Source organism: Zophobas morio, unplaced genomic scaffold (genome assembly GCF_036711695.1).
Source record: "Zophobas morio isolate AGI-343-1 ecotype UQ-CSIRO unplaced genomic scaffold, CSIRO_AGI_Zmor_V1 ptg000457l, whole genome shotgun sequence".
Lineage (NCBI taxonomy): Eukaryota > Metazoa > Arthropoda > Insecta > Coleoptera > Tenebrionidae > Zophobas > Zophobas morio.
The window spans coordinates 86485-158573 of NW_026972560.1; positions in this window are offsets into that span (position 1 = coordinate 86485).

Here is a 72089-nt window from a genome sequence, read left to right on the forward strand (position 1 = left end):
CATGCAGAATCGACTCAGAATAGGAAAAGGAGACGTTTAGGTCAATTTTATGCATTCTGGCGTTCGTAGATACAAGAAAACTGTTAAAATTCTTTAGAAACGTCACTTTTGAAGTGTTTTCTTGTACTTTTAAGCCACTCAGATACCCAACGGGCTCGGAAAATGCAACGAAACCATCAAATTTTAGCTAGAAACTGTATTTTTGTCGATTTTTATTGAATTTGAACTATATTTCAACGTTTTTTGATGGTTCCGAGCCACCAAACACACTTAAAGCATGCAGAATCGACTCAGAATAGGAAAAGGAGACGTTTAGGTCAATTTTATGCATTCTGGCGTTCGTAGATACAAGAAAACTGTTAAAATTCTTCAGAAACGTCACTTTTGAAGTGTTTTCTTGTACTTTTAAGCCACTCAGATACCCTACGGGCTCGGAAAGTGCAACGAAACCATCAAATTTTAGCTAGAAACTGTATTTTTGTCGATTTTTATTGAATTTGAACTATATTTCAACGTTTTTTGATGGTTCTGAGCCACCAAACACACTTAAAGCATGCAGAATCGACTCAGAATAGGAAAAGGAGACGTTTAGGTCAATTTTATGCATTCTGGCGTTCGTAGATACAAGAAAACTGTTAAAATTCTTCAGAAACGTCACTTTTGAAGTGTTTTCTTGTACTTTTAAGCCACTCAGATACCCTACGGGCTCGGAAAGTGCAACGAAACCATCAAATTTTAGCTAGAAACTGTATTTTTGTCGATTTTTATTGAATTTGAACTATATTTCAACGTTTTTTGATGGTTCTGAGCCACCAAACACACTTAAAGCATGCAGAATCGACTCAGAGTAGGAAAAGGAGACGTTTAGGTCAATTTTATGCATTCTGGCGTTCGTAGATACAAGAAAACTGTTAAAATTCTTCAGAAACGTCACTTTTGAAGTGTTTTCTTGTACTTTTAAGCCACTCAGATACCCTACGGGCTCGGAAAGTGCAACGAAACCATCAAATTTTAGCTAGAAACTGTATTTTTGTCGATTTTTATTGAATTTGAACTATATTTCAACGTTTTTTGATGGTTCTGAGCCACCAAACACACTTAAAGCATGCAGAATCGACTCAGAATAGGAAAAGGAGACGTTTAGGTCAATTTTATGCATTCTGGCGTTCGTAGATACAAGAAAACTGTTAAAATTCTTCAGAAACGTCACTTTTGAAGTGTTTTCTTGTACTTTTAAGCCACTCAGATACCCTACGGGCTCGGAAAGTGCAACGAAACCATCAAATTTTAGCTAGAAACTGTATTTTTGTCGATTTTTATTGAATCTGAACTATATTTCAACGTTTTTTGATGGTTCTGAGCCACCAAACACACTTAAAGCATGCAGAATCGACTCAGAATAGGAAAAGGAGACGTTTAGGTCAATTTTATGCATTCTGGCGTTCGTAGATACAAGAAAACTGTTAAAATTCTTCAGAAACGTCACTTTTGAAGTGTTTTCTTGTACTTTTAAGCCACTCTGATACCCTACGGGCTCGGAAAGTGCAACGAAACCATCAAATTTTAGCTAGAAACTGTATTTTTGTCGATTTTTATTGAATTTGAACTATATTTCAACGTTTTTTGATGGTTCTGAGCCACCAAACACACTTAAAGCATGCAGAATCGACTCAGAATAGGAAAAGGAGACGTTTAGGTCAATTTTATGCATTCTGGCGTTCGTAGATACAAGAAAACTGTTAAAATTCTTCAGAAACGTCACTTTTGAAGTGTTTTCTTGTACTTTTAAGCCACTCAGATACCCTACGGGCTCGGAAAGTGCAACGAAACCATCAAATTTTAGCTAGAAACTGTATTTTTGTCGATTTTTATTGAATTTGAACTATATTTCAACGTTTTTTGATGGTTCTGAGCCACCAAACACACTTAAAGCATGCAGAATCGACTCAGAATAGGAAAAGGAGACGTTTAGGTCAATTTTATGCATTCTGGCGTTCGTAGATACAAGAAAACTGTTAAAATTCTTCAGAAACGTCACTTTTGAAGTGTTTTCTTGTACTTTTAAGCCACTCAGATACCCTACGGGCTCGGAAAGTGCAACGAAACCATCAAATTTTAGCTAGAAACTGTATTTTTGTCGATTTTTATTGAATTTGAACTATTTTTCAACGTTTTTTGATGGTTCTGAGCCACCAAACACACTTAAAGCATGCAGAATCGACTCAGAATAGGAAAAGGAGACGTTTAGGTCAATTTTATGCATTCTGGCGTTCGTAGATACAAGAAAACTGTTAAAATTCTTCAGAAACGTCACTTTTGAAGTGTTTTCTTGTACTTTTAAGCCACTCAGATACCCTACGGGCTCGGAAAGTGCAACGAAACCATCAAATTTTAGCTAGAAACTGTATTTTTGTCGATTTTTATTGAATTTGAACTATATTTCAACGTTTTTTGATGGTTCTGAGCCACCAAACACACTTAAAGCATGCAGAATCGACTCAGAATAGGAAAAGGAGACGTTTAGGTCAATTTTATGCATTCTGGCGTTCGTAGATACAAGAAAACTGTTAAAATTCTTCAGAAACGTCACTTTTGAAGTGTTTTCTTGTACTTTTAAGCCACTCAGATACCCTACGGGCTCGGAAAGTGCAACGAAACCATCAAATTTTAGCTAGAAACTGTATTTTTGTCGATTTTTATTGAATTTGAACTATATTTCAACGTTTTTTGATGGTTCTGAGCCACCAAACACACTTAAAGCATGCAGAATCAACTCAGAATAGGAAAAGGAGACGTTTAGGTCAATTTTATGCATTCTGGCGTTCGTAGATACAAGAAAACTGTTAAAATTCTTCAGAAACGTCACTTTTGAAGTGTTTTCTTGTACTTTTAAGCCACTCAGATACCCTACGGGCTCGGAAAGTGCAACGAAACCATCAAATTTTAGCTAGAAACTGCATTTTTGTCGATTTTTATTGAATTTGAACTATATTTCAACGTTTTTTGATGGTTCTGAGCCACCAAACACACTTAAAGCATGCAGAATCGACTCAGAATAGGAAAAGGAGACGTTTAGGTCAATTTTATGCATTCTGGCGTTCGTAGATACAAGAAAACTGTTAAAATTCTTCAGAAACGTCACTTTTGAAGTGTTTTCTTGTACTTTTAACCCACTCAGATACCCTACGGGCTCGGAAAGTGCAACGAAACCATCAAATTTTAGCTAGAAACTGTATTTTTGTCGATTTTTATTGAATTTGAATTATATTTCAACGTTTTTTGATGGTTCTGAGCCACCAAACACACTTAAAGCATGCAGAATCGTCTCAGAATAGGAAAAGGAGACGTTTAGGTCAATTTTATGCATTCTGGCGTTCGTAGATACAAGAAAACTGTTAAACTTCTTCAGAAACGTCACTTTTGAAGTGTTTTCTTGTACTTTTAAGCCACTCAGATACCCTACGGGCTCGGAAAGTGCAACGAAACCATCAAATTTTAGCTAGAAACTGTATTTTTGTCGATTTTTATTGAATTTGAACTAAATTTCAACGTTTTTTGATGGTTCTGAGCCACCAAACACACTTAAAGCATGCAGAATCGACTCAGAATAGGAAAAGGAGACGTTTAGGTCAATTTTATGCATTCTGGCGTTCGTAGATACAAGAAAACTGTCAAAATTCTTCAGAAACGTCACTTTTGAAGTGTTTTCTTGTACTTTTAAGCCACTCAGATACCCTACGGGCTCGGAAAGTGCAACGAAACCATCAAATTTTAGCTAGAAACTGTATTTTTGTCGATTTTTATTGAATTTGAACTGTATTTCAACGTTTTTTGATGGTTCTGAGCCACCAAACACACTTAAAGCATGCAGAATCGACTCAGAATAGGAAAAGGAGACGTTTAGGTCAATTTTATGCATTCTGGCGTTCGTAGATACAAGAAAACTGTTAAAATTCTTCAGAAACGTCACTTTTGAAGTGTTTTCTTGTACTTTTAAGCCACTCAGATACCCTACGCGCTCGGAAAGTGCAACGAAACCATCAAATTTTAGCTAGAAACTGTATTTTTGTCGATTTTTATTGAATTTGAACTATATTTCAACGTTTTTTGATGGTTCTGTGCCACCAAACACACTTAAAGCATGCAGAATCGACTCAGAATAGGAAAAGGAGACGTTTAGGTCAATTTTATGCATTCTGGCGTTCGTAGATACAAGAAAACTGTTAAAATTTTTCAGAAACGTCACTTTTGAAGTGTTTTCTTGTACTTTTAAGCCACTCAGAGACCCTACGGGCTCGGAAAGTGCAACGAAACCATCAAATTTTAGCTAGAAACTGTATTTTTGTCGATTTTTATTGAATTTGAACTATATTTCAACGTTTTTTTATGGTTCTGAGCCACCAAACACACTTAAAGCATGCAGAATCGACTCAGAATAGGAAAAGTAGACGTTTAGGTCAATTTTATGCATTCTGGCGTTCGTAGATACAAGAAAACTGTTAAAATTCTTCAGAAACGTCACTTTTGAAGTGTTTTCTTGTACTTTTAACCCACTCAGATACCCTACGGGCTCGGAAAGTGCAACGAAACCATCAAATTTTAGCTAGAAACTGTATTTTTGTCGATTTTTATTGAATTTGAACTATATTTCAACGTTTTTTGATGGTTCTGAGCCACCAAACACACTTAAAGCATGCAGAATCGACTCAGAATAGGAAAAGGAGACGTTTAGGTCAATTTTATGCATTCTGGCGTTCGTAGATACAAGAAAACTGTTAAAATTCTTCAGAAACGTCACTTTTGAAGTGTTTTCTTGTACTTTTAAGCCACTCAGATACCCTACGGGCTCGGAAAGTGCAACGAAACCATTAAATTTTAGCTAGAAACTGTATTTTTGTCGATTTTTATTGAATTTGAACTATATTTCAACGTTTTTTGATGGTTCTGAGCCACCAAACACACTTAAAGCATGCAGAATCGACTCAGAATAGGAAAAGGAGACGTTTAGGTCAATTTTATGCATTCTGGCGTTCGTAGATACAGGAAAACTGTTAAAATTCTTCAGAAACGTCACTTTTGAAGTGTTTTCTTGTACTTTTAAGCCACTCAGATACCCTGCGGGCTCGGAAAGTGCAACGAAACCATCAAATTTTAGCTAGAAACTGTATTTTTGTCGATTTTTATTGAATTTGAACTATATTTCAACGTTTTTTGATGGTTCTGAGCCACCAAACACACTTAAAGCATGCAGAATCGACTCAGAATAGGAAAAGGAGACGTTTAGGTCAATTTTATGCATTCTGGCGTTCGTAGATACAAGAAAACTGTTAAAATTCTTCAGAAACGTCACTTTTGGAGTGTTTTCTTGTACTTTTAAGCCACTCAGATACCCTACGGGCTCGGAAAGTGCAACGAAACCATCAAATTTTAGCTTGAAGCTGTATTTTTGTCGATTTTTATTGAATTTGAACTATATTTCAACGTTTTTTGATGGTTCTGACCCACCAAACACACTTAAAGCATACAGAATCGACTCAGAATAGGAAAAGGAGATGTTTAGGTCAATTTTATGCATTCTGGCGTTCGTAGATACAAGAAAACTGTTAAAATTCTTCAGAAACGTCACTTTTGAAGTGTTTTCTTGTACTTTTAAGCCACTCAGATACCCTACGGGCTCGGAAAGTGCAACGAAACTATCAAATTTTAGCTAGAAACTGTATTTTTGTCGATTTTTATTGAATTTGAACTATATTTCAACGTTTTTTGATGGTTCTGAGCCACCAAACACACTTAAAGCATGCAGAATCGACTCAGAATAGGAAAAGGAGACGTTTAGGTCAATTTTATGCATTCTGGCGTTCGTAGATACAAGAAAACTTTTAAAATTCTTCAGAAACGTCACTTTTGAAGTGTTTTCTTGTACTTTTAAGCCACTCAGATACCCTACGGGCTCGGAAAGTGCAACGAAACCATCAAATTATAGCTAGAAACTGTATTTTTGTCGATTTTTATTGAATTTGAACTATATTTCAACGTTTTTTGATGGTTCTGAGCCACCAAACACACTTAAAGCATGCAGAATCGACTCAGAATAGGAAAAGGAGACGTTTAGGTCAATTTTATGCATTCTGGCGTTCGTAGATACAAGAAAACTGTTAAAATTCTTCAGAAACGTCACTTTTGAAGTGTTTTCTTGTACTTTTAAGCCACTCAGATACCCTACGGGCTCGGAAAGTGCAACGAAACCATCAAATTTTAGCTAGAAACTGTATTTTTGTCGATTTTTATTGAATTTGAACTATATTTCAACGTTTTTTGATGGTTCTGAGCCACCAAACACACTTAAAGCATGCAGAATCGACTCAGAATAGGAAAAGGAGACGTTTAGGTCAATTTTATGCATTCTGGCGTTCGTAGATACAAGAAAACTGTTAAAATTCTTCAGAAACGTCACTTTTGAAGTATTTTCTTGTACTTTTAAGCCACTCAGATACCCTACGGGCTCGGAAAGTGCAACGAAACCATCAAATTTTAGCTAGAAACTGTATTTTTGTCGATTTTTATTGAATTTGAACTATATTTCAACGTTTTTTGATGGTTCTGAGCCACCAAACACACTTAAAGCATGCAGAATCGACTCAGAATAGGAAAAGGAGACGTTTAGGTCAATTTTATGCATTCTGGCGTTCGTAGATACAAGAAAACTGTTAAAATTCTTCAGAAACGTCACTTTTGAAGTGTTTTCTTGTACTTTTAAGCCACTCAGATACCCTATGGGCTCGGAAAGTGCAACGAAACCATCAAATTTTAGCTAGAAACTGTATTTTTGTCGATTTTTATTGAATTTGAACTATATTTCAACGTTTTTTGATGGTTCTGAGCCACCAAACACACTTAAAGCATGCAGAATCGACTCAGAATAGGAAAAGGAGACGTTTAGGTCAATTTTATGCATTCTGGCGTTCGTAGATACAAGAAAACTGTTAAAATTCTTCAGAAACGTCACTTTTGAAGTGTTTTCTTGTACTTTTAAGCCACTCAGATACCCTACGGGCTCGGAAAGTGCAACGAAACCATCAAATTTTAGCTAGAAACTGTATTTTTGTCGATTTTTATTGAATTTGAACTATATTTCAACGTTTTTTGATGGTTCTGAGCCACCAAACACACTTAAAGCATGCAGAATCGACTCAGAATAGGAAAAGGAGACGTTTAGGTCAATTTTATGCATTCTGGCGTTCGTAGATACAAGAAAACTGTTAAAATTCTTCAGAAACGTCACTTTTGAAGTGTTTTCTTGTACTTTTAAGCCACTCAGATACCCTACGGGCTCGGAAAGTGGAACGAAACCATCAAATTTTAGCTAGAAACTGTATTTTTGTCGATTTTTATTGAATTTGAACTATATTTCAACGTTTTTTGATGGTTCTGAGCCACCAAACACACTTAAAGCATGCAGAATCGACTCAGAATAGGAAAAGGAGACGTTTAGGTCAATTTTATGCATTCTGGCGTTCGTAGATACAAGAAAACTGTTAAAATTCTTCAGAAACGTCACTTTTGAAGTGTTTTCTTGTACTTTTAAGCCACTCAGATACCCTACGGGCTCGGAAAGTGCAACGAAACCATCAAATTTTAGCTAGAAACTGTATTTTTGTCGATTTTTATTGAATTTGAACTATATTTCAACGTTTTTTGATGGTTCTGAGCCACCAAACACACTTAAAGCATGCAGAATCGACTCAGAATAGGAAAAGGAGACGTTTAGGTCAATTTTATGCCTTCTGGCGTTCGTAGATACAAGAAAACTGTTAAAATTCTTCAGAAACGTCACTTTTGAAGTGTTTTCTTGTACTTTTAAGCCACTCAGATAACCTACGGGCTCGGAAAGTGCAACGAAACCATCAAATTTTAGCTAGAAACTGTATTTTTGTCGATTTTTATTGAATTTGAACTATATTTCAACGTTTTTTGATGGTTCTGAGCCACCAAACACACTTAAAGCATGCAGAATCGACTCAGAATAGGAAAAGGAGACGTTTAGGTCAATTTTATGTATTCTGGCGTTCGTAGATACAAGAAAACTGTTAAAATTCTTCAGAAACGTCACTTTTGAAGTGTTTTCTTGTACTTTTAAGCCACTCAGATACCCTACGGGCTCGGAAAGTGCAACGAAACCATCAAATTTTAGCTAGAAACTGTATTTTTGTCGATTTTTATTGAATTTGAACTATATTTCAACGTTTTTTGATGGTTCTGAGCCACCAAACACACTTAAAGCATGCAGAATCGACTCAGAATAGGAAAAGGAGACGTTTAGGTCAATTTTATGCATTCTGGCGTTCGTAGATACAAGAAAACTGTTAAAATTCTTCAGAAACGTCACTTTTGAAGTGTTTTCTTGTACTTTTAAGCCACTCAGATACCCTACGGGCTCGGAAAGTGCAACGAAACCATCAAATTTTAGCTAGAAACTGTATTTTTGTCGATTTTTATTGAATTTGAACTATATTTCAACGTTTTTTGATGGTTCTGAGCCACCAAACACACTTAAAGCATGCAGAATCGACTCAGAATAGGAAAAGGAGACGTTTAGGTCAATTTTATGCATTCTGGCGTTCGTAGATACAAGAAAACTGTTAAAATTCTTCAGAAACGTCACTTTTGAAGTGTTTTCTTGTACTTTTAAGCCACTCAGATACCCTACGGGCTCGGAAAGTGCAACGAAACCATCAAATTTTAGCTAGAAACTGTATTTTTGTCGATTTTTATTGAATTTGAACTATATTTCAACGTTTTTTGATGGTTCTGAGCCACCAAACACACTTAAAGCATGCAGAATCGACTCAGAATAGGAAAAGGAGACGTTTAGGTCAATTTTATGCATTCTGGCGTTCGTAGATACAAGAAAACTGTTAAAATTCTTCAGAAACGTCACTTTTGAAGTGTTTTCTTGTACTTTTAAGCCACTCAGATACCCTACGGGCTCGGAAAGTGCAACGAAACCATCAAATTTTAGCTAGAAACTGTATTTTTGTCGATTTTTATTGAATTTGAACTATATTTCAACGTTTTTTGATGGTTCTGAGCCACCAAACACACTTAAAGCATGCAGAATCGACTCAGAATAGGAAAAGGAGACGTTTAGGTCAATTTTATGCATTCTGGCGTTCGTAGATACAAGAAAACTGTTAAAATTCTTCAGAAACGTCACTTTTGAAGTGTTTTCTTGTACTTTTAAGCCACTCAGATACCCTACGGGCTCGGAAAGTGCAACGAAACCATCAAATTTTAGCTAGAAACTGTATTTTTGTCGATTTTTATTGAATTTGAACTATATTTCAACGTTTTTTGATGGTTCTGAGCCACCAAACACACTTAAAGCATGCAGAATCGACTCAGAATAGGAAAAGGAGACGTTTAGGTCAATTTTATGCATTCTGGCGTTCGTAGATACAAGAAAACTGTTAAAATTCTTCAGAAACGTCACTTTTGAAGTGTTTTCTTGTACTTTTAAGCCACTCAGATACCCTAAGGGCTCGGAAAGTGCAACGAAACCATCAAATTTTAGCTAGAAACTGTATTTTTGTCGATTTTTATTGAATTTGAACTATATTTCAACGTTTTTTGATGGTTCTGAGCCACCAAACACACTTAAAGCATGCAGAATCGACTCAGAATAAGAAAAGGAGACGTTTAGGTCAATTTTATGCATTCTGGCGTTCGTAGATACAAGAAAACTCTTAAAATTCTTCAGAAACGTCACTTTTGAAGTGTTTTCTTGTACTTTTAAGCCACTCAGATACCCTACGGGCTCGGAAAGTGCAACGAAACCATCAAATTTTAGCTAGAAACTGTATTTTTGTCGATTTTTATTGAATTTGAACTATATTTCAACGTTTTTTGATGGTTCTGAGCCACCAAACACACTTAAAGCATGCAGAATCGACTCAGAATAGGAAAAGGAGACGTTTAGGTCAATTTTATGCATTCTGGCGTTCGTAGATACAAGAAAACTGTTAAAATTCTTCAGAAACGTCACTTTTGAAGTGTTTTCTTGTACTTTTAAGCCACTCAGATACCCTACGGGCTCGGAAAGTGCAACGAATCCATCAAATTTTAGCTAGAAACTGTATTTTTGTCGATTTTTATTGAATTTGAACTATATTTCAACGTTTTTTGATGGTTCTGAGCCACCAAACACACTTAAAGCATGCAGAATCGACTCAGAATAGGAAAAGGAGACGTTTAGGTCAATTTTATGCATTCTGGCGTTCGTGCATACAAGAAAACTGTTAAAATTCTTCAGAAACGTCACTTTTGAAGTGTTTTCTTGTACTTTTAAGCCACTCAGATACCCTACGGGCTCGGAAAGTGCAACGAAACCATCAAATTTTAGCTAGAAACTGTATTTTTGTCGATTTTTATTGAATTTGAACTATATTTCAACGTTTTTTGATGGTTCTGAGCCACCAAACACACTTAAAGCATGCAGAATCGACTCAGAATAGGAAAAGGAGACGTTTAGGTCAATTTTATGCATTCTGGCGTTAGTAGATACAAGAAAACTGTTAAAATTCTTCAGAAACGTCACTTTTGAAGTGTTTTCTTGTACTTTTAAGCCACTCAGATACCCTACGGGCTCGGAAAGTGCAACGAAACCATCAAATTTTAGCTAGAAACTGTATTTTTGTCGATTTTTATTGAATTTGAACTATATTTCAACGTTTTTTGATGGTTCTGAGCCACCAAACACACTTAAAGCATGCAGAATCGACTCAGAATAGGAAAAGGAGACGTTTAGGTCAATTTTATGCATTCTGGCGTTCGTAGATACAAGAAAACTGTTAAAATTCTTCAGAAACGTCACTTTTGAAGTGTTTTCTTGTACTTTTAAGCCACTCAGATACCCTACGGTCTCGGAAAGTGCAACGAAACCATAAAATTTTAGCTAGAAACTGTATTTTTGTCGATTTTTATTGAATTTGAACTATATTTCAACGTTTTTTGATGGTTCTGAGCCACCAAACACACTTAAAGCATGCAGAATCGACTCAGAATAGGAAAAGGAGACGTTTAGGTCAATTTTATGCATTCTGGCGTTCGTAGATACAAGAAAACTGTTAAAATTCTTCAGAAACGTCACTTTTGAAGTGTTTTCTTGTACTTTTAAGCCACTCAGATACCCTACGGGCTCGGAAAGTGCAACGAAACCATCAAATTTTAGCTAGAAACTGTATTTTTGTCGATTTTTATTGAATTTGAACTATATTTCAACGTTTTTTGATGGTTCTGAGCCACCAAACACACTTAAAGCATGCAGAATCGACTCAGAATAGGAAAAGGAGACGTTTAGGTCAATTTTATGCATTCTGGCGTTCGTAGATACAAGAAAACTGTTAAAATTCTTCAGAAACGTCACTTTTGAAGTGTTTTCTTGGACTTTTAAGCCACTCAGATACCCTACGGGCTCGGAAAGTGCAACCAAACCATAAAATTTTAGCTAGAAACTGTATTTTTGTCGATTTTTATTGAATTTGAACTATATTTCAACGTTTTTTGATGGTTCTGAGCCACCAAACACACTTAAAGCATGCAGAATCGACTCAGAATAGGAAAAGAAGACGTTTAGGTCAATTTTATGCATTCTGGCGTTCGTAGATACAAGAAAACTGTTAAAATTCTTCAGAAACGGCACTTTTGAAGTGTTTTCTTGTACTTTTAAGCCACTCAGATACCTTACGGGCTCGGAAAGTGCAACGAAACCATAAAATTTTGGCTAGAAACTGTATTTTTGTCGATTTTTATTGAATTTGAACTATATTTCAACGTTTTTTGATGGTTCTGAGCCACCAAACACACTTAAAGCATGCAGAATCGACTCAGAATAGGAAAAGGAGACGTTTAGGTCAATTTTATGCATTCTGGCGTTCGTAGATACAAGAAAACTGTTAAAATTCTTCAGAAACGTCACTTTTAAAGTGTTTTCTTGTACTTTTAAGCCACTCAGATACCCTACGGGCTCGGAAAGTGCAACGAAACCATCAAATTTTAGCTAGAAACTGTATTTTTGTCGATTTTTATTGAATTTGAACTATATTTCAACGTTTTTTGATGGTTCTGAGCCACCAAACACACTTAAAGCATGCAGAATCGACTCAGAATAGGAAAAGGAGACGTTTAGGTCAATTTTATGCATTCTGGCGTTCGTAGATACAAGAAAACTGTTAAAATTCTTCAGAAACGTCACTTTTGAAGTGTTTTCTTGTACTTTTAAGCCACTCAGATACCCTACGGGCTCGGAAAGTGCAACGAAACCATCAAATTTTAGCTAGAAACTGTATTTTTGTCGATTTTTATTGAATTTGAACTATATTTCAACGTTTTTTGATGGTTCTGAGCCACCAAACACACTTAAAGCATGCAGAATCGACTCAGAATAGGAAAAGGAGACGTTTAGGTCAATTTTATGCATTCTGGCGTTCGTAGATACAAGAAAACTGTTAAAATTCTTCAGAAACGTCACTTTTGAAGTGTTTTCTTGTACTTTTAAGCCACTCAGATACCCTACGGGCTCGGAAAGTGCAACGAAACCATCAAATTTTAGCTAGAAACTGTATTTTTGTCGATTTTTATTGAATTTGAACTATATTTCAACGTTTTTTGATGGTTCTGAGCCACCAAACACACTTAAAGCATGCAGAATCGACTCAGAATAGGAAAAGGAGACGTTTAGGTCAATATTATGCATTCTGGCGTTCGTAGATACAAGAAAACTGTTAAAATTCTTCAGAAACGTCACTTTTGAAGTGTTTTCTTGTACTTTTAAGCCACTCAGATACCCTACGGGCTCGGAAAGTGCAACGAAACCATCAAATTTTAGCTAGAAACTGTATTTTTGTCGATTTTTATTGAATTTGAACTATATTTCAACGTTTTTTGATGGTTCTGAGCCACCAAACACACTTAAAGCATGCAGAATCGACTCAGAATAGGAAAAGGAGACGTTTAGGTCAATTTTATGCATTCTGGCGTTCGTAGATACAAGAAAACTGTTAAAATTCTTCAGAAACGTCACTTTTGAAGTGTTTTCTTGTACTTTTAAGCCACTCAGATACCCTACGGGCTCGGAAAGTGCAACGAATCCATCAAATTTTAGCTAGAAACTGTATTTTTGTCGATTTTTATTGAATTTGAACTATATTTCAACGTTTTTTGATGGTTCTGAGCCACCAAACACACTTAAAGCATGCAGAATCGACTCAGAATAGGAAAAGGAGATGTTTAGGTCAATTTTATGCATTCTGGCGTTCGTAGATACAAGAAAACTGTTAAAATTCTTCAGAAACGTCACTTTTGAAGTGTTTTCTTGTACTTTTAAGCCACTCAGATACCCTACGGGCTCGGAAAGTGCAACGAAACCATCAAATTTTATCTAGAAACTGTATTTTTGTCGATTTTTATTGAATTTGAACTATATTTCAACGTTTTTTGATGGTTCTGAGCCACCAAACACACTTAAAGCATGCAGAATCGACTCACAATAGGAAAAGGAGACGTTTAGGTCAATTTTATGCATTCTGGCGTTAGTAGATACAAGAAAACTGTTAAAATTCTTCAGAAACGTCACTTTTGAAGTGTTTTCTTGTACTTTTAAGCCACTCAGATACCCTACGGGCTCGGAAAGTGCAACGAAACCATCAAATTTTAGCTAGAAACTGTATTTTTGTCGATTTTTATTGAATTTGAACTATATTTCAACGTTTTTTGATGGTTCTGAGCCACCAAACACACTTAAAGCATGCAGAATCGACTCAGAATAGGAAAAGGAGACGTTTAGGTCAATTTTATGCATTCTGGCGTTCGTAGATACAAGAAAACTGTTAAAATTCTTCAGAAACGTCACTTTTGAAGTGTTTTCTTGTACTTTTAAGCCACTCAGATACCCTACGGTCTCGGAAAGTGCAACGAAACCATCAAATTTTAGCTAGAAACTGTATTTTTGTCGATTTTTATTGAATTTGAACTATATTTCAACGTTTTTTGATGGTTCTGAGCCACCAAACACACTTAAAGCATGCAGAATCGACTCAGAATAGGAAAAGGAGACGTTTAGGTCAATTTTATGCATTCTGGCGTTCGTAGATACAAGAAAACTGTTAAAATTCTTCAGAAACGTCACTTTTGAAGTGTTTTCTTGTACTTTTAAGCCACTCAGATACCCTACGGGCTCGGAAAGTGCAACGAAACCATCAAATTTTAGCTAGAAACTGTATTTTTGTCGATTTTTATTGAATTTGAACTATATTTCAACGTTTTTTGATGGTTCTGAGCCACCAAACACACTTAAAGCATGCAGAATCGACTCAGAATAGGAAAAGGAGACGTTTAGGTCAATTTTATGCATTCTGGCGTTCGTAGATACAAGAAAACTGTTAAAATTCTTCAGAAACGTCACTTTTGAAGTGTTTTCTTGTACTTTTAAGCCACTCAGATACCCTACGGGCTCGGAAAGTGCAACCAAACCATCAAATTTTAGCTAGAAACTGTATTTTTGTCGATTTTTATTGAATTTGAACTATATTTCAACGTTTTTTGATGGTTCTGAGCCACCAAACACACTTAAAGCATGCAGAATCGACTCAGAATAGGAAAAGGAGACGTTTAGGTCAATTTTATGCATTCTGGCGTTCGTAGATACAAGAAAACTGTTAAAATTCTTCAGAAACGTCACTTTTGAAGTGTTTTCTTGTACTTTTAAGCCACTCAGATACCTTACGGGCTCGGAAAGTGCAACGAAACCATAAAATTTTGGCTAGAAACTGTATTTTTGTCGATTTTTATTGAATTTGAACTATATTTCAACGTTTTTTGATGGTTCTGAGCCACCAAACACACTTAAAGCATGCAGAATCGACTCAGAATAGGAAAAGGAGACGTTTAGGTCAATTTTATGCATTCTGGCGTTCGTAGATACAAGAAAACTGTTAAAATTCTTCAGAAACGTCACTTTTGAAGTGTTTTCTTGTACTTTTAAGCCACTCAGATACCCTACGGGCTCGGAAAGTGCAACGAAACCATCAAATTTTAGCTAGAAACTGTATTTTTGTCGATTTTTATTGAATTTGAACTATATTTCAACGTTTTTTGATGGTTCTGAGCCACCAAACACACTTAAAGCATGCAGAATCGACTCAGAATAGGAAAAGGAGACGTTTAGGTCAATTTTATGCATTCTGGCGTTCGTAGATACAAGAAAACTGTTAAAATTCTTCAGAAACGTCACTTTTGAAGTGTTTTCTTGTACTTTTAAGCCACTCAGATACCCTACGGGCTCGGAAAGTGCAACGAAACCATCAAATTTTAGCTAGAAACTGTATTTTTGTCGATTTTTATTGAATTTGAACTATATTTCAACGTTTTTTGATGGTTCTGAGCCACCAAACACACTTAAAGCATGCAGAATCGACTCAGAATAGGAAAAGGAGACGTTTAGGTCAAATTTATGCATTCTGGCGTTCGTAGATACAAGAAAACTGTTAAAATTCTTCAGAAACGTCACTTTTGAAGTGTTTTCTTGTACTTTTAAGCCACTCAGATACCCTACGGGCTCGGAAAGTGCAACGAAACCATCAAATTTTAGCTAGAAACTGTATTTTTGTCGATTTTTATTGAATTTGAACTATATTTCAACGTTTTTTGATGGTTCTGAGCCACCAAACACACTTAAAGCATGCAGAATCGACTCAGAATAGGAAAAGGAGACGTTTAGGTCAATATTATGCATTCTGGCGTTCGTAGATACAAGAAAACTGTTAAAATTCTTCAGAAACGTCACTTTTGAAGTGTTTTCTTGTACTTTTAAGCCACTCAGATACCCTACGGGCTCGGAAAGTGCAACGAAACCATCAAATTTTAGCTAGAAACTGTATTTTTGTCGATTTTTATTGAATTTGAACTATATTTCAACGTTTTTTGATGGTTCTGAGCCACCAAACACACTTAAAGCATGCAGAATCGACTCAGAATAGGAAAAGGAGACGTTTAGGTCAATTTTATGCATTCTGGCGTTCGTAGATACAAGAAAACTGTTAAAATTCTTCAGAAACGTCACTTTTGAAGTGTTTTCTTGTACTTTTAAGCCACTCAGATACCCTACGGGCTCGGAAAGTGCAACGAAACCATCAAATTTTAGCTAGAAACTGTATTTTTGTCGATTTTTATTGAATTTGAACTATATTTCAACGTTTTTTGATGGTTCTGAGCCACCAAACACACTTAAAGCATGCAGAATCGACTCAGAATAGGAAAAGGAGACGTTTAGGTCAATTTTATGCATTCTGGCGTTCGTAGATACAAGAAAACTGTTAAAATTCTTCAGAAACGTCACTTTTGAAGTGTTTTCTTGTACTTTTAAGCCACTCAGATACCCTACGGGCTCGGAAAGTGCAACGAAACCATCAAATTTTAGCTAGAAACTGTATTTTTGTCGATTTTTATTGAATTTGAACTATATTTCAACGTTTTTTGATGGTTCTGAGCCACCAAACACACTTAAAGCATGCAGAATCGACTCAGAATAGGAAAAGGAGACGTTTAGGTCAATTTTATGCATTCTGGCGTTCGTAGATACAAGAAAACTGTTAAAATTCTTCAGAAACGTCACTTTTGAAGTGTTTTCTTGTACTTTTAAGCCACTCAGATACCCTACGGGCTCGGAAAGTGCAACGAAACCATCAAATTTTAGCTAGAAACTGTATTTTTGTCGATTTTTATTGAATTTGAACTATATTTCAACGTTTTTTGATGGTTCTGAGCCACCAAACACACTTAAAGCATGCAGAATCGACTCAGAATAGGAAAAGGAGACGTTTAGGTCAATTTTGTGCATTCTGGCGTTCGTAGATACAAGAAAACTGTTAAAATTCTTCAGAAACGTCACTTTTGAAGTGTTTTCTTGTACTTTTAAGCCACTCAGATACCCTACGGGCTCGGAAAGTGCAACGAAACCATCAAATTTTAGCTAGAAACTGTATTTTTGTCGATTTTTATTGAATTTGAACTATATTTCAACGTTTTTTGATGGTTCTGAGCCACCAAACACACTTAAAGCATGCAGAATCGACTCAGAATAGGAAAAGGAGACGTTTAGGTCAATTTTATGCATTCTGGCGTTCGTAGATACAAGAAAACTGTTAAAATTCTTCAGAAACGTCACTTTTGAAGTGTTTTCTTGTACTTTTAAGCCACTCAGATACCCTACGGGCTCGGAAAGTGCAACGAAACCATCAAATTTTAGCTAGAAACTGTATTTTTGTCGATTTTTATTGAATTTGAACTATATTTCAACGTTTTTTGATGGTTCTGAGCCACCAAACACACTTAAAGCATGCAGAATCGACTCAGAATAGGAAAAGGAGACATTTAGGTCAATTTTATGCATTCTGGCGTTCGTAGATACAAGAAAACTGTTAAAATTCTTCAGAAACGTCACTTCTGAAGTGTTTTCTTGTACTTTTAAGCCACTCAGATACCCTACGGGCTCGGAAAGTGCAACGAAACCATCAAATTTTAGCTAGAAACTGTATTTTTGTCGATTTTTATTGAATTTGAACTATATTTCAACGTTTTTTGATGGTTCTGAGCCACCAAACACACTTAAAGCATGCAGAATCGACTCAGAATAGGAAAAGGAGACGTTTAGGTCAATTTTATGCATTCTGGCGTTCGTAGATACAAGAAAACTGTTAAAATTCTTCAGAAACGTCACTTTTGAAGTGTTTTCTTGTACTTTTAAGCCACTCAGATACCTTACGGGCTCGGAAAGTGCAACGAAACCATAAAATTTTGGCTAGAAACTGTATTTTTGTCGATTTTTATTGAATTTGAACTATATTTCAACGTTTTTTGATGGTTCTGAGCCACCAAACACACTTAAAGCATGCAGAATCGACTCAGAATAGGAAAAGGAGACGTTTAGGTCAATTTTATGCATTCTGGCGTTCGTAGATACAAGAAAACTGTTAAAATTCTTCAGAAACGTCACTTTTGAAGTGTTTTCTTGTACTTTTAAGCCACTCAGATACCCTACGGGCTCGGAAAGTGCAACGAAACCATCAAATTTTAGCTAGAAACTGTATTTTTGTCGATTTTTATTGAATTTGAACTCTATTTCAACGTTTTTTGATGGTTCTGAGCCACCAAACACACTTAAAGCATGCAGAATCGACTCAGAATAGGAAAAGGAGACGTTTAGGTCAATTTTATGTATTCTGGCGTTCGTAGATACAAGAAAACTGTTAAAATTCTTCAGAAACGTCACTTTTGAAGTGTTCTCTTGTACTTTTAAGCCACTCAGATACCCTACGGGCTCGGAAAGTGCAACGAAACCATCAAATTTTAGCTAGAAACTGTATTTTTGTCGATTTTTATTGAATTTGAACTATATTTCAACGTTTTTTGATGGTTCTGAGCCACCAAACACACTTAAAGCATGCAGAATCGACTCAGAATAGGAAAAGGAGACGTTTAGGTCAATTTTATGCATTCTGGCGTTCGTAGATACAAGAAAACTGTTAAAATTCTTCAGAAACGTCACTTTTTGAAGTGTTTTCTTGTACTTTTAAGCCACTCAGATACCCTACGGGCTCGGAAAGTGCAACGAAACCATCAAATTTTAGCTAGAAACTGTATTTTTGTCGATTTTTATTGAATTTGAACTATATTTCAACGTTTTTTGATGGTTCTGAGCCACCAAACACACTTAAAGCATGCAGAATCGACTCAGAATAGGAAAAGGAGACGTTTAGGTCAATTTTATGCATTCTGGCGTTCGTAGATACAAGAAAACTGTTAAAATTCTTCAGAAACGTCACTTTTGAAGTGTTTTCTTGTACTTTTAAGCCACTCAGATACCCTACGGGCTCGGAAAGTGCAACGAAACTATCAAATTTTAGCTAGAAACTGTATTTTTGTCGATTTTTATTGAATTTGAACTATATTTCAACGTTTTTTGATGGTTCTGAGCCACCAAACACACTTAAAGCATGCAGAATCGACTCAGAATAGGAAAAGGAGACGTTTAGGTCAATTTTATGCATTCTGGCGTTCGTAGATACAAGAAAACTGTTAAAATTCTTCAGAAACGTCACTTTTGAAGTGTTTTCTTGTACTTTTAAGCCACTCAGATACCCTACGGGCTCGGAAAGTGCAACGAAACCATCAAATTTTAGCTAGAAACTGTATTTTTGTCGATTTTTATTGAATTTGAACTATATTTCAACGTTTTTTGATGGTTCTGAGCCACCAAACACACTTAAAGCATGCAGAATCGACTCAGAATAGGAAAAGGAGACGTTTAGGTCAATTTTATGCATTCTGGCGTTCGTAGATACAAGAAAACTGTTAAAATTCTTCAGAAACGTAACTTTTGAAGTGTTTTCTTGTACTTTTAAGCCACTCAGATACCCTACGGGCTCGGAAAGTGCAACGAAACCATCAAATTTTAGCTAGAAACTGTATTTTTGATCGATTTTTATTGAATTTGAACTATATTTCAACGTTTTTTGATGGTTCTGAGCCACCAAACACACTTAAAGCATGCAGAATCGACTCAGAATAGGAGAAGGAGACGTTTAGGTCAATTTTATGCATTCTGGCGTTCGTAGATACAAGAAAACTGTTAAAATTCTTCAGAAACGTCACTTTTGAAGTGCTTTCTTGTACTTTTAAGCCACTCAGATACCCTACGGGCTCGGAAAGTGCAACGAAACCATCAAATTTCAACTAGAAACTGTATTTTTGTCGATTTTTATTGAATTTGAACTATATTTCAACGTTTTTTGATGGTTCTGAGCCACCAAACACACTTAAAGCATGCAGAATCGACTCAGAATAGGAAAAGGAGACGTTTAGGTCAATTTTATGCATTCTGGCGTTCGTAGATACAAGAAAACTGTTAAAATTCTTCAGAAACGTCACTTTTGAAGTGTTTTCTTGTACTTTTAAGCCACTCAGATACCCTACGGGCTCGGAAAGTGCAACGAAACCATCAAATTTTAACTAGAAACTGTATTTTTGTCGACTTTTATTGTATTTGAACTATATTTCAACGTTTTTTGATGGTTCTGAGCCACCAAACACACTTAAAGCATGCAGAATCGACTCAGAATAGGAAAAGGAGACGTTTAGGTCAATTTTATGCATTCTGGCGTTCGTAGATACAAGAAAACTGTTAAAATTCTTCAGAAACGTCACTTTTGAAGTGTTTTCTTGTACTTTTAAGCCACTCAGATACCCTACGGGCCCGGAAAGTGCAACGAAACCATCAAATTTTAGCTAGAAACTGTATTTTTGTCGATTTTTATTGAATTTGAACTATATTTCAACGTTTTTTGATGGTTCTGAGCCACCAAACACACTTAAAGCATGCAGAATCGACTCAGAATAGGAAAAGGAGACGTTTAGGTCAATTTTATGCATTCTGGCATTCGTAGACACAAGAAAACTGTTAAAATTCTTCAGAAACGTCACTTTTGAAGTGTTTTCTTGTACTTATAAGCCACTCAGATACCCTACGGGCTCGGAAAGTGCAACGAAACCATCAAATTTTAGCTAGAAACTGTATTTTTGTCGATTTTTATTGAATTTGAACTATATTTCAACGTTTTTTGATGGTTCTGAGCCACCAAACACACTTAAAGCATGCAGAATCGACTCAGAATAGGAAAAGGAGACGTTTAGGTCAATTTTATGCATTCTGGCGTTCGTAGATACAAGAAAACTGTTAAAATTCTTCAGAAACGTAACTTTTGAAGTGTTTTCTTGTACTTTTAAGCCACTCAGATACCCTACGGGCTCGGAAAGTGCAACGAAACCATCAAATTTTAGCTAGAAACTGTATTTTTGATCGATTTTTATTGAATTTGAACTATATTTCAACGTTTTTTGATGGTTCTGAGCCACCAAACACACTTAAAGCATGCAGAATCGACTCAGAATAGGAGAAGGAGACGTTTAGGTCAATTTTATGCATTCTGGCGTTCGTAGATACAAGAAAACTGTTAAAATTCTTCAGAAACGTCACTTTTGAAGTGTTTTCTTGTACTTTTAAGCCACTCAGATACCCTGCGGGCTCGGAAAGTGCAACGAAACCATCAAATTTTAGCTAGAAACTGTATTTTTGTCGATTTTTATTGAATTTGAACAATATTTCAACGTTTTTTGATGGTTCTGAGCCACCAAACACACTTAAAGCATGCAGAATCGACTCAGAATAGGAAAAGGAGACGTTTAGGTCAATTTTATGCATTCTGGCGTTCGTAGATACAAGAAAACTGTTAAAATTCTTCAGAAACGTCACTTTTGAAGTGTTTTCTTGTACTTTTAAGCCACTCAGATACCCTACGGGCTCGGAAAGTGCAACGAAACCATCAAATTTTAGCTAGAAACTGTATTTTTGTCGATTTTTATTGAATTTGAACTATATTTCAACGTTTTTTGATGGTTCTGAGCCACCAAACACACTTAAAGCATGCAGAATCGACTCAGAATAGGAAAAGGAGACGTTTAGGTCAATTTTATGCATTCTGGCGTTCGTAGATACAAGAAAACTGTTAAAATTCTTCAGAAACGTCACTTTTGAAGTGTTTTCTTGTACTTTTAAGCCACTCAGATACCCTACGGGCTCGGAAAGTGCAACGAAACCATCAAATTTTAGCTAGAAACTGTATTTTTGTCGATTTTTATTGAATTTGAACTATATTTCAACGTTTTTTGATGGTTCTGAGCCACCAAACACACTTAAAGCATGCAGAATCGACTCAGAATAGGAAAAGGAGACGTTTAGGTCAATTTTATGCATTCTGGCGTTCGTAGATACAAGAAAACTGTTAAAATTCTTCAGAAACGTCACTTTTGAAGTGTTTTCTTGTACTTTTAAGCCACTCAGATACCCTACGGGCTCGGAAAGTGCAACGAAACCATCAAATTTTAGCTAGAAACTGTATTTTTGTCGATTTTTATTGAATTTGAACTATATTTCAACGTTTTTTGATGGTTCTGAGCCACCAAACACACTTAAAGCATGCAGAATCGACTCAGAATAGGAAAAGGAGACGTTTAGGTCAATTTTATGCATTCTGGCGTTCGTAGATACAAGAAAACTGTTAAAATTCTTCAGAAACGTCACTTTTGAAGTGTTTTCTTGTACTTTTAAGCCACTCAGATACCCTACGGGCTCGGAAAGTGCAACGAAACCATCAAATTTTAGCTAGAAACTGTATTTTTGTCGATTTTTATTGAATTTAAACTATATTTCAACGTTTTTTGATGGTTCTGAGCAACCAAACACACTTAAAGCATGCAGAATCGACTCAGAATAGGAAAAGGAGACGTTTAGGTCAATTTTATGCATTCTGGCGTTCGTAGATACAAGAAAACTGTTAAAATTCTTCAGAAACGTCACTTTTGAAGTGTTTTCTTGTACTTTTAAGCCACTCAGATACCCTACGGGCTCGGAAAGTGCAACGAAACCATCAAATTTTAGCTAGAAACTGTATTTTTGTCGATTTTTATTGAATTTGAACTATATTTCAACGTTTTTTGATGGTTCTGAGCCACCAAACACACTTAAAGCATGCAGAATCGACTCAGAATAGGAAAAGGAGACGTTTAGGTCAATTTTATGCATTCTGGCGTTCGTAGATACAAGAAAACTGTTAAAATTCTTCAGAAACGTCACTTTTGAAGTGTTTTCTTGTACTTTTAAGCCACTCAGATACCCTACGGGCTCGGAAAGTGCAACGAAACCATCAAATTTTAGCTAGAAACTGTATTTTTGTCGATTTTTATTGAATTTGAACTATATTTCAACGTTTTTTGATGGTTCTGAGCCACCAAACACACTTAAAGCATGCAGAATCGACTCAGAATAGGAAAAGGAGACGTTTAGGTCAATTTTATGCATTCTGGCGTTCGTAGATACAAGAAAACTGTTAAAATTCTTCAGAAACGTCACTTTTGAAGTGTTTTCTTGTACTTTTAAGCCACTCAGATACCCTACGGGCTCGGAAAGTGCAACGAAACCATCAAATTTTAGCTAGAAACTGTATTTTTGTCGATTTTTATTGAATTTGAACTATATTTCAACGTTTTTTGATGGTTCTGAGCCACCAAACACACTTAAAGCATGCAGAATCGACTCAGAATAGGAAAAGGAGACGTTTAGGTCAATTTTATGCATTCTGGCGTTCGTAGATACAAGAAAACTGTTAAAATTCTTCAGAAACGTCACTTTTGAAGTGTTTTCTTGTACTTTTAAGCCACTCAGATACCCTACGGGCTCGGAAAGTGCAACGAAACCATCAAATTTTAGCTAGAAACTGTATTTTTGTCGATTTTTATTGAATTTGAACTATATTTCAACGTTTTTTGATGGTTCTGAGCCACCAAACACACTTAAAGCATGCAGAATCGACTCAGAATAGGAAAAGGAGACGTTTAGGTCAATTTTATGCATTCTGGCGTTCGTAGATACAAGAAAACTGTTAAAATTCTTCAGAAACGTCACTTTTGAAGTGTTTTCTTGTACTTTTAAGCCACTCAGATACCCTACGGGCTCGGAAAGTGCAACGAAACCATCAAATTTTAGCTAGAAACTGTATTTTTGTCGATTTTTATTGAATTTGAACTATATTTCAACGTTTTTTGATGGTTCTGAGCCACCAAACACACTTAAAGCATGCAGAATCGACTCAGAATAGGAAAAGGAGACGTTTAGGTCAATTTTATGCATTCTGGCGTTCGTAGATACAAGAAAACTGTTAAAATTCTTCAGAAACGTCACTTTTGAAGTGTTTTCTTGTACTTTTAAGCCACTCAGATACCCTACGGGCTCGGAAAGTGCAACGAAACCATCAAATTTTAGCTAGAAACTGTATTTTTGTCGATTTTTATTGAATTTGAACTATATTTCAACGTTTTTTGATGGTTCTGAGCCACCAAACACACTTAAAGCATGCAGAATCGACTCAGAATAGGAAAAGGAGACGTTTAGGTCAATTTTATGCATTCTGGCGTTCGTAGATACAAGAAAACTGTTAAAATTCTTCAGAAACGTCACTTTTGAAGTGTTTTCTTGTACTTTTAAGCCACTCAGATACCCTACGGGCTCGGAAAGTGCAACGAAACCATCAAATTTTAGCTAGAAACTGTATTTTTGTCGATTTTTATTGAATTTGAACTATATTTCAACGTTTTTTGATGGTTCTGAGCCACCAAACACACTTAACACTAGAACCGCCGAAAATTCCACATACCTGGAACCGCCGCCCCGGTCAAATTGACCGGTGATTAAAACTCGGTTTTTTCGATTGTTTTTATGAATTAGCATATCTATTTACATAAAAGGAAACGCAAAATACATAAATAATTGTTACCTTAACGTAATTATCTTAAATGTTGTTACAATTTTTGTAGTATGATGTTTTAAATTCATATAAACCACATAGGTTCTTTTTTTTAGTTCTCACACATAAGTTTTATTTTCACATTTATTTTCTAGATATGTACGTCTTTTACGAGATTGATGACATATCTTTGATCCACCCTCACAATTATTGGAGTATTGTAGGTCTTTTTTGTTTTGGGCTATTCTACGAGTGTTCTGTTGCACTCGACCAAGCAATATCCACCATCATCGTGTATCACAAACTGTGTCACGGTCAGATTCTCCACCACATTGTTCTTTACTCCGAACAAGGTGAGAAAGTATTTCATTTTCCCTATCAATATAGATAATTTAGAATCATACTCCGAATTTTTTGGTGGAAGATATTCCAGTTAGTCTAAATATGCTAACGCCTGTGCAGCTATGAGGCCTTTCCTGGACCACATACAATTCAGTTTGTATATAGGTAAGTATAGAATACTAACACTAAACAGAAAGCATGCCCTTTCGAAGTACAACAGAGCAATTTTTATGTTCACAAATTTACAGGCTGTAATTTGCAAAAATTTTGTACGCATGCGCAAAATCAGTTCTGCGCATGTGTGGCACAAGTAGAAACAGGTTCTTAGCCGAGTGTAAGAATTAACACGTTGAAATAAGTACGAACAAAAACTAACAAAGAGTAAAAGCTCTGATTGTTTGATGCAGATATATGCCTTTTTGTCATTTTAGAAATGTTGAAAATTTAAATTTATTTACATTTGGTGCAAGTCAAACTGTATAATTCATTCAACTGCTCCCAGAAAATAAACTAAATGACATATACATTTAATCAAAATATAATATTAACGTTCCGGTCAATCTGACCGGGCCGGCTTCTTCAGGAAAAAATTTCCAAAAGAGCGCTCAGAATTTTTCAAAATGTTCAAAATTTTGTGACAGCATTGCCAAAGATAAATTAGGAAAACTCAGAAGATTGCAAGATCATAGAAAAATTATTTCCGTTAAAAAAAAAAACTTTAAAATCGGAAAACGGTCAAATTGACCGGTGCGGCGGTTCTAGTGTTAAAGCATGCAGAATCGACTCAGAATAGGAAAAGGAGACGTTTAGGTCAATTTTATGCATTCTGGCGTTCGTAGATACAAGAAAACTGTTAAAATTCTTCAGAAACGTCACTTTTGAAGTGTTTTCTTGTACTTTTAAGCCACTCAGATACCCTACGGGCTCGGAAAATGCAACGAAACCATCAAATTTTAGCTAGAAACTGTATTTTTGTCGATTTTTATTGAATTTGAACTATATTTCAACGTTTTTTGATGGTTCTGAGCCACCAAACACACTTAAAGCATGCAGAATCGACTCAGAATAGGAAAAGGAGACGTTTAGGTCAATTTTATGCATTCTGGCGTTCGTAGATACAAGAAAACTGTTAAAATTCTTCAGAAACGTCACTTTTGAAGTGTTTTCTTGTACTTTTAAGCCACTCAGATACCCTACGGGCTCGGAAAGTGCAACGAAACCATCAAATTTTAGCTAGAAACTGTATTTTTGTCGATTTTTATTGAATTTGAACTATATTTCAACGTTTTTTGATGGTTCTGAGCCACCAAACACACTTAAAGCATGCAGAATCGACTCAGAATAGGAAAAGGAGACGTTTAGGTCAATTTTATGCATTCTGGCGTTCGTAGATACAAGAAAACTGTTAAAATTCTTCAGAAACGTCACTTTTGAAGTGTTTTCTTGTACTTTTAAGCCACTCAGATACCCTACGGGCTCGGAAAGTGCAACGAAACCATCAAATTTTAGCTAGAAACTGTATTTTTGTCGATTTTTATTGAATTTGAACTATATTTCAACGTTTTTTGATGGTTCTGAGCCACCAAACACACTTAAAGCATGCAGAATCGACTCAGAATAGGAAAAGGAGACGTTTAGGTCAATTTTATGCATTCTGGCGTTCGTAGATACAAGAAAACTGTTAAAATTCTTCAGAAACGTCACTTTTGAAGTGTTTTCTTGTACTTTTAAGCCACTCAGATACCCTACGGGCTCGGAAAGTGCAACGAAACCATCAAATTTTAGCTAGAAACTGTATTTTTGTCGATTTTTATTGAATTTGAACTATATTTCAACGTTTTTTGATGGTTCTGAGCCACCAAACACACTTAAAGCATGCAGAATCGACTCAGAATAGGAAAAGGAGACGTTTAGGTCAATTTTATGCATTCTGGCGTTCGTAGATACAAGAAAACTGTTAAAATTCTTCAGAAACGTCACTTTTGAAGTGTTTTCTTGTACTTTTAAGCCACTCAGATACCCTACGGGCTCGGAAAGTGCAACGAAACCATAAAATTTTAGCTAGAAACTGTATTTTTGTCGATTTTTATTGAATTTGAACTATATTTCAACGTTTTTTGATGGTTCTGAGCCACCAAACACACTTAAAGCATGCAGAATCGACTCAGAATAGGAAAAGGAGACGTTTAGGTCAATTTTATGCATTCTGGCGTTCGTAGATACAAGAAAACTGTTAAAATTCTTCAGAAACGTCACTTTTGAAGTGTTTTCTTGTACTTTTAAGCCACTCAGATACCCTACGGGCTCGGAAAGTGCAACGAAACCATCAAATTTTAGCTAGAAACTGTATTTTTGTCGATTTTTATTGAATTTGAACTATATTTCAACGTTTTTTGATGGTTCTGAGCCACCAAACACACTTAAAGCATGCAGAATCGACTCAGAATAGGAAAAGGAGACGTTTAGGTCAATTGTATGCATTCTGGCGTTCGTAGATACAAGAAAACTGTTAAAATTCTTCAGAAACGTCACTTTTGAAGTGTTTTCTTGTACTTTTAAGCCACTCAGATACCCTACGGGCTCGGAAAGTGCAACGAAACCATCAAATTTTAGCTAGAAACTGTATTTTTGTCGATTTTTATTGAATTTGAACTATATTTTCAACGTTTTTTGATGGTTCTGAGCCACCAAACACACTTAAAGCATGCAGAATCGACTCAGAATAGGAAAAGGAGACGTTTAGGTCAATTTTATGCATTCTGGCGTTCGTAGATACAAGAAAACTGTTAAAATTCTTCAGAAACGTCACTTTTGAAGTGTTTTCTTGTACTTTTAAGCCAATCAGATACCCTACGGGCTCGGAAAGTGCAACGAAACCATCAAATTTTAGCTAGAAACTGTATTTTTGTCGATTTTTATTGAATTTGAACTATATTTCAACGTTTTTTGATGGTTCTGAGCCACCAAACACACTTAAAGCATGCAGAATCGACTCAGAATAGGAAAAGGAGACGTTTAGGTCAATTTTATGCATTCTGGCGTTCGTAGATACAAGAAAACTGTTAAAATTCTTCAGAAGCGTCACTTTTGAAGTGTTTTCTTGTACTTTTAAGCCAATCAGATACCCTACGGGCTCGGAAAGTGCAACGAAACCATCAAATTTTAGCTAGAAACTGTATTTTTGTCGATTTTTATTGAATTTGAACTATATTTCAACGTTTTTTGATGGTTCTGAGCCACCAAACACACTTAAAGCATGCAGAATCGACTCAGAATAGGAAAAGGAGACGTTTAGGTCAATTTTATGCATTCTTGCGTTCGTAGATACAAGAAAACTGTTAAAATTCTTCAGAAACGTCACTTTTGAAGTGTTTTCTTGTACTTTTAAGCCAGTCAGATACCCTACGGGCTCGGAAAGTGCAACGAAACCATCAAATTTTAGCTAGAAACTGTATTTTTGTCGATTTTTATTGAATTTGAACTATATTTCAACGTTTTTTGATGGTTCTGAGCCACCAAACACACTTAAAGCATGCAGAATCGACTCAGAATAGGAAAAGGAGAGGTTTAGGTCAATTTTATGCATTCTGGCGTTCGTAGATACAAGAAAACTGTTAAAATTCTTCAGTAACGTCACTTTTGAAGTGTTTTCTTGTACTTTTAAGCCAATCAGATACCCTACGGGCTCGGAAAGTGCAACGAAACCATCAAATTTTAGCTAGAAACTGTATTTTTGTCGATTTTTATTGAATTTGAACTATATTTCAACGTTTTTTGATGGTTCTGAGCCACCAAACACACTTAAAGCATGCAGAATGGACTCAGAATAGGAAAAGGAGACGTTTAGGTCAATTTTATGCATTCTGGCGTTCGTAGATACAAGAAAACTGTTAAAATTCTTCAGAAACGTCACTTTTGAAGTGTTTTCTTGTACTTTTAAGCCAATCAGATACCCTGCGGGCTCGGAAAGTGCAACGAAACCATCAAATTTTAGCTAGAAACTGTGTTTTTGTCGATTTTTATTGAATTTGAACTATATTTCAACGTTTTTTGATGGTTCTGAGCCACCAAACACACTTAAAGCATGCAGAATCGACTCGGAATAGGAAAAGGAGACGTTTAGGTCAATTTTATGCATTCTGGCGTTCGTAGATACAAGAAAACTGTTAAAATTCTTCAGAAACGTCACTTTTGAAGTGTTTTCTTGTACTTTTAAGCCAATCAGATACCCTACGGGCTCGGAAAGTGCAACGACACCATCAAATTTTTGGCTAGAAACTGTATTTTTGTCGATTTTTATTGAATTTGAACTATATTTCAACGTTTTTTGATGGTTCTGAGCCACCAAACACACTTAAAGCATGCAGAATCGACTCAGAATAGGAAAAGGAGACGTTTAGGTCAATTTTATGCATTCTGGCGTTCGTAGATACAAGAAAACTGTTAAAATTCTTCAGAAACGTCACTTTTGAAGTGTTTTCTTGTACTTTTAAGCCAATCAGATACCCTACGGGCTCGGAAAGTGCAACGAAACCATCAAATTTTAGCTACAAACTGTATTTTTGTCGATTTTTATTGAATTTGAGCTATATTTCAACGTTTTTTGATGGTTCTGAGCCACCAAACACACTTAAAGCATGCAGAATCGACTCAGAATAGGAAAAGGAGACGTTTAGGTCAATTTTATGCATTCTGGCGTTCGTAGATACAAGAAAACTGTTAAAATTCTTCAGAAACGTCACTTTTGAAGTGTTTTCTTGTACTTTTAAGCCAATCAGATACCCTACGGGCTCGGAAAGTGCAACGAAACCATCAAATTTTAGCTAGAAACTGTATTTCTGTCGATTTTTATTGAATTTGAACTATATTTCAACGTTTTTTGATGGTTCTGAGCCACCAAACACACTTAAAGCATGCAGAATCGACTCAGAATAGGAAAAGGAGACGTTTAGGTCAATTTTATGCATTCTGGCGTTCGTAGATACAAGAAAACTGTTAAAGTTCTTCAGAAACGTCACTTTTGAAGTGTTTTCTTGTACTTTTAAGCCAATCAGATACCCTACGGGCTCGGAAAGTGCAACGAAACCATCAAATTTTAGCTAGAAACTGTATTTTTGTCGATTTTTATTGAATTTGAACTATATTTCAACGTTTTTTGATGGTTCTGAGCCACCAAACACACTTAAAGCATGCAGAATCGACTCAGAATAGGAAAAGGAGACGTTTAGGTCAATTTTATGCATTCTGGCGTTCGTAGATACAAGAAAACTGTTAAAATTCTTCAGAAACGTCACTTTTGAAGTGTTTTCTTGTACTTTTAAGCTAATCAGATACCCTACGGGCTCGGAAAGTGCAACGAAACCATCAAATTTTAGCTAGAAACTGTATTTCTGTCGATTTTTATTGAATTTGAACTATATTTCAAAGTTTTTTGATGGTTCTGAGCCACCAAACACACTTAAAGCATGCAGAATCGACTCAGAATAGGAAAAGGAGACGTTTAGGTCAATTTTATGCATTCTGGCGTTCGTAGATACAAGAAAACTGTTAAAGTTCTTCAGAAACGTCACTTTTGAAGTGTTTTCTTGTAATTTTAAGCCAATCAGATACCCAACGGGCACGGAAAGTGCAACGAAACCATCCAATTTTAGCTAGAAACTGTATTTTTGTCGATTTTTATTGAATTTGAACTATATTTCAACGTTTTTTGATGGTTCTGAGCCACCAAACACACTTAAAGCATGCAGAATCGACTCAGAATAGGAAAAGGAGACGTTTAGGTCAATTTTATGCATTCTGGCGTTCGTAGATACAAGAAAACTGTTAAAATTCTTCAGAAACGTCACTTTTGAAGTGTTTTCTTGTACTTTTAAGCCAATCAGATACCCTACGGGCTCGGAAAGTGCAACGACACCATCAAATTTTAGCTAGAAACTGTATTTTTGTCGATTTTTATTGAATTTGAACTATATTTCAACGTTTTTTGATGGTTCTGAGCCACCAAACACACTTAAAGCATGCCGAATCGACTCAGAATAGGAAAAGGAGACGTTTAGGTCAATTTTATGCATTCTGGCGTTCGTAGATACAAGAAAACTGTTAAAATTCTTCAGAAACGTCACTTTTGAAGTGTTTTCTTGTACTTTTAAGCCAATCAGATACCCTACGGGCTCGGAAAGTGCAACGAAACCATCAAATTTTAGCTACAAACTGTATTTTTGTCGATTTTTATTGAATTTGAACTATATTTCAACGTTTTTTGATGGTTCTGAGCCACCAAACACACTTAAAGCATGCAGAATCGACTCAGAATAGGAAAAGGAGACGTTTAGGTCAATTTTATGCACTCTGGCGTTCGTAGATACAAGAAAACTGTTAAAATTCTTCAGAAACGTCACTTTTGAAGTGTTTTCTTGTACTTTTAAGCCAATCAGATACCCTACGGGCTCGGAAAGTGCAACGAAACCATCAAATTTTAGCTAGAAACTGTATTTCTGTCGATTTTTATTGAATTTGAACTATATTTCAACGTTTTTTGATGGTTCTGAGCCACCAAACACACTTAAAGCATGCAGAATCGACTCAGAATAGGAAAAGGAGACGTTTAGGTCAATTTTATGCATTCTGGCGTTCGTAGATACAAGAAAACTGTTAAAGTTCTTCAGAAACGTCACTTTTGAAGTGTTTTCTTGTACTTTTAAGCCAATCAGATACCCTACGGGCTCGGAAAGTGCAACGAAACCATCAAATTTTAGCTAGAAACTGTATTTTTGTCGATTTTTATTGAATTTGAACTATATTTCAACGTTTTTTGATGGTTCTGAGCCACCAAACACACTTAAAGCATGCAGAATCGACTCAGAATAGGAAAAGGAGACGTTTAGGTCAATTTTATGCATTCTGGCGTTCGTAGATACAAGAAAACTGTTAAAATTCTTCAGAAACGTCACTTTTGAAGTGTTTTCTTGTAATTTTAAGCCAATCAGATACCCTACGGGCTCGGAAAGTGCAACGAAACCATCAAATTTTAGCTAGAAACTGTATTTTTGTCGATTTTTATTGAATTTGAACTATTTTTCAACGTTTTTTGATGGTTCTGAGCCACCAAACACACTTAAAGCATGCAGAATCGACTCAGAATAGGAAATGGAGACGTTTAGGTCAATTTTATGCATTCTGGCGTTCGTAGATACAAGAAAACTGTTAAAATTTTTCAGAAACGTCACTTTTGAAGTGTTTTCTTGTACTTTTAAGCCAATCAGATACCCTACGAGCTCGGAAAGTGCAACGAAACCATCAAATTTTAGCTAGAAACTGTATTTTTGTCGATTTTTATTGAATTTGAACTATATTTCAACGTTTTTTGATGGTTCTGAGCCACCAAACACACTTAAAGCATGCAGAATCGACTCAGAATAGGAAAAGGAGACGTTTAGGTCAATTTTATGCATTCTGGCGTTCGTAGATACAAGAAAACTGTTAAAATTCTTCAGAAACGTCACTTTTGAAGTGTTTTCTTGTACTTTTAAGCCAATCAGATACCCTACGGGCTCGGAAAGTGCAACGAAACCATCAAATTTTAGCTAGAAACTGTATTTTTGTCGATTTTTATTGAATTTGAACTATATTTCAACGTTTTTTGATGGTTCTGAGCCACCAAACACACTTAAAGCATGCAGAATCGACTCAGAATAGGAAAAGGAGACGTTTAGGTCAATTTTATGCATTCTGGCGTTCGTAGATACAAGAAAACTGTTAAAATTCTTCAGAAACGTCACTTTTGAAGTGTTTTCTTGTACTTTTAAGCCAATCAGATACCCTACGGGCTCGGAAAGTGCAACGAAACCATCAAATTTTAGCTAGAAACTGTATTTTTGTCGATTTTTATTGAATTTGAACTATATTTCAACGTTTTTTGATGGTTCTGAGCCACCAAACACACTTAAAGCATGCAGAATCGACTCAGAATAGGAAAAGGAGACGTTTAGGTCAATTTTATGCATTCTGGCGTTCGTAGATACAAGAAAACTGTTAAAACTCTTCAGAAACGTCACTTTTGAAGTGTTTTCTTGTACTTTTAAGCCAATCAGATACCCTACGGGCTCGGAAAGTGCAACGAAACCATCAAATTTTAGCTAGAAACTGTATTTTTGTCGATTTTTATTGAATTTGAACTATATTTCAACGTTTTTTGATGGTTCTGAGCCACCAAACACACTTAAAGCATGCAGAATCGACTCAGAATAGGAAAAGGAGACGTTTAGGTCAATTTTATGCATTCTGGCGTTCGTAGATACAAGAAAACTGTTAAAATTCTTCAGAAACGTCACTTTTGAAGTGTTTTCTTGTACTTTTAAGCCAATCAGATACCCTACGGGCTCGGAAAGTGCAACGAAACCATCAAATTTTAGCTAGAAACTGTATTTTTGTCGATTTTTATTGAATTTGAACTATATTTCAACGTTTTTTGATGGTTCTGAGCCACCAGACACACTTAAAGCATGCAGAATCGACTCAGAATAGGAAAAGGAGACGTTTAGGTCAATTTTATGCATTCTGGCGTTCGTAGATACAAGAAAACTGTTAAAATTCTTCAGAAACGTCACTTTTGAAGTGTTTTCTTGTACTTTTAAGCCAATCAGATACCCTACGGGCTCGGAAAGTGCAACGAAACCATCAAATTTTAGCTAGAAACTGTATTTTTGTCGATTTTTATTGAATTTGAACTATATTTCAACGTTTTTTGATGGTTCTGAGCCACCAAACACACTTAAAGCATGCAGAATCGACTCAGAATAGGAAAAGGAGACGTTTAGATCAATTTTATGCATTCTGGCGTTCGTAGATACAAGAAAACTGTTAAAATTCTTCAGAAACGTCACTTTTGAAGTGTTTTCTTGTACTTTTAAGCCAATCAGATACCCTACGGGCTCGGAAAGTGCAACGAAACCATCAAATTTTAGCTAGAAACTGTATTTTTGTCGATTTTTATTGAATTTGAACTATATTTCAACGTTTTTTGATGGTTCTGAGCCACCAAAAACACTTAAAGCATGCAGAATCGACTCAGAATAGGAAAAGGAGACGTTTAGGTCAATTTTATGCATTCTGGCGTTCGTAGATACAAGAAAACTGTTAAAATTCTTCAGAAACGTCACTTTTGAAGTGTTTTCTTGTACTTTTAAGCCAATCAGATACCCTACGGGCTCGGAAAGTGCAACGAAACCATCAAATTTTAGCTAGAAACTGTATTTTTGTCGATTTTTATTGAATTTGAACTATATTTCAACGTTTTTTGATGGTTCTGAGCCACCAAACACACTTAAAGCATGCAGAATCGACTCAGAATAGGAAATGGAGACGTTTAGGTCAATTTTATGCATTCTGGCGTTCGTAGATACAAGAAGACTGTTAAAATTCTTCAGAAACGTCACTTTTGAAGTGTTTTCTTGTACTTTTAAGCCAATCAGATACCCTACGAGCTCGGAAAGTGCAACGAAACCATCAAATTTTAGCTAGAAACTGTATTTTTGTCGATTTTTATTGAATTTGAACTATATTTCAACGTTTTTTGATGGTTCTGAGCCACCAAACACACTTAAAGCATGCAGAATCGACTCAGAATAGGAAAAGGAGACGTTTAGGTCAATTTTATGCATTCTGGCGTTCGTAGATACAAGAAAACTGTTAAAATTCTTCAGAAACGTCACTTTTGAAGTGTTTTCTTGTACTTTTAAGCCAATCAGATACCCTACGGGCTCGGAAAGTGCAACGAAACCATCAAATTTTAGCTAGAAACTGTATTTTTGTCGATTTTTATTGAATTTGAACTATATTTCAACGTTTTTTGATGGTTCTGAGCCACCAAACACACTTAAAGCATGCAGAATCGACTCAGAATAGGAAAAGGAGACGTTTAGGTCAATTTTATGCATTCTGGCGTTCGTAGATACAAGAAAACTGTTAAAATTCTTCAGAAACGTCACTTTTGAAGTGTTTTCTTGTACTTTTAAGCCAATCAGATACCCTACGGGCTCGGAAAGTGCAACGAAACCATCAAATTTTAGCTAGAAACTGTATTTTTGTCGATTTTTATTGAATTTGAACTATATTTCAACGTTTTTTGATGGTTCTGAGCCACCAAACACACTTAAAGCATGCAGAATCGACTCAGAATAGGAAAAGGAGACGTTTAGGTCAATTTTATGCATTCTGGCGTTCGTAGATACAAGAAAACTGTTAAAATTCTTCAGAAACGTCACTTTTGAAGTGTTTTCTTGTACTTTTAAGCCAATCAGATACCCTACGGGCTCGGAAAGTGCAACGAAACCATCAAATTTTAGCTAGAAACTGTATTTTTGTCGATTTTTATTGAATTTGAACTATATTTCAATGTTTTTTGATGGTTCTGAGCCACCAAACACACTTAAAGCATGCAGAATCGACTCAGAATAGGAAAAGGAGACGTTTAGGTCAATTTTATGCATTCTGGCGTTCGTAGATACAAGAAAACTGTTAAAATTCTTCAGAAACGTCACTTTTGAAGTGTTTTCTTGTACTTTTAAGCCAATCAGATACCCTGCGGGCTCGGAAAGTGCAACGAAACCATCAAATTTTAGCTAGAAACTGTATTTTTGTCGATTTTTATTGAATTTGAACTATATTTCAACGTTTTTTGATGGTTCTGAGCCACCAAACACACTTAAAGCATGCAGAATCGACTCAGAATAGGAAAAGGAGACGTTTAGGTCAATTTTATGCATTCTGGCGTTCGTAGATACAAGAAAACTGTTAAAATTCTTCAGAAACGTCACTTTTGAAGTGTTTTCTTGTACTTTTAAGCCAATCAGATACCCTACGGGCTCGGAAAGTGCAACGAAACCATCAAATTTTAGCTAGAAACTGTATTTTTGTCGATTTTTATTGAATTTGAACTATATTTCAAGTTTTTTGATGGTTCTGAGCCACCAAACACACTTAAAGCATGCAGAATCGACTCAGAATAGGAAAAGGAGACGTTTAGGTCAATTTTATGCATTCTGGCGTTCGTAGATACAAGAAAACTGTTAAAATTCTTCAGAAAAGTCACTTTTGAAGTGTTTTCTTGTACTTTTAAGCCAATCAGATACCCTACGGGCTCGGAAAGTGCAACGAAACCATCAAATTTTAGCTAGAAACTGTATTTTTGTCGATTTTTATTGAATTTGAACTATATTTCAACGTTTTTTGATGGTTCTGAGCCACCAAACACACTTAAAGCATGCAGAATCGACTCAGAATAGGAAAAGGAGACGTTTAGGTCAATTTTATGCATTCTGGCGTTCGTAGATACAAGAAAACTGTTAAAATTCTTCAGAAACGTCACTTTTGAAGTGTTTTCTTGTACTTTTAAGCCAATCAGATACCCTACGGGCTCGGAAAGTGCAACGAAACCATCAAATTTTAGCTAGAAACTGTATTTTTGTCGATTTTTATTGAATTTGAACTATATTTCAACGTTTTTTGATGGTTCTGAGCCACCAAACACACTTAAAGCATGCAGAATCGACTCAGAATAGGAAAAGGAGACGTTTAGGTCAATTTTATGCATTCTGGCGTTCGTAGATACAAGAAAACTGTTAAAATTCTTCAGAAACGTCACTTTTGAAGTGTTTTCTTGTACTTTTAAGCCAATCAGATACCCTACGGGCTCGGAAAGTGCAACGAAACCATCAAATTTTAGCTAGAAACTGTATTTTTGTCGATTTTTATTGAATTTGAACTATATTTCAACGTTTTTTGATGGTTCTGAGCCACCAAACACACTTAAAGCATGCAGAATCGACTCAGAATAGGAAAAGGAGACGTTTAGGTCAATTTTATGCATTCTGGCGTTCGTAGATACAAGAAAACTGTTAAAATTCTTCAGAAACGTCACTTTTGAAGTGTTTTCTTGTACTTTTAAGCCAATCAGATACCCTACGGGCTCGGAAAGTGCAACGAAACCATCAAATTTTAGCTAGAAACTGTATTTTTGTCGATTTTTATTGAATTTGAACTATATTTCAACGTTTTTTGATGGTTCTGAGCCACCAAACACACTTAAAGCATGCAGAATCGACTCAGAATAGGAAAAGGAGACGTTTAGGTCAATTTTATGCATTCTGGCGTTCGTAGATACAAGAAAACTGTTAAAATTCTTCAGAAACGTCACTTTTGAAGTGTTTTCTTGTACTTTTAAGCCAATCAGATACCCTACGGGCTCGGAAAGTGCAACGAAACCATCAAATTTTAGCTAGAAACTGTATTTTTGTCGATTTTTATTGAATTTGAACTATATTTCAACGTTTTTTGATGGTTCTGAGCCACCAAAAACACTTAAAGCATGCAGAATCGACTCAGAATAGGAAAGGGGACGTTTAGGTCAATTTTATGCATTCTGGCGTTCGTAGATACAAGAAAACTGTTAAAATTCTTCAGAAACGTCACTTTTGAAGTGTTTTCTTGTACTTTTAAGCCAATCAGATACCCTACGGGCTCGGAAAGTGCAACGAAACCATCAAATTTTAGCTAGAAACTGTATTTTTGTCGATTTTTATTGAATTTGAACTATATTTCAACGTTTTTTGATGGTTCTGAGCCACCAAACACACTTAAAGCATGCAGAATCGACTCAGAATAGGAAATGGAGACGTTTAGGTCAATTTTATGCATTCTGGCGTTCGTAGATACAAGAAGACTGTTAAAATTCTTCAGAAACGTCACTTTTGAAGTGTTTTCTTGTACTTTTAAGCCAATCAGATACCCTACGAGCTCGGAAAGTGCAACGAAACCATCAAATTTTAGCTAGAAACTGTATTTTTGTCGATTTTTATTGAATTTGAACTATATTTCAACGTTTTTTGATGGTTCTGAGCCACCAAACACACTTGAAGCATGCAGAATCGACTCAGAATAGGAAAAGGAGACGTTTAGGTCAATTTTATGCATTCTGGCGTTCGTAGATACAAGAAAACTGTTAAAATTCTTCAGAAACGTCACTTTTGAAGTGTTTTCTTGTACTTTTAAGCCAATCAGATACCCTACGGGCTCGGAAAGTGCAACGAAACCATCAAATTTTAGCTAGAAACTGTATTTTTGTCGATTTTTATTGAATTTGAACTATATTTCAACGTTTTTTGATGGTTCTGAGCCACCAAACACACTTAAAGCATGCAGAATCGACTCAGAATAGGAAAAGGAGACGTTTAGGTCAATTTTATGCATTCTGGCGTTCGTAGATACAAGAAAACTGTTAAAATTCTTCAGAAACGTCACTTTTGAAGTGTTTTCTTGTACTTTTAAGCCAATCAGATACCCTACGGGCTCGGAAAGTGCAACGAAACCATCAAATTTTAGCTAGAAACTGTATTTTTGTCGATTTTTATTGAATTTGAACTATATTTCAACGTTTTTTGATGGTTCTGAGCCACCAAACACACTTAAAGCATGCAGAATCGACTCAGAATAGGAAAAGGAGACGTTTAGGTCAATTTTATGCATTCTGGCGTTCGTAGATACAAGAAAACTGTTAAAATTCTTCAGAAACGTCACTTTTGAAGTGTTTTCTTGTACTTTTAAGCCAATCAGATACCCTACGGGCTCGGAAAGTGCAACGAAACCATCAAATTTTAGCTAGAAACTGTATTTTTGTCGATTTTTATTGATTATTGAATTTGAACTATATTTCAACGTTTTTTGATGGTTCTGAGCCACCAAACACACTTAAAGCATGCAGAATCGACTCAGAATAGGAAAAGGAGACGTTTAGGTCAATTTTATGCATTCTGGCGTTCGTAGATACAAGAAAACTGTTAAAATTCTTCAGAAACGTCACTTTTGAAGTGTTTTCTTGTACTTTTAAGCCAATCAGATACCCTACGGGCTCGGAAAGTGCAACGAAACCATCAAATTTTAGCTAGAAACTGTATTTTTGTCGATTTTTATTGAATTTGAACTATATTTCAACGTTTTTTGATGGTTCTGAGCCACCAAACACACTTAAAGCATGCAGAATCGACTCAGAATAGGAAAAGGAGACGTTTAGGTTAATTTTATGCATTCTGGCGTTCGTAGATACAAGAAAACTGTTAAAACTCTTCAGAAACGTCACTTTTGAAGTGTTTTCTTGTACTTTTAAGCCAATCAGATACCCTACGGGCTCGGAAAGTGCAACGAAACCATCAAATTTTAGCTAGAAACTGTATTTTTGTCGATTTTTATTGAATTTGAACTATATTTCAACGTTTTTTGATGGTTCTGAGCCACCAAACACACTTAAAGCATGCAGAATCGACTCAGAATAGGAAAAGGAGACGTTTAGGTCAATTTTATGCATTCTGGCGTTCGTAGATACAAGAAAACTGTTAAAATTCTTCAGAAACGTCACTTTTGAAGTGTTTTCTTGTACTTTTAAGCCAATCAGATACCCTACGGGCTCGGAAAGTGCAACGAAACCATCAAATTTTAGCTAGAAACTGTATTTTTGTCGATTTTTATTGAATTTGAACTATATTTCAATGTTTTTTGATGGTTCTGAGCCACCAAACACACTTAAAGCATGCAGAATCGACTCAGAATAGGAAAAGGAGACGTTTAGGTCAATTTTATGCATTCTGGCGTTCGTAGATACAAGAAAACTGTTAAAATTCTTCAGAAACGTCACTTTTGAAGTGTTTTCTTGTACTTTTAAGCCAATCAGATACCCTGCGGGCTCGGAAAGTGCAACGAAACCATCAAATTTTAGCTAGAAACTGTATTTTTGTCGATTTTTATTGAATTTGAACTATATTTCAACGTTTTTTGATGGTTCTGAGCCACCAAACACACTTAAAGCATGCAGAATCGACTCAGAATAGGAAAAGGAGACGTTTAGGTCAATTTTATGCATTCTGGCGTTCGTAGATACAAGAAAACTGTTAAAATTCTTCAGAAACGTCACTTTTGAAGTGTTTTCTTGTACTTTTAAGCCAATCAGATACCCTACGGGCTCGGAAAGTGCAACGAAACCATCAAATTTTAGCTAGAAACTGTATTTTTGTCGATTTTTATTGAATTTGAACTATATTTCAAGTTTTTTGATGGTTCTGAGCCACCAAACACACTTAAAGCATGCAGAATCGACTCAGAATAGGAAAAGGAGACGTTTAGGTCAATTTTATGCATTCTGGCGTTCGTAGATACAAGAAAACTGTTAAAATTCTTCAGAAAAGTCACTTTTGAAGTGTTTTCTTGTACTTTTAAGCCAATCAGATACCCTACGGGCTCGGAAAGTGCAACGAAACCATCAAATTTTAGCTAGAAACTGTATTTTTGTCGATTTTTATTGAATTTGAACTATATTTCAACGTTTTTTGATGGTTCTGAGCCACCAAACACACTTAAAGCATGCAGAATCGACTCAGAATAGGAAAAGGAGACGTTTAGGTCAATTTTATGCATTCTGGCGTTCGTAGATACAAGAAAACTGTTAAAATTCTTCAGAAACGTCACTTTTGAAGTGTTTTCTTGTACTTTTAAGCCAATCAGATACCCTACGGGCTCGGAAAGTGCAACGAAACCATCAAATTTTAGCTAGAAACTGTATTTTTGTCGATTTTTATTGAATTTGAACTATATTTCAACGTTTTTTGATGGTTCTGAGCCACCAAACACACTTAAAGCATGCAGAATCGACTCAGAATAGGAAAAGGAGACGTTTAGGTCAATTTTATGCATTCTGGCGTTCGTAGATACAAGAAAACTGTTAAAATTCTTCAGAAACGTCACTTTTGAAGTGTTTTCTTGTACTTTTAAGCCAATCAGATACCCTACGGGCTCGGAAAGTGCAACGAAACCATCAAATTTTAGCTAGAAGCTGTATTTTTGTCGATTTTTATTGAATTTGAACTATATTTCAACGTTTTTTGATGGTTCTGAGCCACCAAACACACTTAAAGCATGCAGAATCGACTCAGAATAGGAAAAGGAGACGTTTAGGTCAATTTTATGCATTCTGGCGTTCGTAGATACAAGAAAACTGTTAAAATTCTTCAGAAACGTCACTTTTGAAGTGTTTTCTTGTACTTTTAAGCCAATCAGATACCCTACGGGCTCGGAAAGTGCAACGAAACCATCAAATTTTAGCTAGAAACTGTATTTTTGTCGATTTTTATTGAATTTGAACTATATTTCAACGTTTTTTGATGGTTCTGAGCCACCAAACACACTTAAAGCATGCAGAATCGACTCAGAATAGGAAAAGGAGACGTTTAGGTCAATTTTATGCATTCTGGCGTTCGTAGATACAAGAAAACTGTTAAAATTCTTCAGAAACGTCACTTTTGAAGTGTTTTCTTGTACTTTTAAGCCAATCAGATACCCTACGGGCTCGGAAAGTGCAACGAAACCATCAAATTTTAGCTAGAAACTGTATTTTTGTCGATTTTTATTGAATTTGAACTATATTTCAACGTTTTTTGATGGTTCTGAGCCACCAAAAACACTTAAAGCATGCAGAATCGACTCAGAATAGGAAAGGGGACGTTTAGGTCAATTTTATGCATTCTGGCGTTCGTAGATACAAGAAAACTGTTAAAATTCTTCAGAAACGTCACTTTTGAAGTGTTTTCTTGTACTTTTAAGCCAATCAGATACCCTACGGGCTCGGAAAGTGCAACGAAACCATCAAATTTTAGCTAGAAACTGTATTTTTGTCGATTTTTATTGAATTTGAACTATATTTCAACGTTTTTTGATGGTTCTGAGCCACCAAACACACTTAAAGCATGCAGAATCGACTCAGAATAGGAAATGGAGACGTTTAGGTCAATTTTATGCATTCTGGCGTTCGTAGATACAAGAAAACTGTTAAAATTCTTCAGAAACGTCACTTTTGAAGTGTTTTCTTGTACTTTTAAGCCAATCAGATACCCTACGAGCTCGGAAAGTGCAACGAAACCATCAAATTTTAGCTAGAAACTGTATTTTTGTCGATTTTTATTGAATTTGAACTATATTTCAACGTTTTTTGATGGTTCTGAGCCACCAAACACACTTAAAGCATGCAGAATCGACTCAGAATAGGAAAAGGAGACGTTTAGGTCAATTTTATGCATTCTGGCGTTCGTAGATACAAGAAAACTGTTAAAATTCTTCAGAAACGTCACTTTTGAAATGTTTTCTTGTACTTTTAAGCCAATCAGATACCCTACGGGCTCGGAAAGTGCAACGAAACCATCAAATTTTAGCTAGAAACTGTATTTTTGTCGATTTTTATTGAATTTGAACTATATTTCAACGTTTTTTGATGGTTCTGAGCCACCAAACACACTTAAAGCATGCAGAATCGACTCAGAATAGGAAAAGGAGACGTTTAGGTCAATTTTATGCATTCTGGCGTTCGTAGATACAAGAAAACTGTTAAAATTCTTCAGAAACGTCACTTTTGAAGTGTTTTCTTGTACTTTTAAGCCAATCAGATACCCTACGGGCTCGGAAAGTGCAACGAAACCATCAAATTTTAGCTAGAAACTGTATTTTTGTCGATTTTTATTGAATTTGAACTATATTTCAACGTTTTTTGATGGTTCTGAGCCACCAAACACACTTAAAGCATGCAGAATCGACTCAGAATAGGAAAAGGAGACGTTTAGGTCAATTTTATGCATTCTGGCGTTCGTAGATACAAGAAAACTGTTAAAATTCTTCAGAAACGTCACTTTTGAAGTGTTTTCTTGTACTTTTAAGCCAATCAGATACCCTACGGGCTCGGAAAGTGCAACGAAACCATCAAATTTTAGCTAGAAACTGTATTTTTGTCGATTTTTATTGAATTTGAATTATATTTCAACGTTTTTTGATGGTTCTGAGCCACCAAACACACTTAAAGCATGCAGAATCGACTCAGAATAGGAAAAGGAGACGTTTAGGTCAATTTTATGCATTCTGGCGTTCGTGGATACAAGAAAACTGTTAAAATTCTTCAGAAACGTCACTTTTGAAGTGTTTTCTTGTACTTTTAAGCCAATCAGATACCCTACGGGCTCGGAAAGTGCAACGAAACCATCAAATTTAACTAGAAACTGTATTTTTGTCGATTTTTATTGAATTTGAACTATATTTCAACGTTTTTTGATGGTTCTGAGCCACCAAACACACTTAAAGCATGCAGAATCGACTCAGAATAGGAAATGGAGACGTTTAGGTCAATTTTATGCATTCTGGCGTTCGTAGATACAAGAAAACTGTTAAAATTCTTCAGAAACGTCACTTTTGAAGTGTTTTCTTGTACTTTTAAGCCAATCAGATACCCTACGAGCTCGGAAAGTGCAACGAAACCATCAAATTTTAGCTAGAAACTGTATTTTTGTCGATTTTTATTGAATTTGAACTATATTTCAACGTTTTTTGATGGTTCTGAGCCACCAAACACACTTAAAGCATGCAGAATCGACTCAGAATAGGAAAAGGAGACGTTTAGGTCAATTTTATGCATTCTGGCGTTCGTAGATACAAGAAAACTGTTAAAATTCTTCAGAAACGTCACTTTTGAAGTGTTTTCTTGTACTTTTAAGCCAATCAGATACCCTACGGGCTCGGAAAGTGCAACGAAACCATCAAATTTTAGCTAGAAACTGTATTTTTGTCGATTTTTATTGAATTTGAACTATATTTCAACGTTTTTTGATGGTTCTGAGCCACCAAACACACTTAAAGCATGCAGAATCGACTCAGAATAGGAAAAGGAGACGTTTAGGTCAATTTTATGCATTCTGGCGTTCGTAGATACAAGAAAACTGTTAAAATTCTTCAGAAACGTCACTTTTGAAGTGTTTTCTTGTACTTTTAAGCCAATCAGATACCCAACGGGCTCGGAAAGTGCAACGAAACCATCAAATTTTAGCTAGAAACTGTATTTTTGTCGATTTTTATTGAATTTGAACTATATTTCAACGTTTTTTGATGGTTCTGAGCCACCAAACACACTTAAAGCATGCAGAATCGACTCAGAATAGGAAAAGGAGACGTTTAGGTCAATTTTATGCATTCTGGCGTTCGTGGATACAAGAAAACTGTTAAAATTCTTCAGAAACGTCACTTTTGAAGTGTTTTCTTGTACTTTTAAGCCAATCAGATACCCTACGGGCTCGGAAAGTGCAACGAAACCATCAAATTTTAGCTAGAAACTGTATTTTTGTCGATTTTTATTGAATTTGAACTATATTTCAACGTTTTTTGATGGTTCTGAGCCACCAAACACACTTAAAGCATGCAGAATCGACTCAGAATAGGAAATGGAGACGTTTAGGTCAATTTTATGCATTCTGGCGTTCGTAGATACAAGAAAACTGTTAAAATTCTTCAGAAACGTCACTTTTGAAGTGTTTTCTTGTACTTTTAAGCCAATCAGATACCCTACGAGCTCGGAAAGTGCAACGAAACCATCAAATTTTAGCTAGAAACTGTATTTTTGTCGATTTTTATTGAATTTGAAATATATTTCAACGTTTTTTGATGGTTCTGAGCCACCAAACACACTTAAAGCATGCAGAATCGACTCAGAATAGGAAAAGGAGACGTTTAGGTCAATTTTATGCATTCTGGCGTTCGTAGATACAAGAAAACTGTTAAAATTCTTCAGAAACGTCACTTTTGAAGTGTTTTCTTGTACTTTTAAGCCAATCAGATACCCTACGGGCTCGGAAAGTGCAACGAAACCATCAAATTTTAGCTAGAAACTGTATTTTTGTCGATTTTTATTGAATTTGAACTATATTTCAACGTTTTTTGATGGTTCTGAGCCACCAAACACACTTAAAGCATGCAGAATCGACTCAGAATAGGAAAAGGAGACGTTTAGGTCAATTTTATGCATTCTGGCGTTCGTAGATACAAGAAAACTGTTAAAATTCTTCAGAAACGTCACTTTTGAAGTGTTTTCTTGTACTTTTAAGCCAATCAGATACCCAACGGGCTCGGAAAGTGCAACGAAACCATCAAATTTTAGCTAGAAACTGTATTTTTGTCGATTTTTATTGAATTTGAACTATATTTCAACGTTTTTTGATGGTTCTGAGCCACCAAACACACTTAAAGCATGCAGAATCGACTCAGAATAGGAAAAGGAGACGTTTAGGTCAATTTTATGCATTCTGGCGTTCGTAGATACAAGAAAACTGTTAAAATTCTTCAGAAACGTCACTTTTGAAATGTTTTCTTGTACTTTTAAGCCAATCAGATACCCTACGGGCTCGGAAAGTGCAACGAAACCATCAAATTTTAGCTAGAAACTGTATTTTTGTCGATTTTTATTGAATTTGAACTATATTTCAACGTTTTTTGATGGTTCTGAGCCACCAAACACACTTAAAGCATGCAGAATCGACTCAGAATAGGAAAAGGAGACGTTTAGGTCAATTTTATGCATTCTGGCGTTCGTAGATACAAGAAAACTGTTAAAATTCTTCAGAAACGTCACTTTTGAAGTGTTTTCTTGTACTTTTAAGCCAATCAGATACCCTACGGGCTCGGAAAGTGCAACGAAACCATCAAATTTTAGCTAGAAACTGTATTTTTGTCGATTTTTATTGAATTTGAACTATATTTCAACGTTTTTTGATGGTTCTGAGCCACCAAACACACTTAAAGCATGCAGAATCGACTCAGAATAGGAAAAGGAGACGTTTAGGTCAATTTTATGCATTCTGGCGTTCGTAGATACAAGAAAACTGTTAAAATTCTTCAGAAACGTCACTTTTGAAGTGTTTTCTTGTACTTTTAAGCCAATCAGATACCCTACGGGCTCGGAAAGTGCAACGAAACCATCAAATTTTAGCTAGAAACTGTATTTTTGTCGATTTTTATTGAATTTGAACTATATTTCAACGTTTTTTGATGGTTCTGAGCCACCAAACACACTTAAAGCATGCAGAATCGACTCAGAATAGGAAAAGGAGACGTTTAGGTCAATTTTATGCATTCTGGCGTTCGTAGATACAAGAAAACTGTTAAAATTCTTCAGAAACGTCACTTTTGAAGTGTTTTCTTGTACTTTTAAGCCAATCAGATACCCTACGGGCTCGGAAAGTGCAACGAAACCATCAAATTTTAGCTAGAAACTGTATTTTTGTCGATTTTTATTGAATTTGAACTATATTTCAACGTTTTTTGATGGTTCTGAGCCACCAAACACACTTAAAGCATGCAGAATCGACTCAGAATAGGAAAAGGAGACGTTTAGGTCAATTTTATGCATTCTGGCGTTCGTAGATACAAGAAAACTGTTAAAATTCTTCAGAAACGTCACTTTTGAAGTGTTTTCTTGTACTTTTAAGCCAATCAGATACCCTACGGGCTCGGAAAGTGCAACGAAACCATCAAATTTTAGCTAGAAACTGTATTTTTGTCGATTTTTATTGAATTTGAACTATATTTCAACGTTTTTTGATGGTTCTGAGCCACCAAACACACTTAAAGCATGCAGAATCGACTCAGAATAGGAAAAGGAGACGTTTAGGTCAATTTTGTGCATTCTGGCGTTCGTAGATACAAGAAAACTGTTAAAATTCTTCAGAAACGTCACTTTTGAAGTGTTTTCTTGTACTTTTAAGCCAATCAGATACCCTACGGGCTCGGAAAGTGCAACGAAACCATCAAATTTTAGCTAGAAACTGTATTTTTGTCGATTTTTATTGAATTTGAACTATATTTCAACGTTTTTTGATGGTTCTGAGCCACCAAACACACTTAAAGCATGCAGAATCGACTCAGAATAGGAAAAGGAGACGTTTAGGTCAATTTTATGCATTCTGACGTTCGTAGATACAAGAAAACTGTTAAAATTCTTCAGAAACGTCACTTTTGAAGTGTTTTCTTGTACTTTTAAGCCAATCAGATACCCTACGGGCTCGGAAAGTGCAACGAAACCATCAAATTTTAGCTAGAAACTGTATTTTTGTTGATTTTTATTGAATTTGAACTATATTTCAACGTTTTTTGATGGTTCTGAGCCACCAAACACACTTAAAGCATGCAGAATCGACTCAGAATAGGAAAAGGAGACGTTTAGGTCAATTTTATGCATTCTGGCGTTCGTAGATACAAGAAAACTGTTAAAATTCTTCAGAAACGTCACTTTTGAAGTGTTTTCTTGTACTTTTAAGCCAATCAGATACCCTACGGGCTCGGAAAGTGCAACGAAACCATCAAATTTTAGCTAGAAACTGTATTTTTGTCGATTTTTATTGAATTTGAACTATATTTCAACGTTTTTTGATGGTTCTGAGCCACCAAACACACTTAAAGCATGCAGAATCGACTCAGAATAGGAAAAGGAGACGTTTAGGTCAATTTTATGCATTCTGGCGTTCGTAGATACAAGAAAACTGTTAAAATTCTTCAGAAACGTCACTTTTGAAGTGTTTTCTTGTACTTTTAAGCCAATCAGATACCCTACGGGCTCGGAAAGTGCAACGAAACCATCAAATTTTAGCTAGAAACTGTATTTTTGTCGATTTTTATTGAATTTGAACTATATTTCAACGTTTTTTGATGGTTCTGAGCCACCAAACACACTTAAAGCATGCAGAATCGACTCAGAATAGGAAAAGGAGACGTTTAGGTCAATTTTATGCATTCTGGCGTTCGTAGATACAAGAAAACTGTTAAAATTCTTCAGAAACGTCACTTTTGAAGTGTTTTCTTGTACTTTTAAGCCAATCAGATACCCTACGGGCTCGGAAAGTGCAACGAAACCATCAAATTTTAGCTAGAAACTGTATTTTTGTCGATTTTTATTGAATTTGAACTATATTTCAACGTTTTTTGATGGTTCTGAGCCACCAAACACACTTAAAGCATGCAGAATCGACTCAGAATAGGAAAAGGAGACGTTTAGGTCAATTTTATGCATTCTGGCGTTCGTAGATACAAGAAAACTGTTAAAATTCTTCAGAAACGTCACTTTTGAAGTGTTTTCTTGTACTTTTAAGCCAATCAGATACCCTACGGGCTCGGAAAGTGCAACGAAACCATCAAATTTTAGCTAGAAACTGTATTTTTGTCGATTTTTATTGAATTTGAACTATATTTCAACGTTTTTTGATGGTTCTGAGCCACCAAACACACTTAAAGCATGCAAAATCGACTCAGAATAGGAAAAGGAGACGTTTAGGTCAATTTTGTGCATTCTGGCGTTCGTAGATACAAGAAAACTGTTAAAATTCTTCAGAAACGTCACTTTTGAAGTGTTTTCTTGTACTTTTAAGCCAATCAGATACCCTACGGGCTCGGAAAGTGCAACGAAACCATCAAATTTTAGCTAGAAACTGTATTTTTGTTGATTTTTATTGAATTTGAACTATATTTCAACGTTTTTTGATGGTTCTGAGCCACCAAACACACTTAAAGCATGCAGAATCGACTCAGAATAGGAAAAGGAGACGTTTAGGTCAATTTTATGCATTCTGGCGTTCGTAGATACAAGAAAACTGTTAAAATTCTTCAGAAACGTCACTTTTGAAGTGTTTTCTTGTACTTTTAAGCCAATCAGATACCCTACGGGCTCGGAAAGTGCAACGAAACCATCAAATTTTAGCTAGAAACTGTATTTTTGTCGATTTTTATTGAATTTGAACTATATTTCAACGTTTTTTGATGGTTCTGAGCCACCAAACACACTTAAAGCATGCAGAATCGACTCAGAATAGGAAAAGGAGACGTTTAGGTCAATTTTATGCATTCTGGCGTTCGTAGATACAAGAAAACTGTTAAAATTCTTCAGAAACGTCACTTTTGAAGTGTTTTCTTGTACTTTTAAGCCAATCAGATACCCTACGGGCTCGGAAAGTGCAACGAAACCATCAAATTTTAGCTAGAAACTGTATTTTTGTCGATTTTTATTGAATTTGAACTATATTTCAACGTTTTTTGATGGTTCTGAGCCACCAAACACACTTAAAGCATGCAGAATCGACTCAGAATAGGAAAAGGAGACGTTTAGGTCAATTTTATGCATTCTGGCGTTCGTAGATACAAGAAAACTGTTAAAATTCTTCAGAAACGTCACTTTTGAAGTGTTTTCTTGTACTTTTAAGCCAATCAGATACCCTACGGGCTCGGAAAGTGCAACGAAACCATCAAATTTTAGCTAGAAACTGTATTTTTGTCGATTTTTATTGAATTTGAACTATATTTCAACGTTTTTTGATGGTTCTGAGCCACCAAACACACTTAAAGCATGCAGAATCGACTCAGAATAGGAAAAGGAGACGTTTAGGTCAATTTTATGCATTCTGGCGTTCGTAGATACAAGAAAACTGTTAAAATTCTTCAGAAACGTCACTTTTGAAGTGTTTTCTTGTACTTTTAAGCCAATCAGATACCCTACGGGCTCGGAAAGTGCAACGAAACCATCAAATTTTAGCTAGAAACTGTATTTTTGTCGATTTTTATTGAATTTGAACTATATTTCAACGTTTTTTGATGGTTCTGAGCCACCAAACACACTTAAAGCATGCAGAATCGACTCAGAATAGGAAAAGGAGACGTTTAGGTCAATTTTATTCATTCTGACGTTCGTAGATACAAGAAAACTGTTAAAATTCTTCAGAAACGTCACTTTTGAAGTGTTTTCTTGTACTTTTAAGCCAATCAGATACCCTACGGGCTCGGAAAGTGCAACGAAACCATCAAATTTTAGCTAGAAACTGTATTTTTGTTGATTTTTATTGAATTTGAACTATATTTCAACGTTTTTTGATGGTTCTGAGCCACCAAACACACTTAAAGCATGCAGAATCGACTCAGAATAGGAAAAGGAGACGTTTAGGTCAATTTTATGCATTCTGGCGTTCGTAGATACAAGAAAACTGTTAAAATTCTTCAGAAACGTCACTTTTGAAGTGTTTTCTTGTACTTTTAAGCCAATCAGATACCCTACGGGCTCGGAAAGTGCAACGAAACCATCAAATTTTAGCTAGAAACTGTATTTTTGTCGATTTTTATTGAATTTGAACTATATTTCAACGTTTTTTGATGGTTCTGAGCCACCAAACACACTTAAAGCATGCAGAATCGACTCAGAATAGGAAAAGGAGACGTTTAGGTCAATTTTATGCATTCTGGCGTTCGTAGATACAAGAAAACTGTTAAAATTCTTCAGAAACGTCACTTTTGAAGTGTTTTCTTGTACTTTTAAGCCAATCAGATACCCTACGGGCTCGGAAAGTGCAACGAAACCATCAAATTTTAGCTAGAAACTGTATTTTTGTCGATTTTTATTGAATTTGAACTATATTTCAACGTTTTTTGATGGTTCTGAGCCACCAAACACACTTAAAGCATGCAGAATCGACTCAGAATAGGAAAAGGAGACGTTTAGGTCAATTTTATGCATTCTGGCGTTCGTAGATACAAGAAAACTGTTAAAATTCTTCAGAAACGTCACTTTTGAAGTGTTTTCTTGTACTTTTAAGCCAATCAGATACCCTACGGGCTCGGAAAGTGCAACGAAACCATCAAATTTTAGCTAGAAACTGTATTTTTGTCGATTTTTATTGAATTTGAACTATATTTCAACGTTTTTTGATGGTTCTGAGCCACCAAACACACTTAAAGCATGCAGAATCGACTCAGAATAGGAAAAGGAGACGTTTAGGTCAATTTTATGCATTCTGGCGTTCGTAGATACAAGAAAACTGTTAAAATTCTTCAGAAACGTCACTTTTGAAGTGTTTTCTTGTACTTTTAAGCCAATCAGATACCCTACGGGCTCGGAAAGTGCAACGAAACCATCAAATTTTAGCTAGAAACTGTATTTTTGTCGATTTTTATTGAATTTGAACTATATTTCAACGTTTTTTGATGGTTCTGAGCCACCAAACACACTTAAAGCATGCAGAATCGACTCAGAATAGGAAAAGGAGACGTTTAGGTCAATTTTATGCATTCTGGCGTTCGTAGATACAAGAAAACTGTTAAAATTCTTCAGAAACGTCACTTTTGAAGTGTTTTCTTGTACTTTTAAGCCAATCAGATACCCTACGGGCTCGGAAAGTGCAACGAAACCATCAAATTTTAGCTAGAAACTGTATTTTTGTCGATTTTTATTGAATTTGAACTATATTTCAACGTTTTTTGATGGTTCTGAGCCACCAAACACACTTAAAGCATGCAGAATCGACTCAGAATAGGAAAAGGAGACGTTTAGGTCAATTTTATGCATTCTGGCGTTCGTAGATACAAGAAAACTGTTAAAACTCTTCAGAAACGTCACTTTTGAAGTGTTTTCTTGTACTTTTAAGCCAATCAGATAACCTACGGGCTCGGAAAGTGCAACGAAACCATCAAATTTTAGCTAGAAACTGTATTTTTGTCGATTTTTATTGAATTTGAACTATATTTCAACGTTTTTTGATGGTTCTGAGCCACCAAACACACTTAAAGCATGCAGAATCGACTCAGAATAGGAAAAGGAGACGTTTAGGTCAATTTTATGCATTCTGGCGTTCGTAGATACAAGAAAACTGTTAAAATTCTTCAGAAACGTCACTTTTGAAGTGTTTTCTTGTACTTTTAAGCCAATCAGATACCCGACGGGCTCGGAAAGTGCAACGAAACCATCAAATTTTAGCTAGAAACTGTATTTTTGTCGATTTTTATTGAATTTGAACTATATTTCAACGTTTTTTGATGGTTCTGAGCCACCAAACACACTTAAAGCATGTAGAATCGACTCAGAATAGGAAAAGGAGACGTTTAGGTCAATTTTATGCATTCTGGCGTTCGTAGATACAAGAAAACTGTTAAAATTCTTCAGAAACGTCACTTTTGAAGTGTTTTCTTGTACTTTTAAGCCAATCAGATACCCTACGGGCTCGGAAAGTGCAACGAAACCATCAAATTTTAGCTAGAAACTGTATTTTTGTCGATTTTTATTGAATTTGAACTATATTTCAACGTTTTTTGATGGTTCTGAGCCACCAAACACACTTAAAGCATGCAGAATCGACTCAGAATAGGAAAAGGAGACGTTTAGGTCAATTTTATGCATTCTGGCGTTCGTAGATACAAGAAAACTGTTAAAATTCTTCAGAAACGTCACTTTTGAAGTGTTTTCTTGTACTTTTAAGCCAATCAGATACCCTACGGGCTCGGAAAGTGCAACGAAACCATCAAATTTTAGCTAGAAACTGTATTTTTGTCGATTTTTATTGAATTTGAACTATATTTCAACGTTTTTTGATGGTTCTGAGCCACCAAACACACTTAAAGCATGCAGAATCGACTCAGAATAGGAAAAGGAGACGTTTAGGTCAATTTTATGCATTCTGGCGTTCGTAGATACAAGAAAACTGTTAAAATTCTTCAGAAACGTCACTTTTGAAGTGTTTTCTTGTACTTTTAAGCCAATCAGATACCCTACGGGCTCGGAAAGTGCAACGAAACCATCAAATTTTAGCTAGAAACTGTATTTTTGTCGATTTTTATTGAATTTGAACTATATTTCAACGTTTTTTGATGGTTCTGAGCCACCAAACACACTTAAAGCATGCAGAATCGACTCAGAATAGGAAAAGGAGACGTTTAGGTCAATTTTATGCATTCTGGCGTTCGTAGATACAAGAAAACTGTTAAAATTCTTCAGAAACGTCACTTTTGAAGTGTTTTCTTGTACTTTTAAGCCAATCAGATACCCTACGGGCTCGGAAAGTGCAACGAAACCATCAAATTTTAGCTAGAAACTGTATTTTTGTCGATTTTTATTGAATTTGAACTATATTTCAACGTTTTTTGATGGTTCTGAGCCACCAAACACACTTAAAGCATGCAGAATCGACTCAGAATAGGAAAAGGAGACGTTTAGGTCAATTTTATGCATTCTGGCGTTCGTAGATACAAGAAAACTGTTAAAATTCTTCAGAAACGTCACTTTTGAAGTGTTTTCTTGTACTTTTAAGCCAATCAGATACCCTACGGGCTCGGAAAGTGCAACGAAACCATCAAATTTTAGCTAGAAACTGTATTTTTGTCGATTTTTATTGAATTTGAACTATATTTCAACGTTTTTTGATGGTTCTGAGCCACCAAACACACTTAAAGCATGCAGAATCGACTCAGAATAGGAAAAGGAGACGTTTAGGTCAATTTTATGCATTCTGGCGTTCGTAGATACAAGAAAACTGTTAAAATTCTTCAGAAACGTCACTTTTGAAGTGTTTTCTTGTACTTTTAAGCCAATCAGATACCCTACGGGCTCGGAAAGTGCAACGAAACCATCAAATTTTAGCTAGAAACTGTATTTTTGTCGATTTCTATTGAATTTGAACTATATTTCAACGTTTTTTGATGGTTCTGAGCCACCAAACACACTTAAAGCATGCAGAATCGACTCAGAATAGGAAAAGGAGACGTTTAGGTCAATTTTATGCATTCTGGCGTTCGTAGATACAAGAAAACTGTTAAAATTCTTCAGAAACGTCACTTTTGAAGTGTTTTCTTGTACTTTTAAGCCAATCAGATACCCAACGGGCTCGGAAAGTGCAACGAAACCATCAAATTTTAGCTAGAAACTGTATTTTTGTCGATTTTTATTGAATTTGAACTATATTTCAACGTTTTTTGATGGTTCTGAGCCACCAAACACACTTAAAGCATGCAGAATCGACTCAGAATAGGAAAAGGAGACGTTTAGGTCAATTTTATGCATTCTGGCGTTCGTAGATACAAGAAAACTGTTAAAATTCTTCAGAAACGTCACTTTTGAAGTGTTTTCTTGTACTTTTAAGCCAATCAGATACCCTACGGGCTCGGAAAGTGCAACGAAACCATCAAATTTTAGCTAGAAACTGTATTTTTGTCGATTTTTATTGAATTTGAACTATATTTCAACGTTTTTTGATGGTTCTGAGCCACCAAACACACTTATAGCATGCAGAATCGACTCAGAATAGGAAAAGGAGACGTTTAGGTCAATTTTATGCATTCTGGCGTTCGTAGATACAAGAAAACTGTTAAAATTCTTCAGAAACGTCACTTTTGAAGTGTTTTCTTGTACTTTTAAGCCAATCAGATACCCTACGGGCTCGGAAAGTGCAACGAAACCATCAAATTTTAGCTAGAAACTGTATTTTTGTCGATTTTTATTGAATTTGAACTATATTTCAACGTTTTTTGATGGTTCTGAGCCACCAAACACACTTAAAGCATGCAGAATCGACTCAGAATAGGAAAAGGAGACGTTTAGGTCAATTTTATGCATTCTGGCGTTCGTAGATACAAGAAAACTGTTAAAATTCTTCAGAAACGTCACTTTTGAAGTGTTTTCTTGTACTTTTAAGCCAATCAGATACCCTACGGGCTCGGAAAGTGCAACGAAACCATCAAATTTTAGCTAGAAACTGTATTTTTGTCGATTTTTATTGAATTTGAACTATATTTCAACGTTTTTTGATGGTTCTGAGCCACCAAACACACTTAAAGCATGCAGAATCGACTCAGAATAGGAAAAGGAGACGTTTAGGTCAATTTTATGCATTCTGGCGTTCGTAGATACAAGAAAACTGTTAAAATTCTTCAGAAACGTCACTTTTGAAGTGTTTTCTTGTACTTTTAAGCCAATCAGATACCCTACGGGCTCGGAAAGTGCAACGAAACCATCAAATTTTAGCTAGAAACTGTATTTTTGTCGATTTTTATTGAAATTGAACTATATTTCAACGTTTTTTGATGGTTCTGAGCCACCAAACACACTTAAAGCATGCAGAATCGACTCAGAATAGGAAAAGGAGACGTTTAGGTCAATTTTATGCATTCTGGCGTTCGTAGATACAAGAAAACTGTTAAAACTCTTCAGAAACGTCACTTTTGAAGTGTTTTCTTGTACTTTTAAGCCAATCAGATACCCTACGGGCTCGGAAAGTGCAACGAAACCATCAAATTTTAGCTAGAAACTGTATTTTTGTCGATTTTTATTGAATTTGAACTATATTTCAACGTTTTTTGATGGTTCTGAGCCACCAAACACACTTAAAGCATGCAGAATCGACTCAGAATAGGAAAAGGAGACGTTTAGGTCAATTTTATGCATTCTGGCGTTCGTAGATACAAGAAAACTGTTAAAATTCTTCAGAAACGTCACTTTTGAAGTGTTTTCTTGTACATTTAAGCCAATCAGATACCCTACGGGCTCGGAAAGTGCAACGAAACCATCAAATTTTAGCTAGAAACTGAATTTTTGTCGATTTTTATTGAATTTGAACTATATTTCAACGTTTTTTGATGGTTCTGAGCCTCCAAACACACTTAAAGCATGCAGAATCGACTCAGAATAGGAAAAGGAGACGTTTAGGTCAATTTTATGCATTCTGGCGTTCGTAGATACAAGAAAACTGTTAAAATTCTTCAGAAACGTCACTTTTGAAGTGTTTTCTTGTACTTTTAAGCCAATCGGATACCCTACGGGCTCGGAAAGTGCAGCATGCAGAATCGACTCGGAATAGGAAAAGGAGACGTTTAGGTCAATTTTATGCATTCTGGCGTTCGTAGATACAAGAAAACTGTTAAAATTCTTCAGAAACGTCACTTTTGAAGTGTTTTCTTGTACTTTTAAGCCAATCAGATACCCTACGGGCTCGGAAAGTGCAACGACACCATCAAATTTTTGGCTAGAAACTGTATTTTTGTCGATTTTTATTGAATTTGAACTATATTTCAACGTTTTTTGATGGTTCTGAGCCACCAAACACACTTAAAGCATGCAGAATCGACTCAGAATAGGAAAAGGAGACGTTTAGGTCAATTTTATGCATTCTGGCGTTCGTAGATACAAGAAAACTGTTAAAATTCTTCAGAAACGTCACTTTTGAAGTGTTTTCTTGTACTTTTAAGCCAATCAGATACCCTACGGGCTCGGAAAGTGCAACGAAACCATCAAATTTTAGCTACAAACTGTATTTTTGTCGATTTTTATTGAATTTGAACTATATTTCAACGTTTTTTGATGGTTCTGAGCCACCAAACACACTTAAAGCATGCAGAATCGACTCAGAATAGGAAAAGGAGACGTTTAGGTCAATTTTATGCATTCTGGCGTTCGTAGATACAAGAAAACTGTTAAAATTCTTCAGAAACGTCACTTTTGAAGTGTTTTCTTGTACTTTTAAGCCAATCAGATACCCTACGGGCTCGGAAAGTGCAACGAAACCATCAAATTTTAGCTAGAAACTGTATTTCTGTCGATTTTTATTGAATTTGAACTATATTTCAACGTTTTTTGATGGTTCTGAGCCACCAAACACACTTAAAGCATGCAGAATCGACTCAGAATAGGAAAAGGAGACGTTTAGGTCAATTTTATGCATTCTGGCGTTCGTAGATACAAGAAAACTGTTAAAGTTCTTCAGAAACGTCACTTTTGAAGTGTTTTCTTGTACTTTTGAGCCAATCAGATACCCTACGGGCTCGGAAAGTGCAACGAAACCATCAAATTTTAGCTAGAAACTGTATTTTTGTCGATTTTTATTGAATTTGAACTATATTTCAACGTTTTTTGATGGTTCTGAGCCACCAAACACACTTAAAGCATGCAGAATCGACTCAGAATAGGAAAAGGAGACGTTTAGGTCAATTTTATGCATTCTGGCGTTCGTAGATACAAGAAAACTGTTAAAATTCTTCAGAAACGTCACTTTTGAAGTGTTTTCTTGTACTTTTAAGCTAATCAGATACCCTACGGGCTCGGAAAGTGCAACGAAACCATCAAATTTTAGCTAGAAACTGTATTTCTGTCGATTTTTATTGAATTTGAACTATATTTCAAAGTTTTTTGATGGTTCTGAGCCACCAAACACACTTAAAGCATGCAGAATCGACTCAGAATAGGAAAAGGAGACGTTTAGGTCAATTTTATGCATTCTGGCGTTCGTAGATACAAGAAAACTGTTAAAGTTCTTCAGAAACGTCACTTTTGAAGTGTTTTCTTGTAATTTTAAGCCAATCAGATACCCAACGGGCACGGAAAGTGCAACGAAACCATCCAATTTTAGCTAGAAACTGTATTTTTGTCGATTTTTATTGAATTTGAACTATATTTCAACGTTTTTTGATGGTTCTGAGCCACCAAACACACTTAAAGCATGCAGAATCGACTCAGAATAGGAAAAGGAGACGTTTAGGTCAATTTTATGCATTCTGGCGTTCGTAGATACAAGAAAACTGTTAAAATTCTTCAGAAACGTCACTTTTGAAGTGTTTTCTTGTACTTTTAAGCCAATCAGATACCCTACGGGCTCGGAAAGTGCAACGACACCATCAAATTTTAGCTAGAAACTGTATTTTTGTCGATTTTTATTGAATTTGAACTATATTTCAACGTTTTTTGATGGTTCTGAGCCACCAAACACACTTAAAGCATGCCGAATCGACTCAGAATAGGAAAAGGAGACGTTTAGGTCAATTTTATGCATTCTGGCGTTCGTAGATACAAGAAAACTGTTAAAATTCTTCAGAAACGTCACTTTTGAAGTGTTTTCTTGTACTTTTAAGCCAATCAGATACCCTACGGGCTCGGAAAGTGCAACGAAACCATCAAATTTTAGCTACAAACTGTATTTTTGTCGATTTTTATTGAATTTGAACTATATTTCAACGTTTTTTGATGGTTCTGAGCCACCAAACACACTTAAAGCATGCAGAATCGACTCAGAATAGGAAAAGGAGACGTTTAGGTCAATTTTATGCACTCTGGCGTTCGTAGATACAAGAAAACTGTTAAAATTCTTCAGAAACGTCACTTTTGAAGTGTTTTCTTGTACTTTTAAGCCAATCAGATACCCTACGGGCTCGGAAAGTGCAACGAAACCATCAAATTTTAGCTAGAAACTGTATTTCTGTCGATTTTTATTGAATTTGAACTATATTTCAACGTTTTTTGATGGTTCTGAGCCACCAAACACACTTAAAGCATGCAGAATCGACTCAGAATAGGAAAAGGAGACGTTTAGGTCAATTTTATGCATTCTGGCGTTCGTAGATACAAGAAAACTGTTAAAGTTCTTCAGAAACGTCACTTTTGAAGTGTTTTCTTGTACTTTTAAGCCAATCAGATACCCTACGGGCTCGGAAAGTGCAACGAAACCATCAAATTTTAGCTAGAAACTGTATTTTTGTCGATTTTTATTGAATTTGAACTATATTTCAACGTTTTTTGATGGTTCTGAGCCACCAAACACACTTAAAGCATGCAGAATCGACTCAGAATAGGAAAAGGAGACGTTTAGGTCAATTTTATGCATTCTGGCGTTCGTAGATACAAGAAAACTGTTAAAATTCTTCAGAAACGTCACTTTTGAAGTGTTTTCTTGTAATTTTAAGCCAATCAGATACCCTACGGGCTCGGAAAGTGCAACGAAACCATCAAATTTTAGCTAGAAACTGTATTTTTGTCGATTTTTATTGAATTTGAACTATTTTTCAACGTTTTTTGATGGTTCTGAGCCACCAAACACACTTAAAGCATGCAGAATCGACTCAGAATAGGAAATGGAGACGTTTAGGTCAATTTTATGCATTCTGGCGTTCGTAGATACAAGAAAACTGTTAAAATTCTTCAGAAACGTCACTTTTGAAGTGTTTTCTTGTACTTTTAAGCCAATCAGATACCCTACGAGCTCGGAAAGTGCAACGAAACCATCAAATTTTAGCTAGAAACTGTATTTTTGTCGATTTTTATTGAATTTGAACTATATTTCAACGTTTTTTGATGGTTCTGAGCCACCAAACACACTTAAAGCATGCAGAATCGACTCAGAATAGGAAAAGGAGACGTTTAGGTCAATTTTATGCATTCTGGCGTTCGTAGATACAAGAAAACTGTTAAAATTCTTCAGAAACGTCACTTTTGAAGTGTTTTCTTGTACTTTTAAGCCAATCAGATACCCTACGGGCTCGGAAAGTGCAACGAAACCATCAAATTTTAGCTAGAAACTGTATTTTTGTCGATTTTTATTGAATTTGAACTATATTTCAACGTTTTTTGATGGTTCTGAGCCACCAAACACACTTAAAGCATGCAGAATCGACTCAGAATAGGAAAAGGAGACGTTTAGGTCAATTTTATGCATTCTGGCGTTCGTAGATACAAGAAAACTGTTAAAATTCTTCAGAAACGTCACTTTTGAAGTGTTTTCTTGTACTTTTAAGCCAATCAGATACCCTACGGGCTCGGAAAGTGCAACGAAACCATCAAATTTTAGCTAGAAACTGTATTTTTGTCGATTTTTATTGAATTTGAACTATATTTCAACGTTTTTTGATGGTTCTGAGCCACCAAACACACTTAAAGCATGCAGAATCGACTCAGAATAGGAAAAGGAGACGTTTAGGTCAATTTTATGCATTCTGGCGTTCGTAGATACAAGAAAACTGTTAAAACTCTTCAGAAACGTCACTTTTGAAGTGTTTTCTTGTACTTTTAAGCCAATCAGATACCCTACGGGCTCGGAAAGTGCAACGAAACCATCAAATTTTAGCTAGAAACTGTATTTTTGTCGATTTTTATTGAATTTGAACTATATTTCAACGTTTTTTGATGGTTCTGAGCCACCAGACACACTTAAAGCATGCAGAATCGACTCAGAATAGGAAAAGGAGACGTTTAGGTCAATTTTATGCATTCTGGCGTTCGTAGATACAAGAAAACTGTTAAAATTCTTCAGAAACGTCACTTTTGAAGTGTTTTCTTGTACTTTTAAGCCAATCAGATACCCTACGGGCTCGGAAAGTGCAACGAAACCATCAAATTTTAGCTAGAAACTGTATTTTTGTCGATTTTTATTGAATTTGAACTATATTTCAACGTTTTTTGATGGTTCTGAGCCACCAAACACACTTAAAGCATGCAGAATCGACTCAGAATAGGAAAAGGAGACGTTTAGGTCAATTTTATGCATTCTGGCGTTCGTAGATACAAGAAAACTGTTAAAATTCTTCAGAAACGTCACTTTTGAAGTGTTTTCTTGTACTTTTAAGCCAATCAGATACCCTACGGGCTCGGAAAGTGCAACGAAACCATCAAATTTTAGCTAGAAACTGTATTTTTGTCGATTTTTATTGAATTTGAACTATATTTCAACGTTTTTTGATGGTTCTGAGCCACCAAAAACACTTAAAGCATGCAGAATCGACTCAGAATAGGAAAAGGAGACGTTTAGGTCAATTTTATGCATTCTGGCGTTCGTAGATACAAGAAAACTGTTAAAATTCTTCAGAAACGTCACTTTTGAAGTGTTTTCTTGTACTTTTAAGCCAATCAGATACCCTACGGGCTCGGAAAGTGCAACGAAACCATCAAATTTTAGCTAGAAACTGTATTTTTGTCGATTTTTATTGAATTTGAACTATATTTCAACGTTTTTTGATGGTTCTGAGCCACCAAACACACTTAAAGCATGCAGAATCGACTCAGAATAGGAAATGGAGACGTTTAGGTCAATTTTATGCATTCTGGCGTTCGTAGATACAAGAAAACTGTTAAAATTCTTCAGAAACGTCACTTTTGAAGTGTTTTCTTGTACTTTTAAGCCAATCAGATACCCTACGAGCTCGGAAAGTGCAACGAAACCATCAAATTTTAGCTAGAAACTGTATTTTTGTCGATTTTTATTGAATTTGAACTATATTTCAACGTTTTTTGATGGTTCTGAGCCACCAAACACACTTAAAGCATGCAGAATCGACTCAGAATAGGAAAAGGAGACGTTTAGGTCAATTTTATGCATTCTGGCGTTCGTAGATACAAGAAAACTGTTAAAATTCTTCAGAAACGTCACTTTTGAAGTGTTTTCTTGTACTTTTAAGCCAATCAGATACCCTACGGGCTCGGAAAGTGCAACGAAACCATCAAATTTTAGCTAGAAACTGTATTTTTGTCGATTTTTATTGAATTTGAACTATATTTCAACGTTTTTTGATGGTTCTGAGCCACCAAACACACTTAAAGCATGCAGAATCGACTCAGAATAGGAAAAGGAGACGTTTAGGTCAATTTTATGCATTCTGGCGTTCGTAGATACAAGAAAACTGTTAAAATTCTTCAGAAACGTCACTTTTGAAGTGTTTTCTTGTACTTTTAAGCCAATCAGATACCCTACGGGCTCGGAAAGTGCAACGAAACCATCAAATTTTAGCTAGAAACTGTATTTTTGTCGATTTTTATTGAATTTGAACTATATTTCAACGTTTTTTGATGGTTCTGAGCCACCAAACACACTTAAAGCATGCAGAATCGACTCAGAATAGGAAAAGGAGACGTTTAGGTCAATTTTATGCATTCTGGCGTTCGTAGATACAAGAAAACTGTTAAAATTCTTCAGAAACGTCACTTTTGAAGTGTTTTCTTGTACTTTTAAGCCAATCAGATACCCTACGGGCTCGGAAAGTGCAACGAAACCATCAAATTTTAGCTAGAAACTGTATTTTTGTCGATTTTTATTGATTATTGAATTTGAACTATATTTCAACGTTTTTTGATGGTTCTGAGCCACCAAACACACTTAAAGCATGCAGAATCGACTCAGAATAGGAAAAGGAGACGTTTTGGTCAATTTTATGCATTCTGGCGTTCGTAGATACAAGAAAACTGTTAAAATTCTTCAGAAACGTCACTTTTGAAGTGTTTTCTTGTACTTTTAAGCCAATCAGATACCCTACGGGCTCGGAAAGTGCAACGAAACCATCAAATTTTAGCTAGAAACTGTATTTTTGTCGATTTTTATTGAATTTGAACTATATTTCAACGTTTTTTGATGGTTCTGAGCCACCAAACACACTTAAAGCATGCAGAATCGACTCAGAATAGGAAAAGGAGACGTTTAGGTTAATTTTATGCATTCTGGCGTTCGTAGATACAAGAAAACTGTTAAAACTCTTCAGAAACGTCACTTTTGAAGTGTTTTCTTGTACTTTTAAGCCAATCAGATACCCTACGGGCTCGGAAAGTGCAACGAAACCATCAAATTTTAGCTAGAAACTGTATTTTTGTCGATTTTTATTGAATTTGAACTATATTTCAACGTTTTTTGATGGTTCTGAGCCACCAAACACACTTAAAGCATGCAGAATCGACTCAGAATAGGAAAAGGAGACGTTTAGGTCAATTTTATGCATTCTGGCGTTCGTAGATACAAGAAAACTGTTAAAATTCTTCAGAAACGTCACTTTTGAAGTGTTTTCTTGTACTTTTAAGCCAATCAGATACCCTACGGGCTCGGAAAGTGCAACGAAACCATCAAATTTTAGCTAGAAACTGTATTTTTGTCGATTTTTATTGAATTTGAACTATATTTCAATGTTTTTTGATGGTTCTGAGCCACCAAACACACTTAAAGCATGCAGAATCGACTCAGAATAGGAAAAGGAGACGTTTAGGTCAATTTTATGCATTCTGGCGTTCGTAGATACAAGAAAACTGTTAAAATTCTTCAGAAACGTCACTTTTGAAGTGTTTTCTTGTACTTTTAAGCCAATCAGATACCCTGCGGGCTCGGAAAGTGCAACGAAACCATCAAATTTTAGCTAGAAACTGTATTTTTGTCGATTTTTATTGAATTTGAACTATATTTCAACGTTTTTTGATGGTTCTGAGCCACCAAACACACTTAAAGCATGCAGAATCGACTCAGAATAGGAAAAGGAGACGTTTAGGTCAATTTTATGCATTCTGGCGTTCGTAGATACAAGAAAACTGTTAAAATTCTTCAGAAACGTCACTTTTGAAGTGTTTTCTTGTACTTTTAAGCCAATCAGATACCCTACGGGCTCGGAAAGTGCAACGAAACCATCAAATTTTAGCTAGAAACTGTATTTTTGTCGATTTTTATTGAATTTGAACTATATTTCAAGTTTTTTGATGGTTCTGAGCCACCAAACACACTTAAAGCATGCAGAATCGACTCAGAATAGGAAAAGGAGACGTTTAGGTCAATTTTATGCATTCTGGCGTTCGTAGATACAAGAAAACTGTTAAAATTCTTCAGAAAAGTCACTTTTGAAGTGTTTTCTTGTACTTTTAAGCCAATCAGATACCCTACGGGCTCGGAAAGTGCAACGAAACCATCAAATTTTAGCTAGAAACTGTATTTTTGTCGATTTTTATTGAATTTGAACTATATTTCAACGTTTTTTGATGGTTCTGAGCCACCAAACACACTTAAAGCATGCAGAATCGACTCAGAATAGGAAAAGGAGACGTTTAGGTCAATTTTATGCATTCTGGCGTTCGTAGATACAAGAAAACTGTTAAAATTCTTCAGAAACGTCACTTTTGAAGTGTTTTCTTGTACTTTTAAGCCAATCAGATACCCTACGGTCTCGGAAAGTGCAACGAAACCATCAAATTTTAGCTAGAAACTGTATTTTTGTCGATTTTTATTGAATTTGAACTATATTTCAACGTTTTTTGATGGTTCTGAGCCACCAAACACACTTAAAGCATGCAGAATCGACTCAGAATAGGAAAAGGAGACGTTTAGGTCAATTTTATGCATTCTGGCGTTCGTAGATACAAGAAAACTGTTAAAATTCTTCAGAAACGTCACTTTTGAAGTGTTTTCTTGTACTTTTAAGCCAATCAGATACCCTACGGGCTCGGAAAGTGCAACGAAACCATCAAATTTTAGCTAGAAACTGTATTTTTGTCGATTTTTATTGAATTTGAACTATATTTCAACGTTTTTTGATGGTTCTGAGCCACCAAACACACTTAAAGCATGCAGAATCGACTCAGAATAGGAAAAGGAGACGTTTAGGTCAATTTTATGCATTCTGGCGTTCGTAGATACAAGAAAACTGTTAAAATTCTTCAGAAACGTCACTTTTGAAGTGTTTTCTTGTACTTTTAAGCCAATCAGATACCCTACGGGCTCGGAAAGTGCAACGAAACCATCAAATTTTAGCTAGAAACTGTATTTTTGTCGATTTTTATTGAATTTGAACTATATTTCAACGTTTTTTGATGGTTCTGAGCCACCAAACACACTTAAAGCATGCAGAATCGACTCAGAATAGGAAAAGGAGACGTTTAGGTCAATTTTATGCATTCTGGCGTTCGTAGATACAAGAAAACTGTTAAAATTCTTCAGAAACGTCACTTTTGAAGTGTTTTCTTGTACTTTTAAGCCAATCAGATACCCTACGGGCTCGGAAAGTGCAACGAAACCATCAAATTTTAGCTAGAAACTGTATTTTTGTCGATTTTTATTGAATTTGAACTATATTTCAACGTTTTTTGATGGTTCTGAGCCACCAAAAACACTTAAAGCATGCAGAATCGACTCAGAATAGGAAAGGGGACGTTTAGGTCAATTTTATGCATTCTGGCGTTCGTAGATACAAGAAAACTGTTAAAATTCTTCAGAAACGTCACTTTTGAAGTGTTTTCTTGTACTTTTAAGCCAATCAGATACCCTACGGGCTCGGAAAGTGCAACGAAACCATCAAATTTTAGCTGGAAACTGTATTTTTGTCGATTTTTATTGAATTTGAACTATATTTCAACGTTTTTTGATGGTTCTGAGCCACCAAACACACTTAAAGCATGCAGAATCGACTCAGAATAGGAAATGGAGACGTTTAGGTCAATTTTATGCATTCTGGCGTTCGTAGATACAAGAAAACTGTTAAAATTCTTCAGAAACGTCACTTTTGAAGTGTTTTCTTGTACTTTTAAGCCAATCAGATACCCTACGAGCTCGGAAAGTGCAACGAAACCATCAAATTTTAGCTAGAAACTGTATTTTTGTCGATTTTTATTGAATTTGAACTATATTTCAACGTTTTTTGATGGTTCTGAGCCACCAAACACACTTAAAGCATGCAGAATCGACTCAGAATAGGAAAAGGAGACGTTTAGGTCAATTTTATGCATTCTGGCGTTCGTAGATACAAGAAAACTGTTAAAATTCTTCAGAAACGTCACTTTTGAAATGTTTTCTTGTACTTTTAAGCCAATCAGATACCCTACGGGCTCGGAAAGTGCAACGAAACCATCAAATTTTAGCTAGAAACTGTATTTTTGTCGATTTTTATTGAATTTGAACTATATTTCAACGTTTTTTGATGGTTCTGAGCCACCAAACACACTTAAAGCATGCAGAATCGACTCAGAATAGGAAAAGGAGACGTTTAGGTCAATTTTATGCATTCTGGCGTTCGTAGATACAAGAAAACTGTTAAAATTCTTCAGAAACGTCACTTTTGAAGTGTTTTCTTGTACTTTTAAGCCAATCAGATACCCTACGGGCTCGGAAAGTGCAACGAAACCATCAAATTTTAGCTAGAAACTGTATTTTTGTCGATTTTTATTGAATTTGAACTATATTTCAACGTTTTTTGATGGTTCTGAGCCACCAAACACACTTAAAGCATGCAGAATCGACTCAGAATAGGAAAAGGAGACGTTTAGGTCAATTTTATGCATTCTGGCGTTCGTAGATACAAGAAAACTGTTAAAATTCTTCAGAAACGTCACTTTTGAAGTGTTTTCTTGTACTTTTAAGCCAATCAGATACCCTACGGGCTCGGAAAGTGCAACGAAACCATCAAATTTTAGCTAGAAACTGTATTTTTGTCGATTTTTATTGAATTTGAATTATATTTCAACGTTTTTTGATGGTTCTGAGCCACCAAACACACTTAAAGCATGCAGAATCGACTCAGAATAGGAAAAGGAGACGTTTAGGTCAATTTTATGCATTCTGGCGTTCGTGGATACAAGAAAACTGTTAAAATTCTTCAGAAACGTCACTTTTGAAGTGTTTTCTTGTACTTTTAAGCCAATCAGATACCCTACGGGCTCGGAAAGTGCAACGAAACCATCAAATTTAACTAGAAACTGTATTTTTGTCGATTTTTATTGAATTTGAACTATATTTCAACGTTTTTTGATGGTTCTGAGCCACCAAACACACTTAAAGCATGCAGAATCGACTCAGAATAGGAAATGGAGACGTTTAGGTCAATTTTATGCATTCTGGCGTTCGTAGATACAAGAAAACTGTTAAAATTCTTCAGAAACGTCACTTTTGAAGTGTTTTCTTGTACTTTTAAGCCAATCAGATACCCTACGAGCTCGGAAAGTGCAACGAAACCATCAAATTTTAGCTAGAAACTGTATTTTTGTCGATTTTTATTGAATTTGAACTATATTTCAACGTTTTTTGATGGTTCTGAGCCACCAAACACACTTAAAGCATGCAGAATCGACTCAGAATAGGAAAAGGAGACGTTTAGGTCAATTTTATGCATTCTGGCGTTCGTAGATACAAGAAAACTGTTAAAATTCTTTAGAAACGTCACTTTTGAAGTGTTTTCTTGTACTTTTAAGCCAATCAGATACCCTACGGGCTCGGAAAGTGCAACGAAACCATCAAATTTTAGCTAGAAACTGTATTTTTGTCGATTTTTATTGAATTTGAACTATATTTCAACGTTTTTTGATGGTTCTGAGCCACCAAACACACTTAAAGCATGCAGAATCGACTCAGAATAGGAAAAGGAGACGTTTAGGTCAATTTTATGCATTCTGGCGTTCGTAGATACAAGAAAACTGTTAAAATTCTTCAGAAACGTCACTTTTGAAGTGTTTTCTTGTACTTTTAAGCCAATCAGATACCCAACGGGCTCGGAAAGTGCAACGAAACCATCAAATTTTAGCTAGAAACTGTATTTTTGTCGATTTTTATTGAATTTGAACTATATTTCAACGTTTTTTGATGGTTCTGAGCCACCAAACACACTTAAAGCATGCAGAATCGACTCAGAATAGGAAAAGGAGACGTTTAGGTCAATTTTATGCATTCTGGCGTTCGTAGATACAAGAAAACTGTTAAAATTCTTCAGAAACGTCACTTTTGAAATGTTTTCTTGTACTTTTAAGCCAATCAGATACCCTACGGGCTCGGAAAGTGCAACGAAACCATCAAATTTTAGCTAGAAACTGTATTTTTGTCGATTTTTATTGAATTTGAACTATATTTCAACGTTTTTTGATGGTTCTGAGCCACCAAACACACTTAAAGCATGCAGAATCGACTCAGAATAGGAAAAGGAGACGTTTAGGTCAATTTTATGCATTCTGGCGTTCGTAGATACAAGAAAACTGTTAAAATTCTTCAGAAACGTCACTTTTGAAGTGTTTTCTTGTACTTTTAAGCCAATCAGATACCCTACGGGCTCGGAAAGTGCAACGAAACCATCAAATTTTAGCTAGAAACTGTATTTTTGTCGATTTTTATTGAATTTGAACTATATTTCAACGTTTTTTGATGGTTCTGAGCCACCAAACACACTTAAAGCATGCAGAATCGACTCAGAATAGGAAAAGGAGACGTTTAGGTCAATTTTATGCATTCTGGCGTTCGTAGATACAAGAAAACTGTTAAAATTCTTCAGAAACGTCACTTTTGAAGTGTTTTCTTGTACTTTTAAGCCAATCAGATACCCTACGGGCTCGGAAAGTGCAACGAAACCATCAAATTTTAGCTAGAAACTGTATTTTTGTCGATTTTTATTGAATTTGAATTATATTTCAACGTTTTTTGATGGTTCTGAGCCACCAAACACACTTAAAGCATGCAGAATCGACTCAGAATAGGAAAAGGAGACGTTTAGGTCAATTTTATGCATTCTGGCGTTCGTGGATACAAGAAAACTGTTAAAATTCTTCAGAAACGTCACTTTTGAAGTGTTTTCTTGTACTTTTAAGCCAATCAGATACCCTACGGGCTCGGAAAGTGCAACGAAACCATCAAATTTTAGCTAGAAACTGTATTTTTGTCGATTTTTATTGAATTTGAACTATATTTCAACGTTTTTTGATGGTTCTGAGCCACCAAACACACTTAAAGCATGCAGAATCGACTCAGAATAGGAAATGGAGACGTTTAGGTCAATTTTATGCACTCTGGCGTTCGTAGATACAAGAAAACTGTTAAAATTCTTCAGAAACGTCACTTTTGAAGTGTTTTCTTGTACTTTTAAGCCAATCAGATACCCTACGAGCTCGGAAAGTGCAACGAAACCATCAAATTTTAGCTAGAAACTGTATTTTTGTCGATTTTTATTGAATTTGAACTATATTTCAACGTTTTTTGATGGTTCTGAGCCACCAAACACACTTAAAGCATGCAGAATCGACTCAGAATAGGAAAAGGAGACGTTTAGGTCAATTTTATGCATTCTGGCGTTCGTAGATACAAGAAAACTGTTAAAATTCTTCAGAAACGTCACTTTTGAAGTGTTTTCTTGTACTTTTAAGCCAATCAGATACCCTACGGGCTCGGAAAGTGCAACGAAACCATCAAATTTTAGCTAGAAACTGTATTTTTGTCGATTTTTATTGAATTTGAACTATATTTCAACGTTTTTTGATGGTTCTGAGCCACCAAACACACTTAAAGCATGCAGAATCGACTCAGAATAGGAAAAGGAGACGTTTAGGTCAATTTTATGCATTCTGGCGTTCGTAGATACAAGAAAACTGTTAAAATTCTTCAGAAACGTCACTTTTGAAGTGTTTTCTTGTACTTTTAAGCCAATCAGATACCCAACGGGCTCGGAAAGTGCAACGAAACCATCAAATTTTAGCTAGAAACTGTATTTTTGTCGATTTTTATTGAATTTGAACTATATTTCAACGTTTTTTGATGGTTCTGAGCCACCAAACACACTTAAAGCATGCAGAATCGACTCAGAATAGGAAAAGGAGACGTTTAGGTCAATTTTATGCATTCTGGCGTTCGTAGATACAAGAAAACTGTTAAAATTCTTCAGAAACGTCACTTTTGAAATGTTTTCTTGTACTTTTAAGCCAATCAGATACCCTACGGGCTCGGAAAGTGCAACGAAACCATCAAATTTTAGCTAGAAACTGTATTTTTGTCGATTTTTATTGAATTTGAACTATATTTCAACGTTTTTTGATGGTTCTGAGCCACCAAACACACTTAAAGCATGCAGAATCGACTCAGAATAGGAAAAGGAGACGTTTAGGTCAATTTTATGCATTCTGGCGTTCGTAGATACAAGAAAACTGTTAAAATTCTTCAGAAACGTCACTTTTGAAGTGTTTTCTTGTACTTTTAAGCCAATCAGATACCCTACGGGCTCGGAAAGTGCAACGAAACCATCAAATTTTAGCTAGAAACTGTATTTTTGTCGATTTTTATTGAATTTGAACTATATTTCAACGTTTTTTGATGGTTCTGAGCCACCAAACACACTTAAAGCATGCAGAATCGACTCAGAATAGGAAAAGGAGACGTTTAGGTCAATTTTATGCATTCTGGCGTTCGTAGATACAAGAAAACTGTTAAAATTCTTCAGAAACGTCACTTTTGAAGTGTTTTCTTGTACTTTTAAGCCAATCAGATACCCTACGGGCTCGGAAAGTGCAACGAAACCATCAAATTTTAGCTAGAAACTGTATTTTTGTCGATTTTTATTGAATTTGAACTATATTTCAACGTTTTTTGATGGTTCTGAGCCACCAAACACACTTAAAGCATGCAGAATCGACTCAGAATAGGAAAAGGAGACGTTTAGGTCAATTTTATGCATTCTGACGTTCGTAGATACAAGAAAACTGTTAAAATTCTTCAGAAACGTCACTTTTGAAGTGTTTTCTTGTACTTTTAAGCCAATCAGATACCCTACGGGCTCGGAAAGTGCAACGAAACCATCAAATTTTAGCTAGAAACTGTATTTTTGTTGATTTTTATTGAATTTGAACTATATTTCAACGTTTTTTGATGGTTCTGAGCCACCAAACACACTTAAAGCATGCAGAATCGACTCAGAATAGGAAAAGGAGACGTTTAGGTCAATTTTATGCATTCTGGCGTTCGTAGATACAAGAAAACTGTTAAAATTCTTCAGAAACGTCACTTTTGAAGTGTTTTCTTGTACTTTTAAGCCAATCAGATACCCTACGGGCTCGGAAAGTGCAACGAAACCATCAAATTTTAGCTAGAAACTGTATTTTTGTCGATTTTTATTGAATTTGAACTATATTTCAACGTTTTTTGATGGTTCTGAGCCACCAAACACACTTAAAGCATGCAGAATCGACTCAGAATAGGAAAAGGAGACGTTTAGGTCAATTTTATGCATTCTGGCGTTCGTAGATACAAGAAAACTGTTAAAATTCTTCAGAAACGTCACTTTTGAAGTGTTTTCTTGTACTTTTAAGCCAATCAGATACCCTACGGGCTCGGAAAGTGCAACGAAACCATCAAATTTTAGCTAGAAACTGTATTTTTGTCGATTTTTATTGAATTTGAACTATATTTCAACGTTTTTTGATGGTTCTGAGCCACCAAACACACTTAAAGCATGCAGAATCGACTCAGAATAGGAAAAGGAGACGTTTAGGTCAATTTTATGCATTCTGGCGTTCGTAGATACAAGAAAACTGTTAAAATTCTTCAGAAACGTCACTTTTGAAGTGTTTTCTTGTACTTTTAAGCCAATCAGATACCCTACGGGCTCGGAAAGTGCAACGAAACCATCAAATTTTAGCTAGAAACTGTATTTTTGTCGATTTTTATTGAATTTGAACTATATTTCAACGTTTTTTGATGGTTCTGAGCCACCAAACACACTTAAAGCATGCAGAATCGACTCAGAATAGGAAAAGGAGACGTTTAGGTCAATTTTATGCATTCTGGCGTTCGTAGATACAAGAAAACTGTTAAAATTCTTCAGAAACGTCACTTTTGAAGTGTTTTCTTGTACTTTTAAGCCAATCAGATACCCTACGGGCTCGGAAAGTGCAACGAAACCATCAAATTTTAGCTAGAAACTGTATTTTTGTCGATTTTTATTGAATTTGAACTATATTTCAACGTTTTTTGATGGTTCTGAGCCACCAAACACACTTAAAGCATGCAAAATCGACTCAGAATAGGAAAAGGAGACGTTTAGGTCAATTTTGTGCATTCTGGCGTTCGTAGATACAAGAAAACTGTTAAAATTCTTCAGAAACGTCACTTTTGAAGTGTTTTCTTGTACTTTTAAGCCAATCAGATACCCTACGGGCTCGGAAAGTGCAACGAAACCATCAAATTTTAGCTAGAAACTGTATTTTTGTCGATTTTTATTGAATTTGAACTATATTTCAACGTTTTTTGATGGTTCTGAGCCACCAAACACACTTAAAGCATGCAGAATCGACTCAGAATAGGAAAAGGAGACGTTTAGGTCAATTTTATGCATTCTGACGTTCGTAGATACAAGAAAACTGTTAAAATTCTTCAGAAACGTCACTTTTGAAGTGTTTTCTTGTACTTTTAAGCCAATCAGATACCCTACGGGCTCGGAAAGTGCAACGAAACCATCAAATTTTAGCTAGAAACTGTATTTTTGTTGATTTTTATTGAATTTGAACTATATTTCAACGTTTTTTGATGGTTCTGAGCCACCAAACACACTTAAAGCATGCAGAATCGACTCAGAATAGGAAAAGGAGACGTTTAGGTCAATTTTATGCATTCTGGCGTTCGTAGATACAAGAAAACTGTTAAAATTCTTCAGAAACGTCACTTTTGAAGTGTTTTCTTGTACTTTTAAGCCAATCAGATACCCTACGGGCTCGGAAAGTGCAACGAAACCATCAAATTTTAGCTAGAAACTGTATTTTTGTCGATTTTTATTGAATTTGAACTATATTTCAACGTTTTTTGATGGTTCTGAGCCACCAAACACACTTAAAGCATGCAGAATCGACTCAGAATAGGAAAAGGAGACGTTTAGGTCAATTTTATGCATTCTGGCGTTCGTAGATACAAGAAAACTGTTAAAATTCTTCAGAAACGTCACTTTTGAAGTGTTTTCTTGTACTTTTAAGCCAATCAGATACCCTACGGGCTCGGAAAGTGCAACGAAACCATCAAATTTTAGCTAGAAACTGTATTTTTGTCGATTTTTATTGAATTTGAACTATATTTCAACGTTTTTTGATGGTTCTGAGCCACCAAACACACTTAAAGCATGCAGAATCGACTCAGAATAGGAAAAGGAGACGTTTAGGTCAATTTTATGCATTCTGGCGTTCGTAGATACAAGAAAACTGTTAAAATTCTTCAGAAACGTCACTTTTGAAGTGTTTTCTTGTACTTTTAAGCCAATCAGATACCCTACGGGCTCGGAAAGTGCAACGAAACCATCAAATTTTAGCTAGAAACTGTATTTTTGTCGATTTTTATTGAATTTGAACTATATTTCAACGTTTTTTGATGGTTCTGAGCCACCAAACACACTTAAAGCATGCAGAATCGACTCAGAATAGGA